The 69,357-nt window shown below is 38.9% G+C and overlaps 7 protein-coding genes and 3 pseudogenes across 10 annotated transcripts; 2 read left to right on the top strand and 8 right to left on the bottom strand.

The window, feature by feature from the left end:
• Nucleotides 1-4,998: 4,998 nt before the first annotated feature.
• On the bottom strand, nt 4,999-7,367 carry LOC126783330 (two-component response regulator ARR17-like). 4 transcript variants are annotated; one of them, XM_050508782.1, is made up of 5 exons: nt 7,058-7,367; nt 6,801-6,928; nt 6,194-6,283; nt 5,953-6,020; nt 4,999-5,779 (listed from the first exon to the last, which is right to left on the bottom strand). In XM_050508782.1, exons 1-5 carry the CDS (start codon nt 7,212-7,214, stop codon nt 5,470-5,472), a joined length of 753 nt encoding a protein of 250 aa, XP_050364739.1. In that variant the 5' UTR covers nt 7,215-7,367; the 3' UTR covers nt 4,999-5,469. The 4 variants fall into 4 exon arrangements, with proteins under 4 accessions (XP_050364739.1, XP_050364738.1, XP_050364742.1 ...); XM_050508781.1 differs by having other exon boundaries at nt 5,001-5,779; nt 6,194-6,286; XM_050508785.1 differs by having other exon boundaries at nt 5,004-5,779; nt 6,203-6,283.
• A 4,787-nt stretch (nt 7,368-12,154) lies between these two features.
• LOC126783325 (delta-aminolevulinic acid dehydratase, chloroplastic-like) lies at nt 12,155-14,938 on the top strand. The gene is made up of 12 exons (XM_050508777.1): nt 12,155-12,617; nt 12,721-12,832; nt 12,924-12,997; nt 13,111-13,179; nt 13,263-13,346; nt 13,446-13,515; nt 13,597-13,652; nt 13,757-13,878; nt 14,083-14,154; nt 14,251-14,332; nt 14,418-14,495; nt 14,615-14,938. The coding sequence occupies exons 1-12, from the start codon at nt 12,336-12,338 to the stop codon at nt 14,780-14,782; spliced, it is 1,269 nt and encodes a 422-aa protein (XP_050364734.1). The 5' UTR covers nt 12,155-12,335; the 3' UTR covers nt 14,783-14,938.
• Nucleotides 14,939-14,951: 13 nt separating this feature from the next.
• Nucleotides 14,952-18,893, bottom strand: LOC126783324 (IAA-amino acid hydrolase ILR1-like 6). The gene is made up of 5 exons (XM_050508776.1): nt 18,331-18,893; nt 17,405-17,530; nt 15,976-16,290; nt 15,741-15,869; nt 14,952-15,644 (listed from the first exon to the last, which is right to left on the bottom strand). Exons 1-5 carry the CDS (start codon nt 18,829-18,831, stop codon nt 15,273-15,275), a joined length of 1,443 nt encoding a protein of 480 aa, XP_050364733.1. The 5' UTR covers nt 18,832-18,893; the 3' UTR covers nt 14,952-15,272.
• Nucleotides 18,894-39,231: 20,338 nt separating this feature from the next.
• Nucleotides 39,232-40,892, top strand: LOC126783326 (caffeic acid 3-O-methyltransferase-like). The gene is made up of 4 exons (XM_050508778.1): nt 39,232-39,702; nt 39,792-40,102; nt 40,214-40,278; nt 40,422-40,892. The coding sequence occupies exons 1-4, from the start codon at nt 39,257-39,259 to the stop codon at nt 40,716-40,718; spliced, it is 1,119 nt and encodes a 372-aa protein (XP_050364735.1). The 5' UTR covers nt 39,232-39,256; the 3' UTR covers nt 40,719-40,892.
• A 1,247-nt stretch (nt 40,893-42,139) lies between these two features.
• LOC126784197 (F-box/FBD/LRR-repeat protein At1g13570-like) lies at nt 42,140-42,739 on the bottom strand (annotated as a pseudogene).
• A 2,170-nt stretch (nt 42,740-44,909) lies between these two features.
• LOC126783329 (F-box/FBD/LRR-repeat protein At1g13570-like) lies at nt 44,910-47,006 on the bottom strand (annotated as a pseudogene).
• Nucleotides 47,007-48,556: 1,550 nt separating this feature from the next.
• LOC126784196 (F-box/FBD/LRR-repeat protein At1g13570-like) lies at nt 48,557-49,690 on the bottom strand (annotated as a pseudogene).
• Nucleotides 49,691-51,787: 2,097 nt separating this feature from the next.
• LOC126783332 (acetyltransferase At1g77540-like) lies at nt 51,788-52,722 on the bottom strand. Its single transcript, XM_050508787.1, has 2 exons — nt 52,424-52,722; nt 51,788-52,012 (listed from the first exon to the last, which is right to left on the bottom strand). Exons 1-2 carry the CDS (start codon nt 52,688-52,690, stop codon nt 51,941-51,943), a joined length of 339 nt encoding a protein of 112 aa, XP_050364744.1. The 5' UTR covers nt 52,691-52,722; the 3' UTR covers nt 51,788-51,940.
• Nucleotides 52,723-53,982: 1,260 nt separating this feature from the next.
• On the bottom strand, nt 53,983-60,219 carry LOC126784195 (disease resistance protein RUN1-like). The gene is given in 9 exon segments (XM_050509679.1): nt 53,983-55,364; nt 55,712-56,042; nt 56,088-56,643; nt 56,732-57,706; nt 57,805-58,311; nt 58,413-58,707; nt 58,751-59,509; nt 59,626-59,986; nt 59,989-60,219. Coding segments are annotated over 7 exon segments (3,483 nt in total). The 5' UTR covers nt 60,101-60,219; the 3' UTR covers nt 53,983-55,364; nt 55,712-56,042; nt 56,088-56,169.
• Nucleotides 60,220-60,618: 399 nt separating this feature from the next.
• LOC126783331 (V-type proton ATPase subunit c4) lies at nt 60,619-62,514 on the bottom strand. The gene is made up of 3 exons (XM_050508786.1): nt 62,335-62,514; nt 61,967-62,252; nt 60,619-61,048 (listed from the first exon to the last, which is right to left on the bottom strand). Exons 1-3 carry the CDS (start codon nt 62,414-62,416, stop codon nt 60,916-60,918), a joined length of 501 nt encoding a protein of 166 aa, XP_050364743.1. The 5' UTR covers nt 62,417-62,514; the 3' UTR covers nt 60,619-60,915.
• Nucleotides 62,515-69,357: the final 6,843 nt, after the last annotated feature.

The raw sequence follows: 69,357 nt of genomic DNA, 5'->3' as shown, positions 1-69,357 counted from the left end.
TTGAGATTGTTAAAATGTTGATTTGTCTTCGGACATGATTTTTGGTACAATATGATGTGAGATTATTGTACGTGATTTTTAACATTGAGATTGTTAAAATGTTGATTTGTCTTCGGACGTGATTGGTACAATATGATGTGAGATTATTGTACGTGTTTGGCAAGTCGGAACCTAGCCTTTGGCCGGGCGAAAGTTACGATACAGTTAGAGCTCTAGTCTGTCTGCCTTAGTACTGCATGTGAGATAACGGGTGGTTATCTGCTCATGGGTACTCAGTTTATTTGGATGTTGGGTAGCGGGTGGCTATCCAATATCAGCGGTGTATTACGAGAGGGGTAACAGATGTGTACCAGCGTTCTTGGTACCCGTATTATAAATGCATTTGGGTAACCAGAAGGGTTACTTAATTTCTCATGAGCGCTTCTTTTTCTTTGGGACAACCAGATGGGCCGTCCACTGACTCATGAGTGCATTTATATTTGTTGTTTTGTGATTTTTCGTATATATTGATATGCGAGTTATATATTTTCATTTTACTCATACGAGCTGTAAAGCTTACCGGGTTTGTGTTTACAATCCCGGTGCACCAATTCGATGGTGTAGTGGATAACTCCGCAGGTGTGGATTAGCGGGAATTGACGGACCGCTCAGAGGACTTGAAGTTATTTATCTCCAGCTTGCGTGAGGATTTGGTGTGACTATCTCGTGAGGATTATACATTTCCAATTTATATAATGTTGAATTATATGTTTGGTTTGTAATAATTGGTTTCTGAGTTGTATTGAGAACTCAGTGATGATCCGCTGTGCACGTTAAATGATTTCGATTTAAATTGAGATTGTTTTAGTGTTCTAACGACTTTGAAATTTTTGAGTTTTTAGGCTTGAAATTTTAGGGTCGTTACAATTAGTTTCCGATTTGAAAAATGGTATAAAAGGGAAAATTGAGGGATTAGGGTTTCCATTTTCGGAAACCCCTCACCCCCGCCTCCTTTTCCTTCTCTCTCCCCGACCTCTCCCCCTCAGAAAAAGCTTGTCGTCGATCTCCCACCTCCGGCCATCCGTGTCCCTCACCGCCGGTCCAAGAATCTTCGCACAACCCTCCGCAACCAACCCCGAGCTCGACACGTCCCCATTCGCTGCCGGGAAGCCGCACGATCAACCGAGCCTCCTACCGCCGTGCGAACTCTGCCTCCGGTGACGTCGTGCTCGAGGCAAGCTAGCCCCCACCTCTCCTCACCTCTGGAGCCATCTACGACAAGATTGGGACCTCGATTCGCCGCTCGCCCCTCGCCTCTGCTCAATTCGACACCGCCGGCCTCTCAAGCTTCTCCGGCAACAATCTGACGTCTCCAAGGTCAAATCGAGGTGAGGGTTAGCTTAGGGTGATTATTGTGGTTGTTTTGGTGTGATTTGGGGAAGTTCGGAGGAGGATGAGAGGAGGGAGGTACCGCCGCCTAGGGCGGTGCGTGTGGGAGCGTGAGGAGGTTTGGAGGCGGTCTTGGGCCGCGTAGGGGTAGAGGAGGAAGAAAGAAAGAGTTTTGGGGCGGTGGTGGCGAGTTACATTCCCATTTGAAGTTGTTTTCATTTTATCTTGTGGTGATGATTAAGAGAATTTTTACATTCCTATTTGATATAATGCTTGAATTATAAATTTGGTTTGTAATAATCAATTTGACTGAGTTGTATTATGAACTCAGTAATGATCCACTATGACATTAAAATGATTCGATTTTTCATGGCTTCGAAATTTGAGTTTCATACTCGAAATTTCGGGGTCGTGACAAAAACCGTATCATGCATGGACACCATGATAGTCCGAACCACAGAATTCATTCACTCGGATCAGCATCAACAAATTATTCCTGTAAAACAGTATCGAAATCTGCCCTTAAGTCTGTCAAGGGTATAAAGATCATGATAACTGCCTAATACGCTTTCCTTCACCTGAGCTATTAAGACAAGGCCAAAATAAAAAGGATGTCCGGCCATAAGTTCTGATAAGTCGACTTCAGTAGAGAAGGAATGCCAGCTGCTGTTGTTTACTAGTGGACATTACAGTGCAGTCGATCGCTTATATCATCGAAGTAAAGGATGCTCTTTGTAACGACCCCAAAATTCTGAGCCTAAAAACTCAAAATTCCAAAGTCGTTAAACACTAAACAATTTCACTGAAAACGAAATCATTTAAAATGCCCAGCGGATCATTACTGAGTTCTCAATACAACTCAGAAGAACCAATTATTACAACCCAAATTATAATGCAATATTATAACAAATGAAATTGCGTAATTCTCACAACAAACTCACAAGATAGTCACACAAAATCCTCACGCAAGCTGGAGATAAATAACTTCAAGTCCTCTGAGCGGTCCGTCAATTCCCGCTAATCCACACCTGCGGAGTTATCCACTACACCATCGAATTGGTGCACCGGGATTGTAAACACAAACCCGGTAAGCTTTACAGCTCGTATGAGTAAAATGAAAATATAACTCGCATATTAATATATATACGAAAATCCACAAATCAAACAAATATAAATGCACTCATGAGTCAATGGACGGCCCATCTGGTTATCCCAAAGAAATATGAAAAGAAGCGCTCATGAGAAATTAAGTAACCCTTCTGGTTACCCAAATGCATTTATAATACGGGTACCAAGAACGCTGGTACACATCTGTTACCCCTCTCGTAATACACCGTCGATATTGGATAGCCACCCGCTACCCAACATCCAAAACAATCTGAGTACCCATGAGCAGATAACCACCCGTTACCTCACATGTAGTACTAAGGCAGACAGACTAGAGCTCTAACTGTATCGTAACTTTCGCCCGGCCAAAGGCTAGGTTCCGACTTGCCAAACACGTACAATAATCTCACATCATATTGTACCAATCACGTCCGAAGACAAATCAACATTTTAACAATCTCAATGTTAAAATCACGTACAATAATCTCACATCATATTGTACAAATCAAAATCACATGCTCGATATTTAAATCTCGTCATCGAAATGACATAAATCACGATAAAATCATAACAGTATATTATATAGCAAACTATATATATATGTACATATTTACCATTTATACAATATATATATATATATAATCCATTATATCGTATACATGTCATATTTCATAAACACGTCCGAAGACAAAAACTCGTCCGAAGACAAAACTCGTCCGAAGACAAAACATTTTAACAAACTCATGTTAAAACCACGTACAATAATCACACCTCATATTGTACAAAAATCACATCACATGCTCAACATTTAATTCTCGTCATTCGAAATGACAATTCCAACGAATTCATAACAGTATATAATATAGCAAACTATATATATATGTACTTATTACCATTTATACGATATATACGTAATCCACTATATTGTATACGTGTCGTAATTCAATATTAAAAACTCTTGCAAAAATCTTGGAATCACCGCAAGGGTAGATTCGTAAATAAGTGAGATTTTACTCACCTTCTTTCCTGCGTGCAACTTCCACGACCCTGAAAGTAATTTCCTCACTCGTTTCGTCAGTCACCTAATAGCACGATAAATGCTTAGAAAATGATACTTAAAATATCAGGTGACGAGTTCAGCACAGCTAAATGTTGTTCATAAAACATTGTTCACGGAACACTGTTCATGGTTACTAATCACTGTTTTTACTAAACCACTGTTCACAGTTACTGTTTTACCAAAACACTGTTCACAGTTACTGTTTACCATGTCACTGTTCAAATTACTGTTACAGTTTACTATTCACAATTACTGTTACAGACCACTATTCATGCGATGGTACTATTCACAGGTACTATTCACAGTCACTATTCATGCGGCTTTACTGTTCACCGACCGCCACTAATCATTACCAAATTTCATCACCACAACCTAAACAACATTTCCAACAACTTCCTAGTTGACACAAAGTTCTAAATCCGAGCCTAAACAGTCCAAACACCGAAGAACATATATTCGGCACTATTCACAAACCCTAGAAATTGAAATTTTGATTCGGGTACTTACACTTCGATTTGGCTCGATTCCTTTTGTGGGAATGTTGCTGAGACTGAGACAAGCAAAACCCCCCAAGAATCTCGAGCCATGGTGGCCGGAGGAGGCGGCGCCGCCTTGGCAGTAACTTCCGGCGGTTGCTACACCGTGTGTGGTTGTCGCCGGAGTGCAAGGCATAGCCCAAAAGATGGAGCTCGTCGAGCCCGTCAGTTTGATAGGTGGCACGACACGAGGCGATGTCGGATGGTGGAGAAATCGGCCGGAGAAGTTTTTTTGGGTCGGGTGAACAGTACCCGAGCTCGGGTGAACAGTAACCCGAGCTGATTTTTAGAAAAATCTGATTTTTAATCTCCTTTCCTTCCTTTTATACTATTTCCAAAATCGGAAACGAACTTCCGACGTTAATAACTTTTGCATCCGACGTCCGATTCGAACGCATGACGTGTCCTAAAAGCCGGAGTGCAAGGCATAGCCCAAAAGATGGAGCTCGTCGAGCCCGTCAGTTTGATAGGTGGCACGACACGAGGCGATGTCGGATGGTGGAGAAATCGGCCGGAGAAGTTTTTTTGGGTCGGGTGAACAGTACCCGAGCTGATTTTTAGAAAAATCTGATTTTTAATCTCCTTTCCTTCCTTTTATACTATTTCCAAAATCGGAAACGAACTTCCGACGTTAATAACTTTTGCATCCGACGTCCGATTCGAACGCATGACGTGTCCACGAATTCGTATCGATGAGCTCTACGACTTTCGTGAAGGAAGTTTTTACAACCGAGTGACGGAATAAAAGTCGATCTATACGTTGCGGTAACGTTACGTTTTCTAATTAAACGATCCGATAACGTTTCCGTTTTTGTTTTGAAATGTCGCAAACCTCCAATTGTCGTCTTGAATTAATTTCACAAGTTTAACACTTAAAAAAATACTCTACATTTAGTTTCTAAAAATTCGGGTTATTACACTCTTCTTCAACAATTGTAAATTCATCACATTACAAAGACGTTTTGTTTCGGCCTCGACTCGAGTAATTGATTCTACTGTGAACGAAGACTTCAACTTTAGAGTTCAGACTGAAACAAGGTAATGACCTTGGCAGAAGATCATTACACTCAGAAGCTAACCATGCATCAATCCAATATATAAATTGATATATATATATATATATATATAATATAGCTAGAGTTTATAGAGGTACTGATCGATGTATATTAAGAGAATGCAACAATATGCATACTGCAATATTAAGAGCTAGTATTCTCCACCATAAACTTGATTACGATCATATATATACCGCCAAACGTACAAATACATACATACATATACTAACATTACCACTAAACCATGCGGACACCAATAACATTACTAATTTAATAGTACATATATATACATACATACATACATATATAAATATATATATATATATATATATATATATATATTCTATGCTACAACTAAACCTTTCATCTTAGGTATTCTATCCGAGGTTTCAGTTGACACTGCCTTCCTCTTACTAATACTACTTGCAATAGTATTATTCATCATGCTACCCTTATTGATCTCCTCACTGATTTTTCTTTGGCCATCATGATCGTCATCACCAATCTCCTCGACTAAGAGACTGTTACTACTGTCTGTGCTGCTGTTACAAAAAGGTTGGTCAAGGCTTTTGAGTAAGTAAGGCCGAAGCTTCTTCAAATCTGATATCTGAAGTGGCTTTAAGAGAAACTCCTCAGCCCCTTCTTCCAAGCACCTGCATCACGTCGAAGTCAGTTAGTTATAGTTAATTGGGGTGGTATAAGGAACACATTATTTGTACTGTTAATTATGATAGTGTTATCTACCCTCTTGTAGAACACAATAAGAAACTCTTTCAGGTTTGCACTAGAACTAATTGAAAACCGAATATTAAGAACAGAAACTTACATGCTAATTCTTGAAGGAACATTTTCTGATGACATAACTACGACTGGTATATCTTTCCAAGAAGATCCCTATAACCAAAAAGAGTGTAGTATAAGCAAGAAGATTTCAATATCTTAGCTAAGCAAATCAATTAGGGTTCTCGTGACTCATAACAACAGATATTTATATATTTTCTTGCTAATTAATCAATCAGAAGAACAGTGTATTGAAGAAATAATGGCAGTTATATCGGTTGTAGTACGTGGTTGACCTTGACCCTTTTCAGCAAATCATATCCGCTCATTCCGGGCATACAGTAGTCCGTCATGATCAGATTGATGACTTTTGAGTCCTGCTGAATTTGGTTAATGTTAAGAAATGATTAGTACCTTAGCCACATAATTAACCTAAATCAATAAAAAAACATTCATCAGTTCCTTTTTTTTTTGGTAATAACATTCATCAGTTCCTGTTAAAGACTTAAAGGTATTCTTCTTCTTCTTCTGCACCCAGAGAGAGAGAGAGAGAGAGAGTGGAATCATTTTATAGAGCTTCAATGTTTGTATTTATGGTACAGGCAGGACCGCAGGATATATCAGAATCCAAGCAAAATTGGGTCCATTACCATTTGTAGGCTTTAGCTTTGTTAAAATTCAGTTCTAGGCTGTGACATTTCTCATACGATAGGTCATCCATCACCCCATCTCATTATTTAGATCCATCGTCAGAAACAAGATTCCGAGCAGTATGTTATTTTTCTCGGAATTTTCTTTTAAACAAAAGTTAATAAGCAACAGAAAATAATTCATATGTTTCTATAAATTAAAGGAGATTAAGATGATTGCTAATTAAGAGCTATAATTTCTCACCTGTAGTTCTGATGACTGCTGCTGAGATAATGAGGTAGTGGATGAAGATGAATAAGTAGATTTTAAGTCATCATGATCAAGCAAACCCAGATATTTAAGAGCTTCATCCCCAGAGTTCACACAAGTCACTATACTTGCCACAGAAAAAGAAAAAGAGATAAAACAATCAAAATCAAATACTATCAAGTTAGAACGTACTAACAGAAGCAATATGGGATCATCGACCAGCAAACAAACAATAGCGATTTTACAGTCACCTGTGTATGAAGAACCTTTAAGGAGCCTCTCCAATAGCTTCCTATCTATAATACTGTCATCTACAGCCAATACATGGAAATGCTGCTGCTGCTGCAGCTGCTGTTCTTGTTGTTGATTGGAGTCTGCAGCATCTGAGAATGACTTCAACCCCTCCATTATATAGTAGAAGCTGATCAGATCTTGAACCTGAAGCCTATAACGAGCTAAGCTAAGATGTTGGATTCAATGGCTGAGAGCACAATCTTTGGCTGCAGTCTGTATATATAACAATGCAAGCTTGGGTTTGCACAGAGAGAGAGAGAGAGAGAGAGAGAGGCGTGCCTAAAAGGAATGAGAGGTGGTCTGTAATTATTCCTAATCGGTGGGTTTATATCAAAGTTAAAAAAAACGAAGACTTACCCGTCGATACGCATAAGGCGTAAACCTTATGTTATAAAAAATTAAATATGTAAATATATAATTATATATATATAAAAAGAATAAACATACATAAGAACTTATTAATATTGTATTTAGATATAATTAAATTCATAAGTCAAACGTTTAAGATAATTTTCATCAAATTAAACACATTATATAAATAAATATAAAAAAGATACATCAAAAAATTATTTTCTATTGAGTAGTAAAATATATGAAAAACGTAACATAAGACGTCAAAAATGTAAGTTTTTTTAGACTCAGTGCCCAGACCGAAAAACATAGACATTATGTAAGTAGTCTTAAACTATTTAATTTTCAGACGAGTCTTGAGACGATATTAGTTTATATCATATATATCAATATATCATGACAAGAACCAAATGAAAAATTATTTTCTTCGTTTTCTTTTTCTTTTTTCCAATTTCGTTTTCATGTTGTTTTGTAGTCTTGAGACTAGAGAGTCATGTGTCATGCATGTGTTATCTCCACCGCGTTGGTACAACCACTCATACTGTACCACTCATATCTTGTTCTCTTGCTTTCTCTCTTTTTCTTTGTTTGATTGCCAAGGAAAATCCGGAGATCTATCTCAGATTTCTAACACCGAATTTGGTCATGTACTCATGATGATGATGAAAAGGAGTTGATTTTCGGTGGTGCGAATTGGATGTGACTAGAAAGCTAAGGTTATATGGGACTTGGACCAATAATAGGTTAAGTTTGCTAGCGGCAGATATCCTTGGCTTCAAAGCATAGGAAATTAGGAAATAAAATACTTTTCTTTCAACTAACAATTACCCGAAGGCCTAGTAGTCGACATGAACAATGGAATCAAGGAAATGCACGAGTAATAACTAATTAACTATAAATCTGTTTGCTTGTTTACGACATATTTTATAACTCATGACTCTTTACTTCTATTTAACCGAAAAGCATACCAAGATTGTGAGTTGTAGTTTAGATTAAATTGTAATAGGCTACAATGTAGTTTCTTATATACAAAATGCACTTAATTATGTACGCGTATATTGAACAGTACGGCTATATTTCGAGATTTCTATGAAGATGGTAAGATTTTAATATTTTTAATGTTGGTATATGAGTTGGAACTCAACGATCGATGGATAGGAGCAAAATATAAAAGAGATTCCATACGATGTTGATTGGATATTTGTAGGTAAACCTGGTATCATAACACATTAAATATATCATGTCGATTGAAAATTTGAAACAACCAATATGGAAAACTGTTAATTACGTACTATAATTCTTGACAAAAAAATAGGCATGCATGATAAATCTACAAGGGACCACAAAACTAGTAATTTGATGAAAATGTCAATCAACCACCTAATTTTGGTGGCTCATTAGTTTGTTCATAACTTCTGGTAATATTTTTTGGGCATTTCACATTATATACTGACACGGCATATCTGAAAGCAGTTACACTACTACAAATTTACAATCGGAGATGATTTGTTTTTTTTGTAGAATGGTAATAGGAGAAGAATTATGGGATGAACAATACCATTCCTACTATCCAAACGTGAATCATTTTAATCTTGTGGGGTGAGGGGACAAGAAATAAATAAAGGTTAATGGTCGGGGTGCAACAGAGTAAATTGAAGATCTTATGGGTTCATCTGCGTACATGCATGTATAACATACATCATAGTTTTGTAGACAAGTAACATACATCATAGTTTTGTAGACAAAATAAAAGACCACGTGAAATGCACGATGGGTGTGGAGTAAAATTTCAGCAGAAATTTGCTGTATGCATATTTTTCCTAGAAATATACTCTTTTTCATGATGTGGGGGTCCAAATTTTTAGCCACTGCTGCAAAATCTTCCACAATTCGAATATGTTCCCATCGAGGGTGTCCAAACAAGAAAGTTTGATTTCTCTTTAATGCTCTCTCTCCCTCTCTCTGTTCTGTCATCTGTTCTCGCTGAGAAGTCTGAAGGATCATATGTTCATATTCATATTGCTGTTGCTGTGGAAACCTTTTCATACTCGAGTAGTCGTAGGACCTTCCTCGAAGCTTGTCTCCCAAGTCTTGGTTTCACCATGTGTAACCCTAATTGTACGCTTCAGATTATAGGGCTGCTTCACACTGGATTATTGTGTGACCACTCCAAATTCTTGTACGCATATTCAGTTTCGATTTTCTGCTATCTTCAACGTATAACCACAGCTGTAGTGTTGTTCCTGAATGCGAACTGTTCATCTTTTAAGATTTCGAGTTTTCGACAGACCAAAATAAAATTGCTAAAATATATGTTCTTGAGCCATCCACCCAGATCCAATTAGTAATTACAGATGCCATTTTCTATTGTTTCCTTTTGAAAATCTAGACAAGGAACACACCTGCACGACAATCCCAATAAGTTTTGGATTTGAAATCTGCAGACTAATAATAAGAACCTGTCGAACTCGATCTCTTGGCAGAAAATTCAACAGCTACGCTTTCAGCCTCATCCACCTTGGAACTTAGTCAATATGAAATCTGAGAATCTTTATACAAAAGCAAGGCGTGTTTGTTGGCCATTCTGTTTTCACTTATTATTCCTCAGACTGTTTTGTATAGTATGTATATAACTATATATCCGAGCACTGTATATCACTGCTGCTTTGACTAAATGAGCGAAAGCAATATGGGACCTGTTATTCTAATGAGAATATCTGGAAGATCTTCTGTTCTTGACCAAGTAATGCCCATGGCTTTCCTTAAACAGGTCATGCATCAGCGAAATCATGTGAAATGGGATTTTACGAGATCGTGTGAGATGAGATTTCAATAGCTATTGGGTCCCCAAATTTCCTTTTACTATTATTCATAGATTGTGATATAAATTAATTTCAAATGGGAGATGAACATTAACAATGTGAAATTGTACAAATTGAGCTTTCACTTGGCTTGGCTCCACCCTTGTCTTGGTTCATACCGACTCAAGAGCAAACATCACACACTCGATTGAAGGTTCTTTTGCTTTGTTTAATGGGACGGAACAAATAAACAATGAGGTTAGTGTTGCCTAAACGATAGGTGACCTTCTTTTGCCCATGAAAATTGAAAATAATATAATTGTGCGACAAAATACTGTTGTTTCTGCATGGTACATCAACTGCGCGCCTGTAATGATTTATTACTCAAATTGGCCGTAATTTTCCTGCTCTGGGTTACCATGCAAATGTGTCTCTAATAGTCTAATGTAAGTCGCAGTTTTCAGATGCAACATTAGTCATTAGGTCCAAAATTACATGCATGCAGTCAGCTCATCTTTTTATGCATGTGATAAGAAAGTATTAAACTAAACGGGTCGCCTCAGTTAAAATCAAGAAGATTATCGGAAGAAATATATAGCAAGCCAGATTTATCTTCTAGAACATACTAATTTACTAACAAAGTCCTCAGGCTACGTATGAAATGTGGTAAAGGCAAAAGCACGCAGCTTTGCAGTTGGATTCAGAATGATAATATGCAAGACTGACTTGACTTGCTTTCTTTCAAATCAAAGTATGTATTATCATAGTTGTTGGATGAAAAATATGCTTTTAGTACTCTACGCATGATCCTGTAAGATTTCAATGTTTGACAAATAAGAAAGCAGATTTAAAAAGCAAAGCTGATCGAGAATACAAAGTCCAAAAGACTTGCATGTCGTTTCTTAATTTGGACCACAACGTACCATATCAAACCAAACTAAATCAAATCAAATGATTCCTCCTCTCCGATCATGTTTTAAAAGTGTCCAAGTATAAATCACGTTTCAAATGAATAAATGAATGGATTGAATAGGCCACACTTTGCAGTCTTTGTGTATACGTTGTAGTCTTCTTACCAGCTAGGCAGAGGGCCAGAGGCTAGCTAGATAGAACCATTGCTTCTTATCATACTTGTTGAGCAAGATAACCATAAGCATGGTTATCTTTTTGTATATACGAGTACTTTTTTTGGGTCAGGAGTATATATGAGTACTTGAAAACACCTGAAATAAAGATCGATCTGCCCATGAAATCTAGCTTCCTCGCATGTAATTCTGTCATAGCAACAGAACTATTACATTGTTTTCTCGAGGTTGGAATTTCCGACCGCAAATTTTACTGGATAGAACACTAAGCCACCCGAAAAGAAAAGAAAAACCTTTTACTCGAACATGTTTCACAGGCTGCAAATGTTAGGCCATTGTTAATGGTAGGAGGAAAATGCAAGATACTAATAAACTTCAACTCTATGTTGGGGACTTTGAAGGTAAGATACGAAACTTCAACTCTAGATTATTTTCAAGTATCCATAAAAAGCACGCACATAAGATCTATGAAAAACAAAATTAACTTGGTTCATCCATATATGGATTGGGTATAATACCTTAATGTAAAGGGACAATATTAACAATTCGGTAAGGTCTTTACAGAAAGACTTGCGCTCTAAGGTTTAGCCTCATATATTATGTGTATCTTTCCTTACAAGGTTAGGAATCATATATTATGAGAATCGGTACCAAAGCATATGATTTGCCGGGATCTGATTTTGATCCCCTCCCAAAACTGTGAATGGGCTTCAAACCTTAAACAAGTGAAGCCCGAACACACAGAACAAGAGTTGAAATTCGCAAGTAAAAAATCATTTTCTAATAAAAACAAGGCTGGTCGAGCAACAACGACCTTTGAAAGTAAAACCAGAGTGGGATAGCTAAAGCCATTTGAAGATAGGCTGACGAGATCATCTTAGACCCACCTTCATCCTCGTTTTGCTTCCAAGCTTTGATTTTTATCTCCCAATTATCATAAAGTCTTCTCCTTTATTTCCAAACACTCTGAATTTCCGACCAACCCAACTCAATCACAGATGGCTTCGACGTTCGTCAATGTGGGACCAATCAAGGGTCTCGATTACGTCGGCTTCCGACCCTCCAGACCTCTCCAGCTCAATTTGGGTCGGACCCAATTCGACCCGAGACCCCTCCGCCGCCTGACTGTTAGAGCCGCCGACGGCGACGGCTCAATTGGGAAGACCCGGATGAGCGACGCCGAGTGTGAGGCTGCTGTCGTCGCTGGAAAAGTTCCGCAAGCACCACCGGCGCCGCCCAAGCCCGCCGCGCCAGCTGGCACTCCGGTGGTGCCTTTGCTTGTGAGTGTAGCCTGAGACTCTTTCTTATCTAATCTCATTTCCAGATTGACAGAATTGGATTGTCGTTTTTGATTGTTTTTGTCGTTATTTTTGGGTGTCTTAGCCTCTTCCTCGCCGGCCTCGTCGTAACCGGAGGTCACCGGCGCTAAGGGCGTCGTTCCAGGAGACTAGCTTGTCCCCTGCGAATTTTGTGTACCCACTTTTCATTCATGAAGGTTTGTGCTTTGTATTGTACTGCTTTTGATATGTTCATATGCTTAAAAAGTTGGAAGCTTTGTGAATTTGGATGCTTTGCTATTCTTGCAGGTCAAGAAGACACACCTATTGGAGCAATGCCGGGTTGTTATAGGCTTGGGTGGAGACATGGACTTGTCGAAGAGGTAATGTACCTCTCCCTCTCGTTATGTTTAAGCTGTATCATATACATTTTGAAACTAAGATCATGGCTGTGGATTGTGAATTTTCATTAATGATGAAGTGTTGATTAATGCAGGTTGCAAAGGCTAGAGATGTTGGTGTTAACAGTATTGTGCTCTTCCCCAAAATCCCAGATGCTCTGAAGGTTTTTACTCTTGTGCATTGTCTCGACTGTTTTTTTGGAATGATGATAGAAAGATGTAAATGTAATGGATTGTTATGTCTTAGAATGCTACAGGTGATGAAGCCTATAATGATGATGGTTTAGTGCCTCGGTCAATCCGGTTGCTGAAGGACAAGTTCCCTGATCTTGTGAGTATATGTACTTCCTTTGGTCTTGGAAGTTAGTTTTTGTATGCATTACAGTGTTTCGTCAGTGGAAGCAATATTTATGTTTGGTTTCTGTGTCAGGTTATCTACACTGATGTTGCTCTAGATCCATATTCCTCAGACGGGCATGACGGTATTGTTAGAGAAGATGGTAAGCAAATATGCCATGAACAATGTTCACTTTGAAATAGATTTTCGTTATTTCACGCTCTCATTTTTGCAATAATTGCAGGAGTTATAATGAATGACGAGACTGTACATCAATTGTGTAAACAAGCTGTTTCTCAGGTAATTGTAGGGGAGTAGGATCATCCAAATTGCTTATGCCAAACTTAATATAGACTTCTATGGTTTAATGTGCTTTCCTTTGGCTTGCTTACTTTTATCAATAGGCCCGAGCTGGAGCAGATGTGGTTAGTCCAAGTGATATGATGGATGGCCGTGTAGGAGCTATTCGAACTGCTCTTGATGCTGAAGGTTTTCATCATGTTTCTATCATGTCCTATACAGCCAAGTAAGCCAATTTCTATCTTGCTGGTTGTTATCTAGTATTTGATTGTCTTTTAAGCATGCACAGCCATATGGCTGCAAGAAATTCTTGACAAATGTTGAGTTGTACTTGTAGGGTGTACATTAGATAGACATTTTCAGTTCGCTTATTGGCATGATTCAATTGTTAACAGTTTCGGCCATGTTTAATCTATCATGTTGTAAACAGGTATGCAAGCTCATTCTATGGTCCATTTCGGGAAGCGCTGGACTCAAATCCACGTTTTGGTGACAAGAAAACGTATGTAATTGTGTTTAATTAATAATTATTCACTTTTGATTAATAAAATGAATCTGATGCTGACTTGCCATATAAATCTGGCTTGTAAAACAAAAGTTATCAGATGAACCCAGCAAATTATAGAGAGGCTCTGATTGAGGCAGGAGAAGATGAGTCTGAAGGAGCTGATATCCTCCTGGTTAGTATTCCTTGCTTTATACCCATCAGTATTATGCATTGAATGCCAAAAGCTCTAGTTCTGAAACTTTGCAAATGATTAACAGGTGAAACCTGGTCTGCCATATCTGGATATCATAAGATTACTCCGGGATAGCTCTTCTTTGCCAATAGCTGCATATCAGGTTGACCTTCCCATAAGTCGTTTTCCTGTCTCGTCATTTCATTCCCAGATAGAAGTACTTTATCCCGTACATTGAGCTTCTAAATCTTAAAGCTGGTCTTTGTGTTGTCACCGATGCAGGTTTCTGGCGAGTATTCAATGATCAAAGCTGGTGGTGCTCTCAAAATGATTGATGAAGAAAAGGTTATGCTGGAATCGCTTATGTGTCTACGAAGGGCTGGTGCTGACGTTATCCTCACATACTTTGCCCTGCAAGCTGCCAAGAGTTTATGTGGTGAGAAGAGGTGAGACTTGCCAACTGGGAGACTTTATTGCGTAAAGCCATCGAAATTTTCTCGAGCTTGTTTTCTCTGGTAGTATTACTTGAGAACTGAGTTGAATTGGAAATGAGGTGTAATGGATGTCGTTTTTGCTATAAAAATTGGGTGAAGGAATGTGATATAATGAAAGGTCGCTGTCTAAATATGAGCTGTATCCTCGTTTTGAGAGTTCAAGGCTCGACTTCTCCTACGGATGAATAAAAGAAAAGTATATACAGAACTTTATTGCGCAGGTGCAATTACAGAACTACTGATTGTTGCAACATTTGAGTACCACAAGTTGCAGCAGGGACTAACTGAAAATGCTTTAGCTGCATCCTTTTACGCCAATGAAATGAAAGAGACTGTTTCCCTGTACTAGTCCCCCTAGCTCCAGCACCAAGTTACAGGGCACATTCGATATAAACATCATGCTTCTGCCCAATGGAACAACATTTTGCACTACCGGGGCCTGATGTTTACGATAAACTACGTTCGTTGAGGTATCTTTCTGCAATAGTGGCATGAGTTGCTGCCCCTATCGGCAAAACATCTTCATCGATGAAAAAATAAGGTGAATGTCCTGTGTGAAAGGAACCCAAGGTCTCGTTCCTTATGCCAATGTAGAAGAAGCCGGCAGGGATCACCTCTGAGTAGAAGGAGAAGTCCTCGGCGCCCATCATTGGTGGCACCACCCTGAAGTTCGTTGGACCCAACAGATCCGTGGCTACTTTCTTCACATGCTCGTGCATCTTCTCGTCGTTCACCGTCGGGGGATATATGGTGTTCTGGTCTTTGAAGAAATCCACCATTGCCGAGCATCTGTAAACACTTGCTTGTTCCACAATCACCTGTATGAGGCATTGATCGTTTCAGCTCAACCTTTCATATATGGATTTTGTGAAGCATGTTAAAAGATCAGTGATTCTATAGATCGAGCTACGAACCTCTTCAATTCTTTGAATAAGATGGTAGAAGCTTGTGTTAGAGAAAGCCCTGAGAGTTCCCCCAATTACAACACTATCGGGTATCATGTCGAGCTTGTCACCTCCATTAAAGGCTGTCACGGACACCACCTGTTGTGTATAATATCAACCAGAAGTTAGATTAGCTATGGCGTATATATTGACATTTTGACACAAAGCATGCGCAGAAATTAAACGAACTGCATTTTGTTACTACCTGAGAGTCGAGAGGATTCGCTTCGCGGGACACAATGCCCTGTAAGCTGATCACGGCCGCCGCAGCTGCCAAAACAGCGTCGACAGAGTTGTGAGGGCTTTCGCCATTGCCAGTCCTTCCGGTGATAACAGCCCTAAAGAAGCCACAGCCAGCTAGCAAAGGACCAGACCTCGACCCAATAATGCCGGTGGGGTGCTCGTGGGACACATGAGCTGCGAATATGGCCTCCACATTCTCCAGAGCCCCATCTCCGATCATTCTCTTTGCGCCATTACCGGCTTCCTCCGCCGGTTGAAATATCAATACTACAGTCCCCTGTAAAAGTATCACGTCCAAACAAAACACAAATGATTCAACAGTTTGATGATTTGTACGTTCGGAAACTTCATGTAATCGTTTTTCATAATAATTGATGTGAAAGAGATTACAAACATTCAGAAAGAGACTTGAGGCTGAAGGGTTGTTATCATAAATCATCCATCTAAGGTAGCACAAGCTTACTAATTGAATCAATTGTCTACCAAACCTAGCTTAGGGATGGACCATATAAGAAGTCGACGTACACTCTACAATTCGAATACTCCAAACCTCCATTTATATCTCTAACAATATTTATTCTTAATTAGAATGTTAAGTTGGAAACCTACATATATTTGACCAGTATCAACTAGATTAGCCATAGCTGGCCATCGATTTAAGCATTGGACAGTTTTAGTCTTACAGAGACCCAGGAACAGCAAGAACAGACAGAGACGTACATTATTATATTCTGTATCAACATTTATAATATAACTACTTAGTTAGACCGGCACAGTGCGAATTAACACACGTGCTTCAATTATACTACGTGACAAATGCAAAATGTTGAGCACTATTCAAGTATTCTATATTTCTATATCGCATGGGTACAAGCTACATTGGTACATAGACAAAGTGACAAACAACCATTAAGGGTTTAAATACACGAAAACTAACAATCGTCGACCTACCAAAATAAAAATAATTTATCTCTAAATTCTAAACTCCAACACCTTTTTTTTTAAATAACTATAATGTTGTCTATTAAATGCACATTTCCCATTTCCAAACCAGATGGTGGTTCAATTATTCAGAGAATTAGGTTAAGATTATGGTAGAACCGAAAGTCGTAATTATAGAAGAGTTTACCAGCAGACCAACTCTCCACGTGAAAAACTAACTAGAAGGAAATGACAGAGATAAATATATATAACGCCGTGTTTGGGCGTTGTGCAATTGAAGACCCACATTTCTTTAAAAGCAACTGATCAACCACTGTCCTTGGCTCCTAGCTTCGCAACGAGTTAACTGAAGTCTAAAGCAGACAAAGCCTTGTCCAAAAGTGATTGATAACCATAAACGGAGAAGAAGAAGATGAAGAAGAAGAAGTAAGTGAGAAAAACAAGAAGACCTTCAAAAGGTGTTCACGGCTCTTCAAGATCTTGGCAGCACCTAAGAGCATGGTCACATGTGCATCATGCCCACAAGCATGCATTTTGCCGGCTACTTTGCTCTTGTGCTCCCATTCCACAGCTTCCTACAACATTTTGAGGCCAACTTCTTCAATATTATCCTCCTCATTGTTTTATTACAAACAAATAAACTTAATATTGATATCAATCCGGTATGACAAATTTAAGATGCGATTTGAAATTCATACAATATCATATAAGTTTTATTTTCTCTCATCTACCGTTTATACTTTTTTTTCATATATTTTCTTACAGTCATGTTCACACGATTAGTAGCTGACATGAATTCATACTCAACCATAATTGAATATAAATTTAAGAGTGAGAAGAATTTTTTTAAAATTAAGTTGTTTTGTTTTCAATCATAATGAAGAAATATGAATTTCAATATCAATAGTTGTTATGTGAACGAGATTATACTTTCTCATTCACGTACTTCAGACAAATCACGTGATATTTCTGACAATTAAAGTATTTTATAATCTGTCAAAAAGACACAGTTAAGTACACCTGTGTCAGTATAAATAATGATTTCAGGTGTTTATGTGATTACTAGACGACATTCCTTAGATTTTTCAAATTTTGATCTATGTGTGTATTAAGATATATAAAAAAAATTGTGATTTAAGTTGAGAGTAAAAAAAATCATTTTTTGCAAGTTGTAAGGTCGAAGTTGGAAGTTGATTTGATACATATCCGATCTGAGCAACTTTCCTCAAGAACATTTCAGGAAGGAAATCAAGTATACAAAGAAAGAAGAAGAAAACCTAGTTATGTTTTGATCTTTCTATTTTTTATATAAAGGAAAGAAGAGTTGAATCTTCCTCTTGTATGAAATTAATTTGAAGCTTAATTAAGGCAGTACCTGAATAGGTAGAGCATCCATGTCAGCTCTGACGGCCACAAACGGCGGCCGGCCGGTTCCGATCCAGGCCCTTATACCGGTCGTCGCTAGCGGAAACCGGTAATCGATGTCCAACCGATCAAGCTCGGCCCGGACCAAGCAACTAGTCTCAACCTCCTCGAAAGCCAGCTCCGGATGCTCATGGATCCTCCGCCTAATCGTCTTCAACCACTCCACGTTCTCCGGCTGCTTCGCAAAGCTCAGCACAGACTCCGAGAACGACGTCGTCCAGACCTCGCACGACGACGGTGGAGGAGTCGCTAGGGCACGGTGGAGGCGGCTGTAGTTCTTGTTGGTGGCGGAAAATCCGGGAGTACTTGGCTTGCAGTTGAGGCAACAGTCGACTTCGAGCTCCGCGATCGTACGGCGGTTATCTCCCGGAGCAGACGGCGACGACGACGCCGGGAGGGTCTGAGAGGTGAGGAGGAGGACTGTAAATAATAATATTTTATTGGAATCCATTTTCTGAGAGAGAGAGAGAGTTAGAGAGTTAATAGGGAAGTGGGGGAAAAGATGACGGAGAAGGAGGAGACTTTTGGGGGGGAGAGTTTAAGCCACGTGGGGGTAAAAAGAGGAGGAGGAAAGGCAGGTATTTAAGCACGTGGTGGAGAATACGAATTGAGAAACTGGCTGCGTTTACCGGGGATTTGGGGATCCAGTTTTTATTGAAACTCGCTGTTTGCTCTCTGATGCTTCTTTTTTCTACTATTTTGGTTCAGTACAAGTGGCATTGCAAATCATACAATTCAATTATATTGAAACCTCGTGAAAATTAAACCTTACGGACTACATCATATAATATAAGGTGTCCATATAAGTATAGATGCACACGTCCATATCTCTTATATTTCTATATTTTTAGTAATGTATTTTCATATTAATCATTCAACAATTTAAACGATTAATAAAAATTATTTCTATAAAATATGAATTGAAATAAAAATCGTTTGTTAAGTCGATTACATCAAACAAATAAACGGTAATTATGAAAATTAGTAATCTCATAATTAGTCGTCTGTTTGTTTAATATAATCAGTTATGCAAACGATATTTGTCTAAATTGATTTTTTATAAAAGTGATCTTTATTAATTAACAAAACTTTTGAACAGTTAAAAAATTTGTATTTGATGCAGGATGAAATAATTTTGTATTATTGAATGATATGGGGGCCTATATATAGGCATTACAAAACCACAATTCCATAGGATTCGAAGTCCTAATATATTACGGAGATGCTAATATATCTCCTAACAAGAAACATATTAGGCTAAGACACACACAAGGGTAGAATATTAATTCTCCCGGAACACTCCCCCTTGTGTCGCATGCCTAGGTTGCATGGTGCACAACGTTGCCTCGGTAAAAACCTTGTCAAGCAAAACAAAAGCTTGATCGAAGGGAAAAAGAACACAACGCACCAACTACTTAAGGATCTTAACATGTGATATAGACTCCCCATGAAGTCTACCAAACTCTAGAGATCTGATAAACGACGCATGCCAATGCTCTTCACATGTTTCACAAAAGTAGATTTAGGCAAACACTTGGTGAACAAATCCGCAACATTGAATTCTGAACTCACTTGATTGATTAGAACATTTAAGAACTTCTGTTGTTGAACGTTGTAGAAGAACTTGAGCGAAATATGCTTGGTGTTGTCTCCCTTGATGAAACCTAACTTTGTATGCTCTATGCAAGCAGCATTATCTTCATAAATGCACGTAGGTTGATCAGTTGTAGAGACTAATCCACAAGAATCACGAATATGGCAAACAAGTGATCGTAGCCAAACACATTCTTTAACTGCTTCATGGAGAGTGATGATCTCCGCGTGATTCGAAGAAGTAGCAACAAGAGTTTGCTTCGTGGATCTCCAAGATATCGCCGTATTACCAATGGTAAACGCATAACCGGTTTGAGAACGAGCCTTATGAGGTTCAGAGAGGTACCCTGCGTCGGCATAACCAACTAACAAGTTGTTTGGAGTCTTTGCATCGGGGGAAGGAGCTGCACGGGACCGGTTGCTGCTCTCGGCACCGTGCATGGTCTCCACGCCATGGCGGCCGGCGGCGTTACTGCGGCGTACGGCGGCAAGGTCAGAGTCGGCGACGGCGGTGGTGTGGGGAGATATCGTGGTGGTGTTCTCTCTGCAATAGGGGTAGAACAATCTCATGTTAAGTGAACATTTCAAGTACCGAAACAAATGCTTGATTCCATTCCAATGACGTAGCGTAGGCGCAGAGCTAAATCTAGCTAATAAGTTCACTGCGAAATATATGTCTGGTATAGTGCATTGAGCAAGATACAATAGTGCCCCAATTGCACTAAGGTATGAAACTTCAGGACCAAGAACTTCTTCATCATCCTCTTTAGGACGGAATGGATCCTTCTTGATATCTAGACTTCAGACGACCATGAGAGTAGACAATGGACTGCATAGATCCATATTGAAACGTCGAAGCATCTTCTGCGTGTAATTTGACTGATGCACTAAGATGTCGTCGGCCCTATGTACAAGCTCAAGGCCGAGACAAAATTGCGTCATCCCTAGGTCTTTCATCTCAAATTCCGACTTCAAATAAGACACGGTCTCTTCAATCTCATCAAGAGTACCGATTATGTTCATGTCATCAACGTAGACCGCAGCGATGACGAATCCGGAATTTGTCTTTCGTATGAACACGCATGGGCATAGTTCAACATTCTTATATCCCCTTCTCACCAAGTATTGATGTAACCGATTGTACCACATTCTTCGGGATTGCTTTAACCCGTACAATGAACGACGTAATCTGACTGGATGAGCACTCCGTGGTCTGGAGGCACTTGATGGAGGTAAAGGTAGTCCCTCTGGAGCTTTCATGTATATCTATGTGTCAAGATCCCCATAGAGATAAGCTGTGACCACATCCATAAGCTGCATGTTTAGTCTTTCGGACACTACCAGACTAATAAGGTAGCGGAAGGTAATGATGTCCATAACAGGAGAATAAGTCTCTTTATAGTCAATGCCAGGTCGTTGTGAGAATCCTTGCGCCACGAGTCTTGCCTTATAACGTACGATCTCGTTCATCTCATTACGCTTACGAACGAATACCCATTTATGTCCAACTGGTTTGACATCTCTTGGATCAATTCAACCTTTCCGAAGACTTCTCTCTTCGCTAATGAGTCAAGTTCTGCCTGGATTGCTTCCTTCCACTTCGGCCAATCGGCTCTGCGTTCGCATTCAGCTACAAAGCGAGGTTCAACGTCGTCTTCAGATATGATCTTATGTGCGACAGAATAAGCGAAAACGTCATCAATGCATGTAGTGGCTCGGTTTTGAACCGACTGCTCACTTGTGTAGTTCACTGAGATTTCGTTGTTCTGTGGCATCAAACAAGGTTCTATAGCGTCCCACGGTAACACTTGAGTTGATTCATGGACATAACTGTAATCAGAGACAACTTGATACGATGATGATTCATCGTTGATGACGCAATGTGCCTTAGTCGTTCGCTTCTTTCTAGGTTTTGAATCCCTAAAGTTTGTCGGTCTCCCTCTTTTCCTTTGAAGAGCCGAGGCTGAAGCTGCTCCATGTCGGGCCATCTCGGCATCGTCGCCACAAGGGGCATCGGCAACACCACGACGTACGGTGGTGCCGCCGCCGGCCTCCGTCCCACTGTCAGGGGCGGTGCCAATATGCAAATCTTGCAGTAAAGAGATCTCCAGTGGTTGGTTCTAAGTAGCGGATAATTGTTGGGGAATTATAGCCAACATAGATACCTAATCGTCTCTGAGGACCCATCTTAGTACGCAGCGGAGGCGTAATAGGCACATAGACGGCGCAACCAAAGATGCGTAAGTGTGAAATATTGGATTTGTAACCAGTTACCATCTGGTACGCACTAAACGCTTGGTTAGCCGCGGGTCGGAAACGAATAAGTGTCGCTGCATGCAACATTGCATATCCCCATGCAGAGACCGGCATGTTAGTACTCATAACCATTGCCCGAACAACAAGCTGAATACGCTTGATGGTAGCCTCTGCTAGACCGTTCTGTGAATGAACATGAGGAACATGATGTTCAACTTTGATCGCAATAGACATGCAGTAATCATCAAAATTTTTGGAGGTGAATTCTCCAGCATTATCCAAACGAATGGATTTGATAGGATAGTCGGGGTGGTGAGCCCGAAGTTTGATGATCTCAGCTAATAACTTAGCAAATGCAGCATTCCTTGTGGATAGCAAAGCAATGTGTGACCAACGCGTCGATGCATCAACCAATACCATAAAATATTGAAAAGGTCCGCATTCTGGTTGAATAGGTCCACAAATGTCACCTTGGATACGTTGTAAGAATGAAATGTTCTCGGTTGAAGCCTTAGCAAAAGAAGGACTTCGACCGCATGGGCATCAGAGATTTCCATGGAGGCATTAGAAAACACGGGAGGCATCACAAGCTCCTGTAAAGGAGGGGATGCCGCCACTGACGGCATGAAAGCCGTGGAGCTGCCGAGAGAGGCATGCTCGGCTACACCGTGCGGAGTACGGGTGAGGTGATCCTCTAATCGCTTCCGGGACTTGAAAAATGGATGACCATGTGAATTCTTAAGAATTCTAATCATCATATCACGTCTAGGGTGCCCGAGACGGGCATGCCAAAGAATATAATAGTCTGAATCACAAAATTTGTGTTCCACCGCATATGATTCAAAGATCCGAATGGAAGTAAGATACAAACCATTCCGAAGACTCTTCATCTTCTATAAGATGCGGCGTTGGCCTGCTTTCTCAGAGGTAACACAAAGATATTCCTCTCCATTCTCAACATAAGTATCGAGGTGAAAACCATTGGCACATATGTCCTTAAAACTTAGCAAGGTGCGGGGAGACTTCGGCGCATAAAGAGCATCTACGACAGTGAGAGTCGTACCATTAGGCAACATGAAAGAAGCAGTGCATCTTTCTTGAATGATAGATTTCGAGCCAATCATTGTAGTCATCGAAGAAGTCGAAAACACTAGATCCGTGAACAACTGTCTGTGCCGTAGGACAGTGTGGGTGGTTTCGCAATCAGATAGACATTTGATTTCGCCACGGGACATCTAAAAAATGACAATTAAGAGAGACAGCGACACAGGAACAATTCCATACAATACGCCGTAGGATATTGTAAGAAAGGGAATCAGAACAAAGCGCGATCTCATCGAATGTATCACATGGAAATAGTACTACATTCTTCAACTAAAGAGTTGGAAATCATGGTATTAAAGCAGTGAAATACCAAACAGTAAACTAGGGTGGTAGAAACCATCCAAAAATGGTGTGGAAACACACACACAAAGAGTGCCGGTGAGTGCATATAACGAACTTGAAGAAAACCGAAAAAATGAACTGGAAAACCATGTCAAAAGGACTCAAAACTGGATGAAATTTGGACGAGGAAAACGAGGCAGCATGGACTGCTGAAATATGCCGGAAAAATGATGAGAAACGACGAAAAAATCATCCGAAAAACTCACCGGAAAACCGGTGGCACAGATTGCCGGAAAACCGGCCAGCGGTTGCCGGAACTGGCCGGTATGGAGGCCGGGACTTCAGGTCCGACATGGGACGCCGGCAGGAACCGGGTGGCGGTGCCGGAAACGCTGGGAATTGGCCGGAAGGTGGCGAATACGCAGGTAAAACGTGCCAGAAATGCTGGAACAGTAACCGGGTCTGGCCAAGGGCAAAACGACGTCATTTTTTACGTTCCGAGTTTCGTTTTCCAAATTTTAAGTTCCAAATTCACAATGTAGTGCTATTAGGGTCACATGTAACCAAAAAACGTCCAATTTAAAAACCAGTGAGTTGCACACGTTGATCATCATGCTAAGTGTAAGGTGAATAAAACTCTCAAAGAGATCGTCTTGTAAGCAAGAAAATGAGAAAATTTTATTGAATGCCATTATTTAATACATCACACATGAACTTCTAATTCCAAGATCAAAAGACTACTACAAATTCAATAAAAATAACAATGGCGGTTGGCCATAACAATACTTGAATCATAAAGCTAAAGAAGCTAAAACGACGAATCAAAGTCGAGAGTATCCATGGTAGCGACCGGAGGCCTAGCCTTAGAAGCAAGGGGCTCGGGCTTCATGGAGATATGGTGAGTCTCGATCTCATGGTCATCATCCACATGATTCGATTCGGGTTGTAGAAACTTCTTGTAGGCGGAGTAAGCCTTGATCATCTATTTGCTAGCGTGACAATCGTGATTAAAGTGCTTGAATGAGCCACATTTGAAGCATGGAGACTTGCCATTACTGGAAGTGGAGGCATTAGGAGGCACACGGCCTCCTTGGAGTTTGGGACGGGGACGGCCTCCCCCGGAGGGTGCGGCGCCGCCACCATCACGGGTCCAAGTTTTGGACCGAGGCCGAGACCGGCCTTGTTGCCTCCCACCACGAGAGTTGTTGTTTTGGCGCTCGTATGGAGCGTTCCTTGATTGATTCTTTTGCTTAGGGCTTTCCCATAGTTAGACTGTGGCGTAGAAATTCTTTTAGGAACAGGTCTATTTCTGTTGTTGAGTAAGATCTCAGAATGTATCTCCTTCTTAGCCAAGAGCGTCATTAAGTCGACGAAAGACCGGATCTTCCCTTCCTCTACATGAGTGTGGTACATATGAGCTTGAACCTCATAGTTGATTGGAAATGTGTCCAATGTCTTATTGAGAAGATCTAAGTTGGTCTTGATGACACCAACGGTGCCAAGATCGGATTGAAAGCATAACATATCCTGATTGAAATCATCCACTCTCTTATAGTCCAATAGACGAATGTTATCCCATCTAACGGTCAATTCAGGAAGAAGCTTATCATGAACGTTGTTGTACCACAAGCGTAGTTTGTCCCATAATTCTTTAGGATCTTTTACGTTCAAGTATTGCCTCTAGAGAGTTGCATGGATGTGACGTCTCATGAAGATGAGAGTCTCAGTCTTAGCCATGGGTGGAAAATCAGCAGGAGGGTCGACAAACATGCCTTCGATACCTCGGCTCTCGAAAGCGAGCTCCATGTCGGAAACCCAGCGGTGGTATTCCTTTCCTTCTAGATCAAGAAGGCCAAATTCCGGTCGAGATGGCGATGACATCTACAAAACGAATACGAAATCGATTAGATTCAAGTATAATAGGAATTAGAAGGGGTGACGTATATGGTCACAAGAAAAATCGATGCAAACGGCGATACTCATGATCGCATCCAAAATAGCGGTGCACTCAGGCGACCACACGAAAATCGATTAACTTCCCTTTCAAAACAATCGTGACTCCCCAAGGACCGTCACACAGAAAACATCGACCAAGAAGGGAAACTCATCCCTCTATATTCTCATCGGTGTTATAAGAAAGGCCGGAATTAAGACAAGAAGAAGGCTAATAGCGCTCGATATAATATATCTATACGTTCAAAAGCGGGAACGTTTATGAAAAATTTATCCTTGAAGGTTTGTAGTATACAGAGTAGCTTCTCTTGAGTGAAGTCCTTGCTTGTGAATTTCGCGTTTCTTGCGTGAATATGCGGGAGGAGCAATTTTGAATGCTTTGATGCGGGGATTTGAGGGGCAAAAAGATGTTTTTACGGAGCGAATGCGGAGGAGACCCTGCGGGGCTGCGGGCAGGGGCTACAGGGACTCGCTGCAGGGGCTGCGGGGAGGCCTGCATGCGGGGCTGCAGGGGGGGCTGCAGCGGCGGCGAGCAGGAGGTGCGCCAGCGAGGAGATGCCGGAGGCCGGAATCAACGACGGCCGGCGGAGGAGAAGAAAAAAAATTTAGGGCTTTAAAAGTTCAGGGTTTTAGGGCAAAGTACGTGATAACGTGATGCAAGATGAAATAATTGTGTATTATTGAATGATATGGGGGCCTATATATAGGCATTACAAAACCACAATCCCGTAGGATTCGGAGTCCTAATCTATTACGGAGATGTTAATCTATCTCCTAACAGGAAACCTATTAGGCTAAGACACACACAAGGGTAAAATAGTAATTCTTCCGGAACAGTATTCACACTACCGAATAAATAAAAATAACACATATACATATTGGTATAAATACAAGTATTTCCTATAGTATAACATATTTACTTGTAAACAAATTTTCATAGTGGTCGTAATGAGTCTTAATAGACAATAAGACAAATCGAAGTTTATTGTGTTATGCTTATGCGAACGAATCTAAAAACTTGTCTAATTTAAGAGAAAATGATGAAAAATAAAATAGAGGTAGGGTTAATATGATAGCACTGAACATTTGATCGAGTATTGAGAGATCATTGATCATCATATCCAGTATCTATGTTAAATGCATAGGGAGAATACTAATTTGGAGGTAATTACTTTAGTTTAAACAGAGAGAAAATTATTAATGAGTGATCCCAAACGAAGTATCTCTTGTCCCTCTTGATGCTTCATGTATTGGCCTAAGTGCCTAGCCTAACAAGTGCGGGAATATTATGTCACCCCCAAAGTCGCAAGTCCAGGATAACCAATCAAATATAATGAAAAGTAGAAATCAATACACAGAGAAATGTTGGATGTGATACTAATAATGCGTACGCTTCTAATGAAGTATAGGAAATTAATTTGGATCATATGTTCACGATAAATTACAAGGACAACTAAATGCCCCATCAAATAAAAAGTAAAGGAACTTAAGAGCGAGTTACGAAGTTAAGCGATTTAGGTTGTGTTTGGCCCTGAGTTTGGCCTAAATTATGGGTTAAAATTCTCAAATAATCTGACCAATGTGTTTGGTGAATCAGCTTATTTATTAAGTTCACGAACTCCAATGCAACTTTTAGCCAAATTATGAAAAGTGCAAAATTGAGCTTTTAAAAGTTGATGCTGATTAAATCTACAAACGCAGATTTTTCCAATTGCACCTCGGGGCCAAACTGGGTCTAAAATGGTATGGACTGCAGGTAGAGCTGTAAGTAGGCTCGAGCCGCTCGTGTTTGACTCGTGTTCCGTTAGCCCATTCGGCTTGAGCTCATAAATTTAAATGAGCCGAGTTTGAGATCAATATTAAGCCCGACTTTAAAAATGAGCCGAATTTGAATAATAGTATTCGGTTCGTTCGACTCGTGAGCTAGCTCGAGCTTATTAAAAGCTCAGCTCGTTTATTAATTAAGTTTGACTTATTAACTTTTATAGTATACATAAAGTATAATTTTTATATAAGAAATAATATTAAAAATATAATATTAGTTTAAAAGCGTTGAAAGACTTTTTTCTAGAGTAATTAGTTAAATAACGAGATTGATTTGTTATTTTTAGTTTGTTACAAAGAAAAATGGATTTTGTATGATGCTATGACATTATACTTTAAAATTTCCTTTTAATTTCTAAATTTTAAAATTTTAATTTCATATAATTTAAAGCTGCTCAATTCGAGTTTAACCTCATTTAATAAAATGAGCTGACCCGAGCCCAGCTCGAGCTTTTTCAAGCCGAGCCCAGCTTGAACATGAAGCACAAAAATCAAAATTTGACCCGGTTCGAGCTCGATCGAATGAAAATGAACCAAACATGAACAACCTAGTATTTGGTTCGGTTCGGCTCATTTACACCCTTAACTACAGGGGTGCACGCTAATAGTGACTAGGATATCGATGAGCTCAGAGGTATTTTACCTCCCAAATTAACATCAGCTTGAAAAAAAAAAGGTTTTAGAAAGTTGAATTGTTAATTATTCGATGGTAATACTGATATATCATGTATAGATGGTCGGATAAAACTGACACTCCAAATCTCATTATTCACATGTCCTACGTGAAAGAACTTATTTGAATATGTTGCCAAATTTTTCGGTGTCATCCCAAATTAATCCACTGATGAGACGTCACCGACCAGTTGATTTCATCTTAGTTTCGTTTTCATATGATAGAGGTCGGTATTCCCATTCGAGTGATTCGACAATGATCCTTGTAGACTAGATATACAGAACATAAATAACATGTTTTCACGTTGCAGCATTGTATTAATCTATCTATCAAGCGACAAAAATGTGACGTTACGCTATAAATATTCGGGAATGAGGGAATTCACTTGGCAGCTAGCATGGTAGAGCCTGTGGTTGTTGTCTAACTCTAAATACTAGAAACAGTTAAGATTCAGAGCCACCGTCTAAGGATGAAATCAAAGAAGAGCAGCCATCATCGACCGAGACCCCCATAACATGATTACAAACAAATCCTATCAACAGTGAGACCCTTCAATCTTTTTTGTTGTGCTTGCAGCAGCTAGCTTTGGGTTTTCGTTTTTGGTCCTTTCAGTATCATCTATTAGCCTTTCTCATCTAGGAATGTGTCGCACGCTCGCACGATATATAATTATTGGAGATGCAAAATATATATATATACATCAGGTCTAGCTCAACTTGATTTATACGGACTTCTAGGTTGGACCTGAAGAGCAATCTTCGTTTTTCCACTCACAGTCACACATTTTATCACTGATGAGACAGCACGTTTGATATGTATATATGATCAAGCTGGGGCGGAGCCACTTAGGAGCCTAGTGGCTCATGTGCACCAGTAAAGTCATAGGCAACATGTAGTAATTGCAATCTTAAATAATTAATATTTGCTATTTACCATAGTGGAATAGTCATTAGACCGTTTAATTGCAAAATATTGGTCTCTTGTTCGAATTTTTTAGGTGGCACTTGCATTTTTTTTAATTTTTTGTGGGTTTTATATAAAATTTATTCTCCTTGTACTTGTTTACTTACACCTATTTATTTTTTATTTAAAATCGAGATAAACCTCTTTTTTTTTACTAGTGAAGATATTTTACTCATATTTACTAAACATGTATAATTGCAATTTGCTCAAATGACTTATGTTTAAAGCATTTTTGAAATAATACTATATTAAAATATTAATTCTGTAGTACCACGATTTTTTTGTGCACTAGTAGATTTCAATTTCTGACTCCACCACAGTGATCAAGTCAACCGCTATCAATCAGGTCCCCTCATAAAGAATAGGATGGGAAAGTTGTATTTAAAGGTTTTGATCATGTTACAACTTAATTTGGTCTTAATTTGCTTGTGTTACTCATGAAGTCATGCATAATCATGGAACTGCCCGTAAACCTTGTTTCCGCAAAATTATGGTGATCGATATTTAAGAATATTAGTATCATTATGTGCTAGTTCCACGCTCGCTCTGACTTGAACTGACTTTGGTCTTTTGTATCATACATCTTTATCTGGTCAATTATTTAGATAATAATATTTGCGGACTTCCACAGCCAGATCGATATTCCTGGGTCCAGTAATAATTCATCTTGATCAATCATGAACTAGAACATGATCTGTCGGAAAGAGTTTCAGCCGCCCACTACTGATCGATGAGTAGCTGAAGTATTACACAAAAAAGTGAGCCAAGTATCCAATAAAAAGTCAGTCACTTGAGTGTACTCTTCTAGAGATAGGGGGAAAGGAAAATGAGGTGAGGTGTCTTATATAGTTATATGACTTATATCTCACTTGATGAAGTCATGCCAGATTTTGGAAAATGAGATAACAAATAAGATATGGTTGAATATTATCATTTTGATTTTTTTAAGGAAATAGATATTCCATCGGATAATTCGCTCATGCGGTTGAAACTACTAGTAGTTATGTAGGAGACTAGCTCTAATACAAAACCATGTGCTAGGTCTAGTGGGAGAGTAAACTCATATTCAAGCCTAAACTAGACTACTACACCAATCCAAAGAGACCACACAAACGTGCTACTTAAGGATAAGCGATATAAGGTTAGGACCACTACACACCCTCGAAATTGGTATTATTGAAAATAAAAAATATATAAAATAAAATAAAACATAAAAAGACCTAGGAAAATCCTAACATGCAGCAACCCAAGCCCACTGAAAAACAAGCCAACAAGAGTTCAGCGTCGTCCCCTCGTCGGCACCACCACCTGGCAACCTCTAACCCTGCTGTGGCCCCCCCAAACTTGTTGCCTGGAGACCAAGAACCAACTCCAAGATCCAAGCCGTCGACGAGAACCTGAAAAACAAGACCAAAGAACGGCGAAACCAAGAGCTCTGACCGCACACCCAAAGCACTATTGCCTAGGTGAACCACCGCCCCGCCATCCATGATCAGATCTCAGAGAACTCAACCCAGCCCAAGACGTCGCATCACCTCCCTGTCATCCATCCTCCCATACGAGATGACCCACCAAACCTCAACAACCTTGTTCCCTGCAAGCTTCGACACCTACAGACACGAAGTACACATCGATCATGTCCTATGACGCCGTCCAAGGGCGTGCCGTCGGAAATGCAGTTCATATCTCCTCCTAACGCTCTCTCTAGGGTTTTTTGGAGGAGAGGAGGCTCTCAAAGACGTTGCTTTAACTACCTTGACAAGACCACTTTAATCTCACTGTGTACTGTTGGTGCACACCATTATCAGTTTGAGTGATTAGTCGCAAAAGAGATTAATTAAAGACCACTCCTTGAATCAACCTATAAGACGAAGATTAGGTGCTATCTAGAACATATAATTGATCAATTCGGATATTAGAGTTTGCAACTTCGATCTCTGCTGAATTTTTTTTTTCTAAAAAAGAACGTGGGTCTGCTTAAACTTGAAATTGACTGAAGCTCTTATTTTCCTGGTGTCTTTGGGTTTGGTGGGTTAGGAAAGAGTAGTGAAATATGCACTCCCAATTTGGTTGGATGAGAAAGCACAAAGACGATCGAGGGGGATGTATTAAAGCCTTTAATATTCTTATGATGTTAGCACTCTAATTTGGATTTAGGGTCATCTACAATACCCTGAGATATTATAACACACTCTCAATTACAACTTTTTGAACCAAAATTACAATCTTATTTAACTAAATTTACAATATTGAGAACAAAGTTACAACATGTGTTTTTTTATATATTTACAAAATAACTAAACAAAGTTACCACACTGACAACTATTTGTTTATAATATTGTAAAATGTTATAGATGAAGTAATTACACCTAATATAACTATATTCACCTAAAACATCACATTGTTTACCACATTGACAAGTGATATAAGTAAATGAGGGTATCACATACCTCGAGGTACCTAAAATGCTTTTCACTCTCATTGTATTATTTTCTTCTTTAGTGCACACAAAAGGTTTAATATAAAGATAGAGGAATCACAATTTTCTTTAGGGAGCTGGAACATCACTTTTATAATTAGCAGATTGCAAAGTCCATATTTGGAAATGCCTTTGTTGATGGAATTAATGGCTGGCCAAAGTAAGAATAGCTAGAGTAGCAAAAACCTTGCCACCAACAAATTGATTAGTTGATAGGGTTGTAGTCATTGCTCAAGAACCCTAGCTAATCCCATCAATTTGCTAGATGAATAGAATCACCGTACGAGAGAGAGAGAGAGAGAGAGAACTTAGCAAAATTCTTCGAATCAAAACTGTAATTTAAGTTCCCCGAGACCTAATTTAAAAATTAGCGAATGGTAGTTTTGCTTCCATAATTCAATCTTAGAACAAGTAATTTGAGTAACGTCTTTTATTTTATTTTTTTGGTTTGGAGAATGATGAGTAAGGTGCTTGCGCAATTAGCCAATGATGATGAGTTCAAATGTTCAATATATTTCAGATATTATTAGATCAGCTGCTCATGTATAAGAATGAGCTGGCTAGCTAGGCCTACCTCTCGAGGAGTACAAGATTTTGTAGGTCATGAAAGGGATTCCTTTGTTGAGAGAGAGAGAGAGAGAGAGAGAGAGAGAGAGAGAGAGAGAGAGAGAGAGAGAGAGAGAGAGAGAGAGAGAGAGAGAGAGAGATATTAAGTTTTAAAAGGGAAGCATTTGATAAGTATTTTTCTTTTAATCGGTCAGCTAATTATATTAATTAAGCATAATCAAGATAACACAACTCTAGGATCCGATCCAAACAACTATCTCTTGACCCTAAAATCTAAACAAAACCAGCCAATATGACTACAACTCACCTATTTTTTCAGCATTGTTTATAGCACTTTAAATGACAAGCCTAAACTAATGTAAAAGAAAGACTAAAATGTACCAACCACACCAACTTAGACTTGTCCTCAAATTCAAAAATCTATTTTGTTTGTGTAGAACGAGAATCTGAAAACAAATGAAAATGCTGACACGTGTACAAATAAAATGTAATTTATTGATAATTAAGCGTGAGGTTACAATCTTTGTGAAAACCTCTTATTCTATATCCGTATGTAACTTGGCTCAAGAGTAACATGCACTTGATCTTGAGATTTTAGTTTGGATTTGATGAAGAACGAGCGATTTGATAGCTTAATGATTCTTCGTGGACTTGAGTTTAAATTTGGATTTGATGAAGAACGAACAATTTGGTAGCTTGATGATTCTTCGTGGACTTGAGTTTGGATTTGGATTTGATGAAGAACGAGCGATTTGATAGCTTGATGATTCTTCGTGGACTTGGGAGATTTCGGGATTTCTCGAGAGTGATCTTGCTCAAGTGATTTTCCTTCTTCTTCTCAAGTCTCATTCTCTTCATGTTGGAAATGGTATTTATAGTGTCAATACTTATATTTTATAGAATATTTTAATGACACTAAAATAATAATATTTATGTAATTGTATAATTAAATCAATATGTATTTTTTAATTAATTTAAAATTAGTTATTCTCATAACTAAATTAAATAAAAAATAATTGATTTAATTATAACCATTGAGGAATTTATTGATTTAATTACCATTTCGAATCGTCAATGACATTCAATTTCCGATTCAAGTCGGAATCACGTAGCTTCGATTACGATCATCCATTTATGTGCTGACACGAGTTTTATTCGGATCCGTACTAACTTTGTTGACTTTTGGTCCACGTGTGCAATTTTTTCGGGTTCTTAGTCGATTTAATCATTTAATAAAGATGATTTACTTTATTAAATTTCTTGTGTCTACAGCTTGAGTAGAGATAGACTTCCCTATCTTTTCCATTTTTTCCGCAGACTTAAACACCACTTGCTACAATGCTACCATCTTCCCATTAGGTTATGGATTTTCACCTCCATAAATGAAATCCCAATACATGTGAAGCCCAGCAGATCCACTAGGCCCGCACAAGGAAACCCAAGATGGGGGACTTAGCTCGTCCAACACCTAGTCTCCGCCTCCATCTCGACCACCGTCACCAGATCTCTCCCGAAAATTACCAGATCGTCGTCAAAAGCAACACCACTGGAAAATCAAAACACTGCCTCCCAAATCAGGCCAAGCCTCCACTAAATTGAGCCCTTTGTACCCAACTCTAATATAGCGACGACGTCGCTCCTAAACCCAGCAAGAAGCCAAACCAGACCATCTGTGCCGCCCTGAGAATCCAGATTCATAAGTGGCCTTCTCCACTAGCGACCCCACACCTCCCCATCATTCAGGTAAAAGCCCAGCGGCTCGGTCACCAATCCTTTGATATCACCCCGGAGCACAAATCCCAAACAAGGAGCCACGCCGACAACGTCAAAGTTTATGCCAATACCAACCAAAAGCTTGCCGATGGAACATAGAAAAGAAAAGTGGTGTTGACACCCTTTCCATCCAAAGATTTGTTGCCCAGAGGCAATCGTTTTGCCGAGCCGCTGCCATGAAGCTACGTTCGCAGGGGCGGATCTAGGGCATTGGTGGGGGGGACTCAAGTCCCTCCAAGAATTTGAGAAATACTTACCTAAGTACATGCTATATATTCATATGGTGTAGTTTTGCATGCTTGGTTTTGAAGTTTTGTTAATATCAAGCCCATCCAAGATCAAATCTCAACAAATGCATATTTGTGTCTCTATTTTTCCATTCACTTCAAATCTTCTTTGATTTCTTAAATATGTAATTAATCTATTTTATTTTCATTGTGCATTAATTTTGATTAAGGTCTTTGATCAATTCCAAAAATTTCATTTTGCAATTGACTAAACTTATGATAATTTTGAATAGATTGATATTTTCACATCAACAAGGTATACATTTAATATATTATAGTTGAATATTTTAGCACTACAAATTTTTATCACTTCGGCCGTTGAGGAAAAAATTCAAGTCCCCCGAGTAGTGAATTATGGATCCGCCACTGTTCATTCGTAGGGTTTCTCGAGGAAGAGAGCGAGTGAGCATTTGATAAGTACCCACCGTGGAGGCTGCTGTGGATATATAAACGAAATACTTGAGTTTGATGTTATTACTTAAGTAGAGAGATTTATTTCGATAGCAAGGGTACGTTCAATCTCAAAGTTAAAGAAAACAAGAACTATATGATTTTATTAGTTATGTATATATCAGCACAGTGGCGGAGGGATAAAAAAATGTGACTGGGGCACACTTTTTTATTCACACAAAAATTCCTTAACAAATTAATAGCCATATAGATTTATAACATTGAAAATGCTCCAACTCAATTCAATAATCAATACAATACATCTCATTGAGTTCTTATTAATCCATATACCACACAAAAATTATTTCCAACGCAAAAAATAACTAAAAATAGAAAAAAAAAATTGGTCAAATAATTCGTAGTTGTCATCGACGAGGGGATATATTTTGAAATCGTTGAATTATTGTCAACATTGAATATATCATTTTTGAGCTACTTTCAACTACTAATCAATCTTCCATTCGATTAAGCATTCGATTTTTATGACACTCATGACAGAAAGTCCTTTCAAATGTGGTTGTTGCAAGGTGCCAAAACAATGAGCAGATATACATATTGATAAGTCTTATGCTTTCTTGCCCCAACTGGAAGGACTTGTTGTCTTGTTGATCCAGAAATATTGATGTTTGAGACTTTGAGGGTTTGAGTTGAGAAACAGACGCACAAAAGAAGTTTTTGGAATACTGAAGGAGGACGACGTGAAACAATTGCCTTTGAAGGAAAGTGGGCCTTTTAATTATTTATTAGTTAGAATCCACGAGAAGCTTCACAATAGATATTAGGCTGTTCAATTTTTTCACTTTGGGTCTTCCCGACGAGTTTCTCTGACTCCCGCCCATTTTTCGGGGGAGACTGGAGGTGGAACTTGATCCTACCACCTGCTACCTCCAAGAATTGGTGGTCGGCAATCCTTAGGTTTGCCACCAGCACCGGCCACAACACCACAAAGTAGACTTCCCACTGTCTTTAAATCACTGTACACATCAATAATCTCCCACATCTATGTGGAAAACATGCACACTTCTCAAAGTCTATAAAAGGGGTCATAACTTTCTAAAATAGGTAATTGACTCCTTCTAAGTCCTTACCTTCCTACTTAAGAGTTTAATATTTACTAATTTAAACATCAGAGTCATAAGCTGAGTTTAATATTTACTAATTTAAGCATCAGAGTCATAAGCTGACACCTCACCCGGTTTTGTCTAGTACATTCCGGGTGAAGCAAGGATTCAAGGAGGAGAATACTGTTTGACCAAGCATCCGGATCGACCAACATTCGGATCCGGCTCCTAACAATATATGGGTAAACAATTGTAATCACTGGGGGTACAATTGCATCCAAACGCGCCAAAATCATAAACCCAATGAGGGCCTTTGCCGTCACTCGTCATACACTCCCTCCGTTAATCAGCACCAAATTCGTCACAGCTAAATCATCTCGTTTCTGAAAGTCACCATCCTCATATCAATCACCATCACCAGTTTACTGGTGTGGTTCCGCCAATCGTCACGGATCCCTTTCACGGTCACTTTCACTAGTGCTAAAATGGTTTGGTCAGTGCCATTTTCATGAGTCTCATCCAAGTTCACAGCAAACCCAGTACAACGTTTTTCATGGACAGTAACCAAATTGATGCCATCGGAAATATCTTCTGGCAATAGATCAAGGTACCCTATGTTAGGTAGGTCTTGATAACAGGGCATTTTAAAAAACGTTTTGGAAATGCACTCGTACAGAGAGAGAAGTAAGCTAGCCTGACAATTGGATGCTAAAAAACTCATCCATACGGCTTTCTGTGGCTGAAATATATCGAGCTCGGCCCCGCCCCCCCCCCCCCCCCCCCCCCCAAGAGAAGATTATCCAACCTCTTCTTTCTTCTGCTAGCTTTCTGAGATTATGTGATTATCTATGGGATGTAAATTTGCTCTCCACCCGTACTTCTCCACTTTCATCACTATATACCTAATTAGTTGACACATGTTTTTTAAACTTAATTACTCTAACTATAGTTACTCTAAATATTTTATATAATCTTTTTCTTTCTTTCTTTTATTTTTTATTTTAAAACCAAAATTTCAAATCCTAATAACAAAATATAAAATCCTAATAACAAAATATCAAATTCTAATATCATTGAAGTTATTTGACTTATTTTTCCAACGTTCGATGCTACTCAATAATGCTTAAAAAAGCATTTCTAATCCTAGTTTATATTATACTAATCTTTTCTTATTTCATAATAAGTACTAATCATTAATCTCATGCATATATTTAATCGTTTTAATTTTTAGTGTTCATTTTTAGATATTTTTTATGACAATTTCAGTAGCTATAACATGATGACAATATATTAAATTTGATTCTAATGGAAGGAGATATGTTCTTCTTTTGAATGTTTTTCTATATTATTTTCCTTAGCGATATTATGTTCACAAGATTGACTTGTAGATATATAATCAAACTTGTTCTCTTGTGATTTTTTTTTCCGGAAGCTTGTTACTCACTTTTTGAAAAAAAAAATTATATATTACTCGTTGATTAATATATATTAGGATTTAATTTTTTTAACTTCAAAAATATATAATAAATTTTATTAATTATATAGTATTAGGATTTGATACTTTGTTTAAAGAAAAAGATTAGATAAAATAAAAAAATAAATAAAAATAATGTGTAAAGTAACCATAGTTAGAGTAGTTGAGGTTAGAAGACAAGTGTCAACTAACTAGGTGGGTGGTGATGAAAGTGGGGAAATATGGGTGGGGAGCAAATTTGCATCCGTTATCTATGTAGCACCGACACCGATACCGCGACACCGACATGGCGCGACAACGCGACACGGTAAATTTAAAAAATTTTGATTCTGACGCGGGGTCGACACGGTTATTTATATATAATTTAATATACTTATTAATACATAAAATAAATATATAACACATGAAATAATGCATAAAAGATTCAAGTTCATTCCATTGCATAACAATTCAAAAGAAATAAATCTAAAGAAAGAATAAAGGGAAAACAATGAGGCTGAAATAAAACTTGGTTAATTCTGTCTTGTTTTTATGTTTTTTTAAATCTAAAATGATGATGTGGCATGTCGGTCAAAGTATCGGAGAAGTGTCAAAAATGTTAATATTACTGACACGTCACGTGACGTGTCGGGGAAGTGTCGGACACTCCGACACTCCGATCTTAAAAGTGTCGGGGAGTGTCCGACACTCCGACCTTAGAAGTGTCGGTGCTACATAGTTGGTTATCTTCTGCATGCATACTGAGGGAATCAGTAACCCAAAGAAATACTTCACTTGTGGACATGCTCACATGGACGAATCCAACTCTTAAAGATTTGATCATGAAAATAAAGATTCGGAATTGAAGACCTTTTAAAGACATTCAATACACAACTACACATTATAGATTTCTAAGGGTATATATGAACATTCGGGTATTTTCATGAAGAAATATGTAAGCATTTAACTTGAAACTAATGAGGTATAGGCAAGCCTAACACTATTCTTTACTCTCTGGCAGACTCACATTCGATTGGATCAAGAAAAAGAAAGTGATGATCGAGACACACCACTTCAATTTTTTTACCATCTTTGACTAGTACTCGTATTACGCAATGACATATATATGTGACTCATTGATTTACATTATATTGTCCTCATTTAACCACATTTAACTATTTAAGGTGTTGGTTTTTATTATAAAATGCATCAAAGCCTCAATACAAATTATATCGTATTTGTCAACTTTATGATGTGAGACCTCTTATGAGCAACAAGTCTAAACTCGGCTAGTATTCAAACCCAATACATTAGTTAATGCCAAATGTGGCTACACAGGTAAAATATCTTAGTGGATGAGTTAGACCGCACGGTTATTAATGACGAAAACCGAAATGCTACTAGTACATGTACAATGCAAGTTGTAGGAAATTAGTTCCCGATACTTTCTACTGTTGTTACTTGTTAGGTAATAATAGGTATCCGGCTGGAGTGTATAATTTCACTATGGTTAAAACTTAAAAAACCATGCTACTTAACAGTTATTAACAGCAAGTACAATAACTTGCTCGAGTTTCATGTATCGTTATGTTATTCGTTGAGAAACCTTAATCATCAATGGTCAAAACTTCATGCACCATTCATGAAATTTTCCAAAAAAGTAGTTCCACCAGAAATACGTGTTGGCTGTAATCAGATTAGAATCCCCTCTCTATTCATTTACTGTACTATTCCCCTCATATCATGCATTCTTGACATTTAACACTATGCGATGTTGAGAGTTTGAAACTTAGCTTAAAACCAAACAAACTATGGTGGGGCTGCGGTTTTGGACAGAGTTCTAGCTCTCTGAAAACAAATTATCATTAAGCCTCAGTTACAGTCTTTTCTTCTTAAGATTACGATCTGTTAGTGTGATGAGTTCGAACAGTTATCATCAATGATGACTTGAAGTATAGCGTGCTTTGTGCGACAATACTATACAGAAAGACTCAATTTCCCCATTAATTAGTAGGTAAACTCCATTTTTTGGATACGGTTATATAAACTCCATTGGTTTTATTAAGCAAAGAAAAGAAGAGCAGATCTATAGCCAAACCTATATGACGCACACACTCTTCCATATCTTAGTTCTGGTCAACACTCAAGTCCCAGCAAAATGAATAGCTCAAATCCTCAGACAATTGATTCAATCACAATGTCTCATCCACAACAACAACAACAAGAAGAGGAGCTGGGCAAGCAGGCCATACGTTTAGCCAATGCCGTGATCCTTCCGATGGTTCTAAAGTCAGCTCTTGAACTCAACGTCATAGACATCATCTGGGGTGCAGCCGACGGCGCGTCACTCTCACCTTCCGAAATCGCGGCTCAGCTCCCCACCAAAAACGCCAACGCCCCGGTTGTGCTGGACCGGATGCTTCGGCTATTGGCCAGCCATTCTATACTGAAATGCTCGGCCCGGACCGGACCAGATGGGAAGGTAGAGAGGTTATATAGTGCAGGATCGATATGCAAGTTTCTTGTCAAGGATCCAAATGGAGGAACAGGGTCCGTTGGTCCTCTGTTTCTGTTGCACCATGAAAAGGTTTTCATGGAAAGCTGGTAAGTTTCAAGATCACTCTTTTGGGTCAGTTGAAAGTAGTTTGAACATGTTTGTTAAAATGCCAATGTGGCTTTCTTGTTGCACTCAGGTTCCATTTGAATGATGCTATATTAGAAGGGGGGATTCCTTTTAATAGGGCCTATGGGATGACAGCATTTGAGTACCCAGAGACAGATGAGAGGTTCAATCGGGTGTTCAACCAGGCCATGTCAAACCACACTACGTTGATCTTGAAGAAGATACTTGACGTGTATGAAGGATTCGAGGGGATCAATGTGCTGGTTGATGTGGGAGGTGGAATTGGTGTTACTCTTAATCTCATTACCACCAAGTACCCCAACATCAAGGGTATTAATTTCGACTTGCCTCACGTCTTAGCTAATGCTCCTTCTTATCCAGGTATTGAAATGAGCATTGTTGATGCTTGAGCTTGACTGCAGCTTCTGTTTCTTATAGACTTTGGTCAGACCAAAATAGAAGTAGTGAAGGGCATGGTTTGATATTGTGTAGGTGTGAAGCATGTTGGGGGAGACATGTTTAAAAGTGTTCCACAAGGAGATGCTATATTCATGAAGGTAGCCTTTTGTTTAATTGTACTCTTTACTCCTAAAATCACTGCATTCTCTTACATTCCGTAAACGCATTTAAAGGAGATCATGCAGCCGGCCTTTATATTATTCTTGATTTTCAGTAATGATGTTGTTTGTGGATACTGCAGTGGATCCTTCATGATTGGAGCGATGAGCATTGTTTGACACTACTCAAGAACTGCCGTGAATCTCTACCTAGCACTGGAAAAGTGATTTTTGTGGAATCAATTCTTCCTGAAGTACCTGATACTAGCGTTACGTCTAACATTGTGTGCGAGCAGGATCTACTGATGTTTACTCAGAACCCTGGAGGGAAAGAGAGGACCAAAAAAGAGTACGAGGCCTTGGCACTCAAATCTGGATTTTCTGGATTGGAAGTTGTTTGCTCTGCTTACAACAGCTGGGTTATGGAGTTCCACAAATGAGCAAATACTTGCATGCGGTGCCGTCCGAGAACTTGTTTGTAATGGAATAATTGTTGGCTATAGCCCCTTTTCTGTCACTGAATTTCGTGTTTTGTGTGTAAGGAACTTTAAATGTAGGCCTAGTTCATTCAGGTTTGGTAGCGAGGTTTATGCCTCTCTTTCTCCTGTATGATTTCAATGAAGTCTCTTTCTTGTCTGAAAAAACATGAATCTCAAATGTTTGGCACGGCTTAGGCTGCAGCTTTCTGGCAAGAGCCGATACTGGACACATACTTCATCAGTTTATCGAGTCCCCCCACCCCTCAATATGGAACCACTGAATGCTTTGAATAGCTTTGGTGAACTGATCCTTGCTACATTACGGAGACCGAGAAGCCGTTAAATCAAATAGATGCCATACAGATTTTAGAACGACCATGAAGGAATGCATCATGCATCATAAGCCTTTGTAAAACCAACACTCATGTGGTATGTACCAGAAATGACTGCATATGATCATCTGATTTAACAGAGCCACCACGCCTAAACTGGAGCAATTTTACATTTGTTTCCAGCCTTCGGCCGAAAAGTAGTCATGTCATATGAACGGGCAAACTTAAAAGCATAAATCTAGTGAAAATTATATTGGATCTAATAGGAAAGAGAGAAACATAAACATGACAAAATCTTGTACAAAAAACAAACAACTATACATACACACTTCTACAGACATATTGAGAAAAGCAAGTACATCAGAGTTTTACAGAAGTCACGCTTCTGAAAGCAAATACCATCAGCAGCGATAATACATTGCATTCACATCCAAAGTTTTTATCTTCACATCCGGCCTGAACCGACGCAACTCCGAAACTTTATCCATAGAAAGTGGGAAAATAACTTCATCCGAATAAGGGTCATCATTCCAAGGCAAAACAGTAACTTTCTTAAGTACTGGTAAACTTATAAGCAGAAATTTGATAAAATTTACTTCAACTTCAGCTCCGCATATGTTTGTTATGTTCACATTTCGCAGTTGCGTAAATGAACAACTCTGGTAGTTTTCTGGTAGTTATTCAGCCAAGAGTTCACTGCTCTAACTTCTGCTCTAAAATCAAGTTCATAATTAAACATCTTAAAGTCTAACTTCAGTGGTTCTAGAGCAGGGGAGACAAATTGCAGTTGAAACAATCACCACCTCCTCAAAGGAAATGCTCATCTCAAGAACTTTCAGACATAGACATGGTTTAGGCAGCTCTTCGAGCAGAGGTCTAGGCTGTCCAGCAGCAAGATAATTCAAAAACCACCCTTAAACATGGAGAGTCTCAACCTTAGGCAGGTTAATGAAAAACTTGAGCAAATTGCTGCTAGAACTTTGAGGAACCAGTTGGCTAGATTTACATATGCTCACAAAATCAAGATTCTGTGTATTCACAGGACTGAGTTCATCCCAAAAAACCACAATAACGTAGGAATTGAAGATTTGGTGCATCAATCTTGAGCTGCGTAAAACCGTCAGTCATGCAAAACCAATTTCTCAAGTAGAGGACAACTAACAATCATATGTTCCACTGCATCCTGTGCCAGTGTAACATGCTCCAGATGAAGGCTTTTCAAGCTCCTGAACCCCTTGAATGTTGAAGGCGGATTCAACACACAGCCACTCAAATGCAAATGAATCATTTCTTGACATGAAAACATGCACTGATGCATATTGTACGGCTGTGCTAAAGAAAGCTCAAGTATGAACTCCTTGATGGGGTGTCTTGAAATCGGAAGAATCCACCTATCCATATCTCAGATGTCTCTAGATCGACGACTAAGTTGAAACTTGCTTATCGGGCCAATGTGACTTGAGATTACAGATCAACAATGTTGTCGGGCAACCGATCATCAAACACGAGATGTGGATGCATAACCCATTTATATCTCCACTTGCTTGACAGAACACTTGTCCTCACTCCCTGCTTGAATGGCAAACTTGACAGTATTTTGGCGATAATATCATTCGGTAAGTCACTGATCCTATCAAAGCCCGCCTCCATATTCGAACATGACTAGGCTCTTTTTGCTTTCTTCTGAGATATTCAAGTACCAGCAAAACATGCATCAATGATTAGTCTAATATGATACCAAAACCCAGGACCCAGGGTTGACAAAGATCACTAGGCAAGTATTTCAATTTCAAGTATCACATTTATCAGATTGGATAAATTCAAGAAAGTGAGAGCTCTTTATTCATCTATCTAAAAGCTAACACTCGTATTAGTGGAAATCTACATAAAAAAAACCCCAAAATCCAAAACCCGACACGCCGACACGCCACGTGGCATGTCAGAAAATGTTGACTTTTTTGACACGGCCCGACACGTTGACCGACACGCCACCTATTGTTTCTGACACGCGATATCAGCATTTTGAATTAAAAAAAAAAACCTAAGCCCTAAGCCTTAACACTCAGTTCCCATTTCGTAACTTTCCTTATGTTTTGCTTCAAAGCAGAAGACGGCGCAAAAAAAGCCGTATATGTGATTTTGGGGTAGGAATTGAAGTGAGTCTCTCTGGAATTCAAGAACCCAAGAAAGATTTAGCTGCTGAGAATCTGAAAAATAAGAATATTAATATATATATATTAATATATTAAAAATATATATATATTTATATATATCTAAATAGTAGCTGAAGAACATTAATATATATTAAATTATATATAAATTGCTGTATCAGGATCTAGGTTTTTAAGATTTGTCGTGTCGCGCCGTCGGTGCTACATAGATGTATACACATGGAAGAAAATAATCTATTAAGAGTACACCCAATTAAGAGAACCAACTTACCATCATTGAAGTGATCAGTCTTCCAGAACTTGAAAGATTCAGTCTTCAGATTTTTTGCTTGGAAATCTACATCAGAGGCTGCAGCAAGCCAGCAACTGTTTTGTACCGAAGAAAAGCGAAGGTGGCGTCTCACCATAACAGGTGGCAAGCAGGCGAGGAGGGTACATGCGGGATTCACATGAGCCAGGCTAGGGACAGAAGCGTCCGCAAGTTGTACACGTGGACAGTAAGGTGTTGGGCATAGCGTTACTTGGTAAAAGTAAATTTTGGCCTCCAAGCAGATGAAGGCAGCCTTTGTATTCTTTGCTCATCACTGCATTCTCTCAAAGATAGATCATGCAGCCTTGTATAGTAATACCAAAAAATTGTCTTGTAACTCTTGTTTATGAACACTGAGGAGATCCTTCATGATTGGAGTGATCGATGAGCATTGTGTGACACTACTCAAGTTGCTGTGAATCACTACCTAGAACTGGAAATTGAAGTGATCTTCGTGGAATCAATTCTTCCTGAAGTACCTGATAATGGGGTTAAGTCCAGCATTGGAAGCTGGTGTAAGAGATTCAATGGAATTGCTAGGATACATTATCCCATTTCTCCTTCTGTTTGGCTTCACTAGAGGTCCAGCGGTTGTATACAGGTTCTATGTTGCTGCTATAGATAGTTGCAGAAATTAGAACTATATAAAAGAGAAACGCATTGGGAGTATGAGAAAATTTTAGCCTATAAAAATACATAATATTAGAGACTGGAGACAAAACTCACACTTCTGATAGCAAATACCATTGGCTACCATAATACATTGGTGTATCATTGATCTAAATACATTATCTCTAGATCCGGCGAGGTATGCCTAGGCGGAGCTGAGCAACTCTTATATTAGCCAATATGGCGCCTGAACAGTAATATTAGTCTCCAAAGTTTATATTGTCATCAATGGTAGTACGTTATGTTGATGAAAAATTGCAGAGGAAAATTGAATGACTAAGGAAGTATGAGCATTATTTTCACACTCGATGTAAACAGACTTTAATTGTCTTGACATACTTGGATTTGGACCAAAAGAAAGATTTTGGTGGTTGTTTTTCTATAAGACGTGCAGTTGATGCTTCACATCTGGAGTGATGATCGGGCATTGTTTGACACTCCATAACAACTTCTGTATATCTCTCCCAAGCTCTGGTAGTGAACTTTAATTCTTTACTGCAATACCTGGTATTAGTTATGATATATGACTCTTGCTTCAACAGAGCACGCTTAAACTGGAGCCACTTTTCTTGTAGTTCTGAAAAGCATCCTCAACATTGCCAAGAGGCTTAGAGTGCTTGGAAGGCTGAACAGTGTTCGTGTCGGCACTGGCAAATTTTAAAGAAGAAATTTGATGAAATTTAGTTTGGATCTGATAGAAAGATGACAGAATCATGTACATACACAATAACAACTATACACATCCTGTGATCCAGAATGACATTGTTGAGAAGAAACAGAAATACATCAAAGAGACTTCTACAAGAGTCACATTTCTGATAGCAAACACCATCAGCTGCTATCACACTACCTCGGTGGATCATGGTAAATTATCTCTAAATTCGGTGAGGCACGCCTGAATCTGAGCAACTTTTTCACTACATCCATAGATTCTCGGAGAGCAACCAGATTCCTGTCAGCAATATCAAGATCTGGATTTTCAGAATCATCTCGGTATCAGGATCCAGAGGTAGAAACATAAGTCATTGTCTCAAGTACTGGTGAACTTGCAAGCAGAAATTTGATAAAGTCTAGTTCAGCTTCAACACCAGAAATGCTTAGTATCTCCACACGTAGCAGTTGGGTGAATGAACAACTCCGGTTCTTATCCAACCAAGAGTCCACTGCTCCAACATCAGCTTGATCTTGGCTTTCCTGATATATATTTAGATCTGGATTTCCATCATTGGTATCCTGATCTGAATTTCCATCATCATCATCAGTATCAGGCTCCAGATGCTCAAACACAACAGTCATTGTATCAGCTACTGGTGAACTTACAAGCAGAAATCTGATCAAATCTGTTTCAGCTTGAAGACCAGATATGCGATGTATATTCACATGTCGCAGTTGGGTGAATGAACAACCTCGGTTCTCATCCAGCCAGGACTTCAGTGCTCCAACACCAGCTTGACCTCGGCGCTGTGATATGGATTAAGTGTTTCAAGAGCAGGGGAGCTTCTCAGAAGGCACATAGCCGTTGAAACATGCTCCACCTTGTTAAAGGACATGCTTATGTCAAAAAGTTTCAGATGTAGAAATGGTTTAGGCAGCTTTTCCAGCAAAGCATCACAAGCCAGATAATTCAAAGAGTGCCCACATATAATGAGACTCTGAACCTTAGGCAGGTCACCAACAGCAAGATTCAATATATTTTGAGTTTCACACGGATAATCATAAATGCGAAGTTCTAGAAGATTGGGTGCATCAATCTTGAGTTGTCTGAAACCTGTACACCTGATCAGAGTCAATCTCTCAAGCACAGGACAAGAAAAATCATATGTTCCAACACATCTTGGGCCACTGTAAGATACTTAAGATGAATGCTTTTCAAACTCCTGAACCCTTTAAATGTTGAAGGGGGTTTTAACAAACAACCTGACAATGCAAATGAATCAGGTCCTGACATGAAAAGAAACACGAAGGCATCTTGTAGTGCTGCACTCCATTGCTATCAAGCACCAACTCACTGATGAAATTGGAAGACTCCACCTATCCAGAACTTCACTCTCCATGTTCTAGGTCCTGAGTTCAAATTTGGTTATAGGGCCTATAGGACTTAAGAGTACACGATCAACAATGTCGGCGGGGCACAGATGATCAAACACCAGCTGAGGGATCATAGCCCATTTATACCTCCACTTGCTTGACACAACACTTGTCCTCGGTCCATCCTTCATTCGCAAATTCGACAGTATTTTGCTTGTAACATCATCTGGTAAGTTGCTGATTCTATCCAAGTCCATCTCCATATTCGAATCGGACTTGGATCTTTTTCCTTCATTCTAAGATATTCAACAATCAATAATAATGCATTAGTCTAATCCAATACCCCAAACGATTACCCAGGTCTCAGGGTTGTCAAACATTTCCAACTTCAACATTAATTAAACCTATCAGATTATCCTAATTCAAGAAAGTGAGAGAAGAGATTTCTTCTCTCTAAATCACATCAGCGAAATCTACATCATAAACACGAAAACTTCAAACTCCACCGGTACTTGAAAATCAATCAGAAACGTATGCTGCACAGTTGACATATAGAAATGAAGGAAGACACGGGCCAAAATAGCACGAAATAAAGAGAACCAACTTACCATCATGCCAAGCACTTGAATTTGTCCAGGAAATTTGGGAGAGGAAGATTCAGCCTTCAGTTATGATTATGTTACAGCTCTTCTGTCTTTAGGGTTTTGCTGGGGGAAGTAGAAGGAGACGCGGCGGCGCCTTCACACTTTCAGTTTCAGAGTGTGGGTTTGTTTTCTTTAACGTATTCGGTCGGTTTTTTTTTTAATTATCAATAAAAAAATTAAGCAACTCATAAAACTACTGTAGCGTGACAAAAACACAATCAAAAGTTCAAAATTGCACACAGTTAGTCCGAGCGTCTCATATGACTGATATGAGTGTGTTTATAATTTTTTTTTCCTAACTTGGGACATCAGAGCCCTCTGTGTCACTAAATTCCGATTTCTGTGTGTTTAGAACGTTGGATGTTGGTCTAATTCATTACCAGGTTTAGCTCTGTGGCTGTGTTACCGCCAGGTCTGAATAAACATGAACGTCAAATGTAGGCACCATTTAGACAGCTTTCCGGGTAAGAACCAACACCCAAGACAATACCTTATCGAGTCTCGGATAATATGGAACCAGTTAATGCTTAAATATGAGGTGAGTGACCAAAATCATGGTCAAATTGCAAGGACTACAAGGAGGTGCAGAGATCTGGAAGCTGTTGTAAGAAATGGTTGCTGTCTTCAGAATCCTTTAGCCCTTTTTGTTTGGCTTTGCTGTAAGTCCCCTGGTTGTCCTATAAACTCTAGAGGTTTTCCAAATCTGTTTTGGCTTCGATCAGAGACTTAAAAATAAAAGAGAATTGTAATGCTTCATAGAGACTTGTACTATTGTACAATAGTCACACTTCTGAAAGCAAAAATCATCAGCTACCATAATACATACAGCCATATAGGTGAATCATTGGGAAATGGACTATCAAGCTTCCAAGACTGAAGCACAACAGTCAGTTTCTCAAGCACTGCTGAACTTACGAGCAGAAATCTGATAAAATCTAGTTCAGCTTCAACACCACATATGTACAGTTTCACATGTTGCAGTTGGGTGAATGAACAACTCTGGTTTTTCTTCATTGCCCCATCTCGTGTTTCATCATCCGTATCTTCATCATCAGTAGTAGTAACAGGCTCCGGTTGCTCAAGCTCAACAGTCATTGTCTCAAGGTACTGGCGAAGTGGCGAGCTTACAAGCAGATGTCTGATACGATCTAGTTCAGCTTTAGCACCAGATATAGCCTTCTAACTTCACAGATCTTATCTGGCAAATATGACTCGAGAGTATACTATCAACATAGCCGGTAAGACACCAATAACCAAACACGAGATGTGGAAGCATAGCGCATTTATGCCTCCACTTCCTCGACAAAACACGTATTCTCGTTCCCTCCACCACAGTCAACTTTGATAGTATTTTCTCTATAACCTCTTATGGTAACTTGCTAATTCTATCCAAATTCACCTCCACATTCGAACAGGACGTGGATAGTTTTCCTTTTCCTTTCTACTGAGATATAACATTCAAGTACCAATAAAAATGCATTAGTCTAATCTAATACCAAAACCCAGGCACCCAGGGTTGTCAAAGATCATCAACCAAACATTTCCACCTCTGGAACTTCCTTCTAATAATGTACAGGGGCAATGATACCATGATAATTCTTCAGATTTTTTTTTTCAAAAATACATCATAAGGGTGGGACTACAGTTAAAATTCTGAATGAGAAGCAGATAAATCGTCTATGTAGATCATCTTCACATTCCCTGAAGCCCGCCTCATAGGAAGCAACTTCTTCACTAGCGCCAAAGATTCATTTGCATCAAGAGCAATAGCCTCAATATTAACTGTGAACGTCTAAAGCACAGGCGAACATAAAAGAAGAAACTGAATAAAATCCAGTTGAGCTTCACATGTTTCATAGATGGTGTATATTTTCACATGTCGCAGTTGGGTGAATGAGTAACTTCGGTCGACATCCAAACAAGAGTTCACAAAACCTACATTAGCTTTGGCAGCTAAGAACTCACTTGCATGGAGTTCTAGTGTTTCTAGAGCGGGGGAGCTATTCAAAAGGCAAAGAGCAGTTGAAATATCCTCCCGATCATTGAAGCAAATGACTATGCTAAGAAATTTCAGATACAGAAATGGTTTCGGTAGCTTTTCAAGCAACGCACCACCAACCAAGTATGACAAAAAGTTGCAGTTAATTGGAGCTCTTGAACACAAGGAAGGCTATCAAAAAAGTTGATCAATCTGCTGTACCTCCTCCACGGGACCTTTGCTGTGTTAAAACCGATAGCAACAACAGCAAGAGTTAACATATTCACAAGACTAAAATCCTGATTTCCACCGCGTATGTCAAGGGATTGGAGATTCGGTGCATGAATATGTTCAATCCTGATTTGGATGAAACCATCACAGTTATTCAAAGTCAATCTCTCAAGCAGAGGACAAAGAAGAATCATATTATCCAACACATCTTGCGCCAGCATAACTTTCTCAATTTCAAGACTCTTCAAACTCCTGAACCCTTTGAATGTTGAAGGGGGTTTTAGCAAACAGTTGTCCAACTTCAAATCGATAATATGATGATATGAAAATATGCAAGGCGGCATTTTGTAGCGCGGCGGAGGCGGAAAGTTCCACGTAGAGGGATCAAGATCTTTGATGTCTTTGAGTCCTTGAATGACATCAAACGTGCTCACCGGACCAATGTGAGTTAAGAGAACATGATCAACAACTCTGGAGCGGCAGACAGAGGAAAAGTGTTTTACACAGTGAATTACGGGCCTTGATTCACGCCAACACTCCCTCTCAAGTTAGTGCATACATATCAATCATGCCCAACTTGCTAAGTGAATCATAAAAGGTCTTTTTAAACACTCATTTTGTGAGCATATCTGCAAATTGCTCTTCTGTAGGAACAAAAGGAAAACTGATGATTGTTGCGTCTAGTTTCTCCTTTATAAAGTGACGATCAACTTCCACGTGTTTTGTACGATCATGTTGCACAGGATTCTGGGAAATATCAATAGCTGTCGTGTTGTCACAGTACAGCTGCATAATACACTTAGGCTTAATACCCAAATCTTGTAGCAAATTTCTAAGCCATAATAATTTACACTCCCTGAGCCATACCTATGTATTCCGCTTCAGCACTAGATCGAGCTACCACTTTTTGTTTCTTACTCTTCCATGTAACAAGCTTACCCCCAACAAATGTAAAGTATCCTGATGTGGACCTTCGATCTGTAATATTTCCAGCCCAGTCTGCATCTGTGAAGCCACAAACCTCAAAGATATTGTTGTGATTTGAAAACATTACTCCTCTCCCTGGAGCTGACTTCAAGTACCTCAAAATCCTCACAACAGCATCCATGTGATCCATACTTGGATTATGCATGAACTGACTTACTACACTCACTGCATAGGCAACATCTGGTCTGATATGTGACAAATAAATCAAGCGTCCAACTAGTCTCTGGTAACGAGTTTTGTCGGTGGGCACTTGATCTGGGTACTCTGCCAACCGATGGTTCTGCTCAATAGGAGTATCAATGGGAGTGCAATCTAGCATACCGGTCTCTGTTAGTAGGTCAATGATGTACTTCCTCTGACACAGATAGATACCATCACTTCCCCGGGCTACCTCAATACCCTATAAGTACTTGAGTGTACCTAGGTCTTTCATCTCAAACTCTGTGGCTAGCTGTTTTTGTAATCTATCCACCTCAACAGTATCGTTCCCAGTAACTACCATATCATCAACATATATAATTAGAGCTGTTACTTTTCCTTGTTGATGTCTGAGAAATAATGTGTGGTCTGAATTACTTTGTTTGTAGCCAATTCTCCTCATGAATTGTGAGAATCTTCCAAACCAAGCACGAGGTGACTGTTTAAGACCATACAAAGATTTTCTCAATCTGCATACAAAGTTACTTAGAGAAGCGGCCGCATACCCGGCGGAAGATCCATGTACACTTCTTCTATAAGTTCTCCATGAAGGAATACATTTTTAACATCAAACTGTCTAAGTGGCCAGTTTAAATTAGCAGCAAGAGAGAGCAATACCCGAATAATGTTTATTTTTGCAACATGCGCAAATGTCTTATCATAGTCTATGCCATATGTCTAGGTGAACCATTTTGCTACTAGACGTGTTTTATACCGGCTCACTGACCCATCTGGATTATGCTTCACTATAAACACTCAATGACATCCCACAGTCTTCTTGCCATGTGGTGGAGATACAAGCTCCCAAGTATTGTTCTTTTGTAATGCTTCAATCTCTTCCTCCATTGCTTTCATTCATTTTGTGTCTCTCAATGCATCCTGCACTTTGTTAGGTACTGATACAGTAGATATTTGATTCACAAATGATTCATATGACTTAGACAATCTTTTGGTAGACATAAAATTTGCCACATGGTACTTAGTTTTAGCTTGAAGGGTAGGTTCATATTTCTTTGTTGGCTGACCCCGAGTAGACCTATTTGGCAGGACATATTGTCTCCTATTAGCCTCACTAGTATTAGTCCCAATAGAATGACTAACCTCAAAGGAGTGATCTTCCGTACCAGGAGTTAATTGGTCAGGTGTAGAAACAGTAGTGCGAGAGACACAATAATTCTTCAATATCTTTTGTTTATTTATTTCTACATTTTATCAATGTGCTCTCCGGTTATTTCTCTTCTGGTATTCACAATTCACTGTTGTTTGCTTCAATTGTATATACCGAGAAAGAACTATGAAGTGTGCTGTAATCTGTTGGTACAATACTGTATTCAATAAATAAGTTATGGTACAGAACTATGAAATATGTGTAATTTTTATTTGAAGTTTATACGATACTCTGACATGCTGTTACTATGGTACATAATCAGTTTCTGCCTTCCATCTCTAGTGATTCATATTCAAATGGTCCTCAACACCAAGTTCGAAAACCATGATCTAATAAGTTTTATTTCGGTTGCCTTGAACAAGCATACATTTAAGAAGGAAGAGCAGGATAACGTTTTCCCTGGCCGAGCTTACAAGCATTTCGAACTAAAAGTACGGTCGTTTATTACACCCAAGTTGTTTAGAACTCTATATACTAGACTTGGTCTCAGGGGAGTACAGCTGAGACTTCCAAGAGGGGTTCTTTGGGAGAAAGGTTTCCTGCCAACATGAAGTAAAGTTAAATATGTCGCAAGTCGCAACCCAACACAAGTACGAAAGTATGAATCCAAAAACACAGGCGATAAATGTCCATACCATCCAACTGTATTTGAAAGTTGAAAATTTTAAATTAAGTTGATTCACACAATCACACAGAAACTTCATCCAAGTTCCTCATCCATCCTACTTCCATTGATTTTAGAAATCTACCTATTAATTGCCTTAGTATCAACAAAACTTATACATGTATGATTACCATTATGTATTGCTGTAGGCAAGAACGATGAGAGCAGACAATAATCTCAACACCCGAATAAGCGAATGAACACAATCATTTCTAGAGGTACCAATCATCATCAACAACCCAGAATCATGAGAAACCCAGAAAAGGGTAAGTGAATTAGTACTTACAGAGACGTAAGAGCAGGTGGGGATGACAGACATGGAGTTGGCTTTGGCGTGGTTGAAGGCAGCAACGCAGAGATGGGAGGCCAAGCCCAAGCCTCTCTTGGAGGATGGGACATAAGTGTGAACCAAGTCCATCACTTTGCCCTTCTCTCTGAGAACGTAGTCTATGTAGGCTTTCTGGTCGTCTGACTCGAATCTATACTTGGCTTCGTTCCACACTATCTTCGGCGCCGATGAACCGCCCCCTGCCGCGCCACTTGCAGTAGCCATCTTCGCTCTTTTTTTACTCCTCTCGCGTCCGTGCCTCTGAGCCTGTCTCTCATCCTCTGCTCTCTTTAATCTTTATCAAAGACGACTATAGTCATCACGCAGTACGCACGTGAGGAAATAGCTTCCAATTCCACTAGCTATAATAACGCGGGTTTGAAACAATATTTCAGTGTGTTTTTACCGTGGTGAATAACATTGTGCCTCAGATACGTAATAAACACCTACATAAAAAATGTAGGAGCAGTCAGGTGGCGATTGACCATTGGTTTTTGGCGCTTAGTGGTAAAATGAAATTGGGTGAAGGACATTAGGATAACCAATCGTGTGACACATCAAGTGGTCTTTCCAAGATGTCACATTTGTTTCAAAACAAATAGTCACCAGTACAGCAGTGTTCTTTGCTAGCAGGCTTCAGCCTCCAAAAAAGAAACCAATGCACATAATCCAACACTGCAACACAACAACCACCGCCAAAGAGTGAAACACAACCACTAATCTCAATCTTTTACTTGATCTACAGACCATCCTCCTGCACCGGGAACAGATGCCTGCATTCAACCACATGCGAAACCCTGATTTCCAATCCCATTCACGGCCACAACAATACCCTCCACCAGTGAGAGCGATTTCAGAAAAAAAGAGGAACGAGCTTTTAACAACGCAACCCCACGACATCAAATGACTTCTGCACTATCTTCATCAACACAACCAGTGACAAAACTAATAACTTGGTTTATGTACATACTAGTCTCATGCTTTTATAACTTGAGATAAACTCACGCGTTTTTATTCACAACCGTAGATTAGAAATTTCCATGTTTCTATGTCACCACCTTTAGTCATTTTATTTAATTGTGTTTTAAAGCAAATGATAAATATAGCAAACCACAATTTAATGGTACTTTAGGATGCATGGCTTTATCAGTGGTAATAAGTAAAGGAGAACTCAAACAAATCAAATATTCTTATATTAATGCGTTTTATCTTGCTAACGTATTAACATAAAACTGGACTACCCCAAAATTTTATTTTTTTTATTTAAAAAAAAATATCTAAGGGTTTCATACCTCCCTGCTTGGCATGAATCGAACCTATGACCTTATAACCTAATGGTGCTCTTGCTGACAAATATAGTTTATTATGACGAACCAATATGGAACAAAATCAAGGCATCTTGAACCATATTCTTATAATTTCATTCTATCCAAACATTCACTTTATTTTTCATGGATCATTTCTCACGACGACCGATTACCATCTGACCCTCAGGCACTCGATAATTACTAAGCCGACCCTGCAAACACATGAAAAACAAGATGTCAGCAAGCCACGCTGAAACTTCAATGTGAAGGCAACCAAAGACATAATAATATATCTGTAATACAGTATATATGACAAGTTTTAAGTTTTACTATTGGGAGTTGAATAAGAAAATACTCTTCTATTATATTAAATTTGTTGTCGAACGAATGTCACAAGCAGAGCCAGAAATAAATCTCCACTAAGGCACTCGAAGTTTAAAAGGTCGAGAACATGTGTTCAAATCTCAGTGAGAATGAAAGACCCAGTAAGGGTGTGAGAGTTATTTAATAAATTTAAAAAAGAGCATATCAAATTCTAAAAAAAAAATGAAAATCCATCTAAAATTACAAATTTCTTCAAAATTAAACATATTAATCAACATTCAAACTTAAATACTATATGAAGGAATAGTTTTTTTTTCCGTTTAGCTAGGTGAAAGAAGTAGCATCAATGTTGAGAATGAATAGTACTGAACTACTGATGTTGAGAATTAAAAAGATAATAACATTGTTGCTGAATTGCAGATGGCAACAATCAAACCTGAAACTAGTATTACATATTTATACACCTTTGGCGCAAACAGCAGAATAACTTTTAGAGATATAAGTACACAAGAAATGTATTATTAGTACATACTCTTGAAAGCTTACTGAGGCACGTGCCCCAAAATATCTCCACCTTTGATGAACGTATATAACCAAATTTCTCATTGTCACTACAATATCCACATACCTAAAGAGAAATTCCAAGATACCTTACGAGTTCTCTTGAAGATAATTCCAAGAAACCAAAGCTTAACAAACCTGGTCCTTTTGCTACACAGACGCAAAAATCAAAACTGAATGTTTTGGGAAGATGAGACATTTAATGCTATGTTTACATTACCAATTGATGATATGATATTTGCCATATAGCATCAGAGGAATTTCCATTGCAGATTTAGACCCTTGTTTTCAAATAACCTAACAAATTAACTTATATGATATTTCGACATGTCGAAGAAATTTATATTCAAACTGAATCAAATTTGCGGGAGGAAACATTAGGAAAAAAAACAAGTAAATAAATGAAGCCGGTCACTCACAGAGTTGCAAAGACAGGTGGCGGCCAATTTATTGTCCTTGGCGTATTTGTAGGCGGCATCTTTGAGAGTATCAATCAAACCTGGAGGGGAAACTACATCAATCATCTCTATTACCCTCGAACTGCTGTTCTGGTATTGCAGATAGTAGTTTCCATCCTCCGTCTGGAACCTCTTCAGGGTTTCCTCATGAACTATTGTTGGACGTGACCCCATCCTGAACAATTGCTCTGACTCGTCTCACCTTCTTAGTGGAGGAAAGGGTAAGAGATTTGACTCTGACAGAAATACCTACCATTTTAATAGGTACATATAACAATTGTGGACACGCACTAGACAATAAAATTTTGTAGCAAAGGACTTGTAAACTCATTATAATTCTTCAACTACTTTTTCACCAATACATCAGATCTCATGCATTAACAAAGGTTTGATTCAGAATTTAACATAAGCATAATCAGATAATGGTTTTGGTCTTTTCACCATTACGATAAATTAGATAAATATATAAAGGGGCTTAAACTGCAGCACTAAGAAGGTTTCAAGTTATTTGGATTAAGGTATGCATTTACATAATACATGTACTGCTTCAAGTTCCCAAGTTATCAGTAAACAGATGATGGACCAAACAATCTAACCTCTTTCGTTGTGACCTTGGTTCAAAGCAGATAAAGAATTCCAGTACTCTCATTCACAATTTCACACCATTGCTTGCACCCTAGAAACAACATTAATCAGAGAAGCACGATCAGTAGCTTTATTCTATAATAGAGAATAAAGAGTACATTCAGTATCAAAAAAAGCCACAAGAACTCGAGACCGATTTTGAAGTCAGAAGGAAAACAAGAGTAAGAGACTGTTCCCAACTCTGGAACTTGTTTTGCTAATAATAGAAGTTGCAGAGCCATAGCCTCATAGAGAAAGCAACAACCCAGAGCTTTAACGGTGAATTAATCAGAGCTCGATGGACTAATTGAAATGACGGAAATGGAGAACTTCTCGGGAAGAGAAAGCCTACATTTTCGGAAGCCGAGAAGAAGACGAGCGACGGCTGCGGGTTTTCGCCCTAGATATATATCCTGGGTGGGCTTTTCTTTCAATTGTCCGTTGGGATTCGGATCCCACACTTGTTGACCTTGAGTTTGTTCAAGTTTTCGTAAGGATTTGCCTCCTGGTAGAAGTGAAAAGACGCCTCCGTGACCTTGTCCAAAGGAATGGGGCTACTTCCCCGCCAAAATGTGTCCTTGCTGTAGAGTGCCAACACCTGACCGGAATGGACACTTTCCGGTATTGTACATCGTATCCACGGCAGTCGGTAACTGTATTCATAGCCACCATTATCGCAGGTTTTGAAACTACACTTACATGTCAAGGAAAAGCCACCATCGTCTCGATCCAAGTTGTCAAGTCCAAAAACAATAGATACAGCGAAACCCATGAAGTTGGCTGTGTCGAACCAATCTGGAGGAAACTTGACGCGTATATGACATCCCTCAGTTTGATAGCTGAACCAGCGTGGGATTTTCTTTCCCGGTGATATCACGATGAATTCTTTTATGTTGCTATCCCCCTGTATGAGAATTATGCCACATCAAAAATCAGCAACTGTTCAAAGACAAAAGGCAGATTTAACGAGAGAGAGAGAGAGAGAGACGTACACCACTGTACAACGATGATGACAACCGCATAATTCTGAGCACTGCATCACTCATTATGTTGCTCCTTGAACTCTCGTTCAATACGAAGCAATTAGTGAACATACATTTCTCCTGGGGACAGTAATTAAGAGCTTCAACGTCTTTCTGATCGCACCGTTGTGGCTGATGAACTGCAGTACTAGAACTCCCTGCCACGCTCTTCAAGGACGTGCAGTTATCTGCTTCCAAAACTCTTACGAGCGGTGGGAGCTCTGGTAAATTTTGAAGCTTCTCGCAATTGTTCAGATATAGCTTGCGCAGGCGACGAGCATTTTTAATGCTTGCAGGTACGCTCTCAATCATGGTTCCCCCAAGACGTATCTCATGTAACGTGGATAGACCAATGAGACCATCAGGAACTCCTAATAGATTGCTGCAGCCACTGAGGTCGATGCTGGTCAAAGAGCAGGAATCAACTGAAAAGGGAGGCAAGTTTTTTAGTTTCTCACAGCCTGTGAGATTGAGCGTTTCAAGACGGTTTAAACTGTAGATACTATCTGGGAGGGTATCAAGGTTTTTGCAGCCAAACAAGTGTAATTTCTGAGGTCCAATTGGATTTCGATCACCACTATACAAGTTCGATTTCAGCTTCCAAGCAGTCCTTGTGAGACTCTTAAGGTGTCGACAGTAACTAAGACCTAATGTTTCAAGTTTTTGGTGAGACCAAATCGATGATGGTATATCTTGTATTGCAGTCCCAGATAAACGTAGAAAAGTCACGTTGCATGGTATCTCAGGAAGAATTTTAAGTTGCGAGCAGCTGCCTAAATCTAGATCAGCAAGCTTGTCAAGATCTTTGAAATAAGAAGGAAGTTGATTCAAACCTTCACAGAAACTAAGGTCTATTTTCTCAATATTCAGACACCGGGAGAGATCTGGAACTTCAATCAAGTGTTTGCAGTAGCTGAGATTCATCGTTTTTAAGTTTTCTAGATTCTGCAAAGAATTGAGACCAACGAGAATAAGACTGTTGTACTTAGGCACTTAGCTAGTTATAGCTTTAACTTTCCAAACTACAATTTATATAAACGTACCTGGCCCTTATTCCAAAGTCGCTCAACTGGACTACCGGGCATATGAAGCTCAACAAGGTTGATCGGAGAAAATTTTGAAGGCAAAGATTTCAAAGGGTATTCTTCCCAGTGAAGATATTTAAGTTCTTCCGGAAGATAGTCGAGACCTTCAGGAAAATCCACTCTGCTACGTAAGTTGTTGAGAGATTCACCATCCAAATTGTCCAGACTTTTCATTCCAATGTAACCGCGGAGAGAACTGTGCAACTTTTTCAACCTCAGGGAACTGCAAATATTTGATTTGGCAAAGAAAGACAGCAGTCTTTTGGCCTCGTAAAGCAGAGGAAATGAGATTAGTTGCTGCTCCTCTGTATTCATATTTCTCCATGACAATTCCACAGGCACCTTTTCTGGTGCATAAATTTTGAGCAACTTCAGGTTATTCATATTGCTGAAGGCTGCAGGACTCAATGGTAGCTCTGGGATGCTAGACATTTCCAGGAACATGGCTTGAACTTTTGCAGTTCCCTGAGAATCAAAATTAATATATAAATGAGCACTACAAAGGATAAAATGAACAAAAATAGAGTACATATATGAACTAAGGGTCAGTAAAGTATGGCTCTTACAGTATTATTTTTGAGTACTCGATAAGCATCTGCATTAGACAACCTAGTCCGTTTTCCAGGCTCTTCATTACATTCTTCACGAACAATTAACCAGCCCATTTCTTGCACCAAATCATGCATCTTTAAGCGGTTATGTTTTGAAATTGATATGAGAGACATGTCTATCAGAATTGAAATTCCATGTGATGATGAACAAAACCCATGTATCTCTAAAATTCTTTTGGCATCACTAATATTCTCGCCTTTGAGATAACATGCAACATCCAGAAATATTCCCTTTAATTGTGTGTCTAGTCTATCATAACTTAGTCTCAACTCTCAACACATCGTGAATTTCTTTGTTGGGAAATCTTTTCAACTTTTTCAATTCATCTTCCCACTCTTCTGTGCTGTTGCAATGAAGGAATGCAGAACCCAAAACTTTAAGAGCCAAGGGGTTGCCTTTAGCATAATCTACCACCTTTCTTGACAAGTCATAATAATCTGCTCTGGAAGAATTATCTTTGAAAGCTCTCAACTGAAAAAGCTCAAGAGCATCATCGAAATTTAATTTCATCACCCTGTACACGTGATGATCTTTCAATATGCACCTATTTCTAGTTGTTACGATGACTCTACTTCCAGGACCAAACTCAACTTGATCTCCCGGTAAAAATTCTAAATGTCTTAAGTCACTCACATCATCAAGAACAATAAGGACCTTGGTACGAGAAAGTCTCTCTTTAACAAAAATTGACCCTATGGATGGAGTGCCTATACTTAGATGTTCTTCGTTCAATAACTCACGAAGAAGTTCATTTCGTAAATGATCTAATCCATTTCTGTCTGATTTTTCCCTAACATTCGCAAGAAATGAACAAGCATCGAATTGAGCTGAGAATTTTTGAAATACAGCATCGGCAATGGTGGTCTTCCCAATACCACCCATACCCCAAATACCTATCTTTCGAACATCTTGAGTGTGCATGCATAACAATGATGCAATCTGTTGAATGTGAGGTTCAAGTCCAACCTGTCCGTTTAAGTCAATTGACAAGTGACGATTCAACTTCATCGAAATAACATTGACAATTGTCTCAACTAATTTAGACTCAGGCCTATATGATGAAAGAAAATTATAGTTAGTAATTAACTTATGTTTCAACTAATCATCTTAATCTGATTCCAGTAGTTAAAGTAGAAACTAGTACAAATTTGAATATACTAAAATTACCTGATATCTTGTGAAGCAAACCCGGATAGATTGGCTGTGATGGTCAAAGCTTCCCTCCACATGCTCACTTTGTTGTCTTCAAAACGTCCACAAAGATAAGCAAATGCATCTGCATAACTTCCCAGTTGCTTTCGTACATGTGATGGATCTACGTCGTGAAAAACCGGTATAACAAACTGCCCCATTTTCCCCTTGCAATCTAGTATATGGCAAAGTTCATCCAAGCACCACCGCGAAAAAGCATAGTGTTTTGAGAAAATGATTACAGAAAGCTTCGATTGCTTTATTGCTTTCAATAGGGAATCTTCAACTTCATCTCCTCTCTCCAGTCTATTATCAATGAAGGTGTGGATTTTTTTCTTTGTAAAGCAGCATAGAGATGGCTAGTAAATGTATAACGGGTGTCCTCGCCTCTGAAACTAAGAAAGACATCATACTTCTGTTGTGGGAGAAGATCAGCAGACATCATATTCATGACCTGCAGAAAACGTATGTATGAATATAACGGTCAATTATCGTATGATTGAGAGACTTGAGAGTCCATAGAGGACTTGATGAATTCATGATGGCTATATTACTGATAATTTTCCTGAGTTGAGTGCGATTACCTCCAAGAAACAAGCTGTAGAATACTGCAAAAGGGTCAAGTCTTCTTAGGATTCTCCAATGCCAAGAAGTTGCAAGGTTGATCCATTGTCGTTTTAGATCTTTGATGGCGTCAGTGTTGAAGACTAGAAAATGCGTATTTTCCACAAAGGCTTTGGCAATAATACCTTTCGGTTTGCAACTTGGTCTAAAAGATACCAAGATATGATGCGGTCTTTTGTTTATTATTAATTTTTCTTAAGGTCTGACTAATGACATCTTGTAGTGATCAAATTGCAAAACGAAGTTCTCAGCAGTGTCTCATCCAGACCTCCATTACCACTGAACTTCAGTACTTTTACCGACATCTTGCTACAATAGACAAGCTCTAAGCAAATAACTAGTATGTAGAAACAAACAGCTTCTTCCCCCATTCAATTTACTTACAGCAATTGTATGACAAAAACACCAAAACCCATCAGTGGGTGAAGTTCTCAATGTCTAATCTGTCGTTATTTTTGGGGCAAGAGGGAAAAATGACATTCAGAACAAATATTTCTTCATAACCACAGGCATAGTTCAGCTCAAACATCAATATAATAATTCTAACTAAACTAACAGAACTTTATAGAGATAACAGAATTGCCGAGCCAGTGAAAGCAGATGCTCATCAAAGAATCCAGAGCATTAACCAAGCTGACTTCCTTAGTCTGCACGAGATTGCCCTGCTCGGGACGAGAGGATAATCCCCACAATGAGACCGTACAAAGCAAGAGCTTCAGCAAAGATGAGGATAAGGATCATACCAACAAAGAGCTTTGGCTGCTGTGCATTGGCCCTGAAAATAATCCACAAAAGATATGAGAAACTGTAATCGCACTTATGGAACAGTCATCTTAGTAGTATCCACAGGACTGGTGTCCCATTCCCGTTGTCTAAAGAAAAAAAAATCAATCATAATCCAACTACAACTACAATAGAACCAAGAATTAAATAGTCCATATAAATGTATAATGACCAGAATTTATTGAAAATCAGAATGCTTTCGAAACAACAGAAAAAGGCTGAAAATTCTCATCAATTAGTGTCATTCCTGCTGGAGCTTCTGTACTTATTCAACATTCAGCACAAAGATTATATCACACAATTTGCAATTTGATAGCCAGAATATTACATGATCCTAGATGCCCCCCTCTATCTTGACAGAATCACATTTTGGACACAAACGTATAATCAAAATGCAAATATCTAATACTTCATATATCCTTGGAACTGAAAAATGATTCTTTAAATCATGTCAAAGCATAAACCCCATACCAGATGGCAAACACATCCCTACATAAGCTAAAACATCTCAGCATTCCATGTTAACCACATAAATAGAATCACACTAAATTTGTACATCCATAGATATATAGAATATCCATCCCCCTCTCAAGTAAATCATCTCTTCCAAGAATTGACCGTTCGCAAATTCTTATAATCAGACATTTACAGTACTGCGAATATCGACATGAGCATTCTCACACGTTCAATTATTTATACAACCAAATGCTAATCAAATTGCTTTAATTTACCGTTTACTCACTGATACACAACTAAATCATAAAGTAATTTAAGTCTTTGTCTTCTTTCTCTTGTATTTACAGATAGATTCCAACAACCGGACACCGGCGTCAAATTTACAAAGCCCAAGTGAATAAATTAACTCAAATCTAATTACGAAAGCATACAAATCAGAGTGTTCAGGGATTACCGGACACCGGCGTCACCGACGATCCCGATGGCCATTCCGGCGGAAAGCCCGGCGAGGCCACAAGCAAGGCCAGAGGACAAGTGAGCATATCCATCAAACAGATAATAAGACTTGGCCTTTGGATTAATCCCGGTGCTGATAATCACAGCAATAATGAGACCGTAGATCCCAAGCACTCCCGCCATAACCACCGGAACGATCGACTTCATGACCAGCTCCGGCCGCATCACTCCCATCGAGGCCACGCCGACGCCGCTCTTGGCGGTCCCGTACGCCGCGCCCATGCCTGTAGCAAAGTAAGAGATTAAAGCGAAGTCTCAGGGAGAAAAGAGTAAGAAATTTGAGGGGATCGGAGATCCCGGACTTACAGGAGAAGACGAGAGCTGCGGCGGCGCCGAGGAAGCCGAAGAAGGGAGCGGTTTCATCGCCGCTGAAAGCAGTGGAGGCCATCTCTGAATCTGGGGCTCGCCTTTTCTCTCTGGTTTTTATGGTGAGAGAAATCAGAGGAAGTTGGATCGGAGGAGGAGAAAGATTTGGCTATTTGGATTGATATTTGATTAGAGTCACTCCACGGCTCCCGGTAAATTTCATTTTTTATATATTTTCTATTGGGCTTCTACCTTTTTATCCATTTGGGCTTTGTGTCATATAGACCGTATGAAATCAACAAGCCCAAAACCTGCGGATAAGGGCGTTGTTGCTTTCGATGGTTAACTTGGTTGAATCATAGTTGCCAATTTTCTAAAAACACTTGCGAGGTATATCACGTAGATATGTTGTCACTAAAGTGATGCCAAGTTTTATCAATTGATGACCAATGCTCCGTATCTATCTTCACAATTTTTGATGAAATTCAATTACGCGAGTGACAAATTCCAGTGTTACGCGTCGAGGAAAAACTAGTTCATTAGCATGGGATGACTTGGGTGAGTGTGAGCAAGGCTGATGATGGGATTGTGACGTCCAAATCCCACATCAATCATGCATTTGGAAATGTTTTAGATGCTTACAAGTTACAAACTTGTCAGGAGGTTTTCTTTCCAAACCAACATTATGCATATGGCTCCCTTTCCTGTTGTGCTAAGTTATCAGGGCAACAGTTTTTGCTAGGGGTGGGCACGGGACGGGATGGGACGGGACGTGGCTCATCCCACGTCTCGTCCCACTCTTTTGAATCGGGACGAGACGAGGGTTTTTATGAATGCATCCCACTCGGGATTAATCCCGGTTGGGACGGGACGAGATCGGGATGGGACGGGACAAATCCCACCTTCCTATGAAGTTAAATAAAAACCTATATTTTTACTTTTTCATTAACAAGTAACATTTAATAATAAATTTTTAACAAAAAAAATGCATATTATGTTCAAAATATTATAATTTACCATTATTATTTGAGTTGATAGAATTTTAGAGTTATTAAGAACATAAATTAGTTTCATTTTTATACAAATATATAAGAATTTTTAAGTTTTCATTAAAGGTGGGACGGGACGGGATGAAGCGGGATATAAATTATTCGTCCCACGTCCCATCCCACCATTATGAAACGGGACGGGACGAACATTTTTAGACCTTCGTCCCGTCCCGTCCCGTCCCGTTAAATTTCGGGATGGGACCGGGATTTCCGTTTTTTATGCCCACCCCTAGTTTTTGCTATAACCTTTCTAAGAGGGAATGGAGTGATTCAAAGGTTACACTATATAGCAAAGGGTGATGAATGACTAAATAGTATTCTGTATTCAAACGTGGATCTTTTGTCTTGGTCGAATAGGGTTTGTTCGTGAAAGACTCTTTGCTCTATCTTTTGTTCTATAATTCTACTAGTCTTTTTCTCCTGTCAAGTCACAGGCAACTTTACTTCCGAAGCAATTGTAGCATTTGGTGCGTGTGCCCAATATGACCACATGTTAGCTTCAATGCTTCATACTTCAAAATCAAAGACTTTGTAGTTCAAGTCTTTGTTCGACCAAAAAAAAAGTTCAAGTCTTTGTGAATATGTTATTAAGACTAAAACTTTGTATGTCTTTCCCGAAGCACTATAATCATGGGTTAACTTTACGATCCTTGCAATAAGATTGTGCACATATAAGGATGGAAAACCTTAGAGAAAATTAAGGGTAACAATGCAGATGAAATTAACTTTCTCTCAAACTTGCAAGATAGTTGAAGTGGTGCGCAACACTCAGATTGTGTATTGAACATGAAAATAATACTCCTAATACAACATGGAATCTGATAACAGATTCAAAAGGTTCATATGGAAAACAACATAACGAATACCTTCAACTCCTTAAAAGTAGCAAGTTAGGAAGCACGGAAGCGCCGAGAACCTCACGTTTCCCACTTCCGCTTCAGAAACACACTTTTGAAAAAATGTGAGTTTAGAAGCGTTGTGAAAGCGTAACAATTGACATCTAAAGCGCCTAGGTTTTTTAAAATGAAAGAGAAGAAATGTTGGAGATGGAATTTGAAGACAATATGATTGTACCAACTGCACTTTCTCAAAGGGTTGTGTAGCAAGTTAAAATTTTCTCAAAGAGTTTGGCGTCTTGGGCTCTGCTAGGTTTTCGCGGCTTCGCTCAGTGGATTGCTTGGTAGCCGCCATGGCCAAACGTCGTACGAAAGGCCTCTGCCCGCTACGATCTACTCAACTACTCTAGGGGTTTCTCCCAATTTGAGTTCTCCATGGAGGATCGATCTTATGATGAAGTTTGGATGCTCTCACCTACAATGTTGGTTCGATCTCACACCAAGGCTTCGGATGTTGGCCCCTCTCGCGTCTCGTTGGAAAACCCATTAAATCCAAACCGAGTACTAAGTCATGGTCGGTACGTCCTTGTTCCTCTTAGAATCGATCTAAGTCGAAGCCAGGTATGTGTCTCTATCACTTCTACCCAGGTACGTCTTTGTCTTTCTCTTTTCACTCTTGTTAATTGGACCTCACTCACTCTTATATTTGGAGTTTACGTGCTATACCCATTTGTGATTTGGGTGTGACAAAAAACTAGTTCTATCGGGATTGATTATATTTTTCCACAATCTGGAAATAATACTATGTTTTTTAATGGTAATCTTATGCCTCTAAGTTCTTGTACTATTGAATCAAGTACTGAAGCTTGTCTGGATGATTGTCTTTATCCAATTGATTTGGGTGTCTTTCATTTGGTCTGTCGTTCTACTGATATGTTAAATGTCTACATTGATAAATTAAATTGCTTAATTAAGCCTACTCTGGAGACAACAATAAAGATGATAACATGGCTGAAGCTGCTGAGGAGGAAGGCAGTGTTTCTTCTTCAAAATTAGCTAAGATATGAAGTTAATGACTTGGAATAACAGAGGAAGTGCCTGGGATGGTTTTGTGGCACAAGCTCACTTTTATATTTCCTGTTATCATGTAGATGCTTTGTGTATCTTGGATACTAGATCATCTACTAATATGCTAAATAAATTTAGGAAGTTTGGTTTTGATGATGAATGCTTAATTCCTTCTGTTGGACAATGTGGAGGTTTAAGTTTGCTTTGGAATTCAAATAAAATTTCTATTCAAGTAATTATGCCTCATGATAGATTTATACATACTACTATCACTAATGTTTCAAACGGGAAAACTATTTTTGCTACTTTCATTTATGCTTATCGAAAAAAAGATAAACAAGCTGATCTTTGGAATGTGATAGCTAGACTTAACCCTGGAAATCATGAATGCTGGGTTATTATGGGGGATTTAAATATAATCACCAATATTGAAGAAAAGTTGGGTGGTTTGCAAGGTACCACTCAGTATATGAAGAATTTATGTGACTTCTTATGCAATGAAAGCTTATTTTCTTTATCAGCTAGCGGCATTCCGTTCACCTGGACTAACAAGCAAGAAGGTGATGCTCAAATTTTTGAAAGACTTGATAGAGCTTGTGTTAATGGTCATATGATTATTAAATATCCTGACATTAAATTAGAAAATTTACCTATTATTGGCTCAGATCATGGTCCCATCTTTCTCTCCTTAGAGAATAATGTCCAAAAGAGGCCTAAGACCTTTAAATTCGAATATATTTGGCTATCCCATAATGGTTTCAAACCTATGGTGAAAGACTATTGGGGTAAAGTCTATAACAATAACCCTTTACACAATTTTCTAACTATTACTGGACAGTTTGCTTCTCAGGCTAAGAGTTGGAGCAAGAGCACCTTTGGAAATCTGTTTAGGAAGCTTGAGGAGCTGAATGAAGAAAGCAGCTTAATCCAACAACAATTGATGAACCAACCTCATTCCTCCTTCTTGATTGGAAAGGATTCTACCATTAGGACGGAACTGTGTAAACTGTACAAAGATGAAGAGATTTTTTGGGCTCAAAGAGCAAAAGCTAACTGGCTCAATTTGGGTGACAGGAATACAAAATTCTTTCAGGCTCAGGCAAATATCAGGAAAAAAGTGAATTTTATTTCAAGGCTCCAGGATAGCTGTGGTAATTGGATTACCTTAGATGCAGGAATTTCGGATATCCTTGTTCAGGATTTTCAAAAAAGATTTCCTAAAGACCGTGTTCCTTGTGTTCATACCACAAAGGAATTTCTTTCTATTATAGAACCTTGTATTTCTGATGCAGATAATGATCTTTTTTTGAAACCTATCTCAGATATAGAAATCCTTGATGCAGTCAAGAGTATTGGAGCATTGAAAGCCCCAGGTCTAGACGGATTGCATGCGGCCTTCTATCAGAACTGCTGGGATGAGATGAGTTGTTCAGTCATTCCAATGATTAAGAGTATTTTTGGTGACAGTAAGGATATTTCGTTAATAAATCATACTAATATCGCTCTTATCCCAAAGGTAGAAAAACCTTCAAAAGTGAATGATTTATGACCAATTAGCTTATGTAATGTTGCTTATAAAATTTTGACCAAAATCTTAATCAAGAGACTGAGACCCTTGTTACCTAAATGCATCTCCAAGAACCAGGGAGCCTTTGCTCCTGGTAGGGCTATTCAGGATAACATTCTAATAGCTCATGAACTTTTTTCTGATTTCCACAAGTCAAAAGCAAAAACTGGAGCTATGGCTTTGAAACTTGATTTGGAAAAAGCTTATGATCTTTTGAATTGGGATTATGTTGTACACTGCTTAGAAAGCTTTGGTTTTCACCAAAGATGGATCTCTCTTATTTTAAATTGCATCTCCACAGTTTCTTTCTCCATATTGGTTAATGGTTCCCCTAGAGGTTTCTTTAAGCCAAGCAGAGGCGTTAGACAGGGTGATCCTCTCTCACCTTATATTTTTATTTTGGCAATGGAGCCTCTCATTAGGCATTTCAATTCTCTTGTTGATAAACCTAAAACACATGTGGGAATTCTTTCTTCCCCTAGAGGTTTTCGGATTTCAAACTTAATGTTTGCAGATGACTGTTTGATTTTTGCAAAAGCTAGCAAATATGGAGCAAGGAATATTGCTAAAGTGCTTGAGCTCTTTTCAAGTGCATCAGGTCAGAAGATCAATAATCATAAATCTTCAATTTATTTCTCCCCTAAGGTCAGTGCTTCCATCAAATCTAATATTGTAAACATTCTTAATATTCAACATAAGGCAACAATTGGCAAATATCTTGGCATTCACAATATTATCTTCTGGAAGGACAAAATTAATGCAAAGGAACTACTTTTAAAAATCTCTAACAAGCTTGCAGGCTGGAAGAAAGGTACCTTGTCTAGAGCTGGGAGATTAACTTTAATTAAGGTTAATCTCTCCTCAATGCCAAACCACATCATGACATGTTTCAAATGCCAAAAAAAAGTGACAAATGAAATAGACAAAGTGTTTAAAAACTTCTTCTGGGGATCTGATCATAAATGCTCTCCGGTGGCATGGGATCAAGTTTGTATGTCTAAAGCTACTGGAGGGCTTGGTATTAGAAAGGCTGTTTTCTTTAATAATGCAGTTTTAGGCAAATTAGCTTGGAAAGTTATTACTGACAATGATGATTGGTGGTCTATGATTGTTAAGAGAAAATATCTCTCAAAAGTTTCCTTTTTTCAGGCAAAGAAAAAGCAAAGATGCTCGGCAGCTTGGAACGGCATTCTTGACACTAGACAACTAATCATGAAAGGTATGCGTTGGATTGTTGGCAATTGGGCTTTTGATACTCCTCTTATCAATTTTATTCCCCTTCATATGAGAACAAGCATTAACTTGGATGATAAAGTGGCTGACTATATTGAGGATGGTAAGTGGTGCAAGGATAAACTAAGCTTGGTCCTTGACAGTGAGATTATGAAAAGTATTGACAGCATTCCTTTACCCTTGTGTGAGCAAGAGGATGAAGTCATTTGGGGACCTGCTGCTAATGGCAAGTACTCCATTAAATCTGCTACTTGGATCCAACATGATAACCTTAACAAGCATCAGAATATAAAGCTTTTGAATAAATTGTGGAAGCTTGATGTCCAACCAAAAATTAAGTTGTTTAGTTGGCTTTTGATCAGGGGTCGTCTTAAGACTAGAGATAGACTCTCAAGATTTGGTTTACTTAATGATAATTCATGTCCCATGTGTATTGAAGATAATGAATATGCTAACCACCTTTTTGGTGAGTGTAGGTTTGCTCAACAGGTTTGGAACTTGGCTGGTATTAACCAGGGTATTAACTGGTCTGATGGTTTGATTAAGGTTCTGGAGAACCTGTTCCTTGTCCAAAATTATGATCAAGACCTATTTGCAAAGGTTCTAACAGTTGTTTGGTTCATCTGGAAAGCAAAAAATGATTTGGTTTTTAGGGGAACCAGGCCTAATGCTAATGTTGTTAGTTTGAGTGCTGATAGAGCGTTCGGTTAAAACGTATATAAAATACCCTGTAAAACATCATCATTAGTATAGAATAAGCAGGGATTGTTCAGTCCGGGGAATCAAAAGGGCCTCAACACTTATCATGTTATTGGGGGATTTGATTTGGATTTTAAAACTACTACTTAAAATAAATCCTAAATTACTTATATACAATTGATCAACCATTCATCACATAACCAAAACACGAATTCTACTCAAGAAACATGTATGACACGCATAGAACAACATATAGGCAGCGACTTATTTCGATTATATCTAAGTCAATTTCAATTTCAATTCTAATTAGAGTCCGAAGCGGTTCATCTAATCGTTAAGACTTCTTAATTATTTAGAATCAACGAAGCGTTTAATCCTAAACATATGCTAAAAAGAGTTCAACATAACGAAGCGTTCTAGTTAAATAACAAAGTAGCACATAAGCACATTAAGTCGAATTAGAGACATGTAAGCAGGCATGGCGTCACTCATCTTGATTAAGCATGCAAATTCCTAGAACTATCACAACCCTAAACAAGTATCAATAATTGAAACACGAAGCGCATATTCA

This window comes from Argentina anserina, chromosome 2 (assembly GCF_933775445.1).
Source record: "Argentina anserina chromosome 2, drPotAnse1.1, whole genome shotgun sequence".
NCBI lineage: Eukaryota > Viridiplantae > Streptophyta > Magnoliopsida > Rosales > Rosaceae > Argentina > Argentina anserina.
The sequence above is the reverse complement of the archived record's forward strand: the minus strand, read 5'-3'. Positions and strand labels throughout refer to the sequence as shown.

Bases quoted from the DNA above. Each gene is read 5' to 3' on its own strand.
- LOC126783326 (XM_050508778.1), top strand. From the start codon at position 39,257: ATGAATAGCTCAAATCCTCAGACAATTGATTCAATCACAATGTCTCAT. The intron at 40,103-40,213 runs GTATTGAAATGA...GATATTGTGTAG, and splicing joins TAATGCTCCTTCTTATCCAG to GTGTGAAGCATGTTGGGGGA. The intron at 40,279-40,421 runs GTAGCCTTTTGT...TGGATACTGCAG, and splicing joins GAGATGCTATATTCATGAAG to TGGATCCTTCATGATTGGAG.
- LOC126783332 (XM_050508787.1), bottom strand. From the start codon at position 52,690: ATGGCTACTGCAAGTGGCGCGGCAGGGGGCGGTTCATCGGCGCCGAAG. The intron at 52,013-52,423 runs GTAAGTACTAAT...TCATGTTGGCAG, and splicing joins CCACCTGCTCTTACGTCTCT to GAAACCTTTCTCCCAAAGAA.
- LOC126783331 (XM_050508786.1), bottom strand. From the start codon at position 62,416: ATGGCCTCCACTGCTTTCAGCGGCGATGAAACCGCTCCCTTCTTCGGC. The intron at 62,253-62,334 runs GTAAGTCCGGGA...ACTTTGCTACAG, and splicing joins CGCAGCTCTCGTCTTCTCCT to GCATGGGCGCGGCGTACGGG. The intron at 61,049-61,966 runs GTAATCCCTGAA...GATTATTTTCAG, and splicing joins GTCGGTGACGCCGGTGTCCG to GGCCAATGCACAGCAGCCAA.
- LOC126783324 (XM_050508776.1), bottom strand. From the start codon at position 18,831: ATGGATTCCAATAAAATATTATTATTTACAGTCCTCCTCCTCACCTCT. The intron at 16,291-17,404 runs GTCTTCTTGTTT...ATACTTTTACAG, and splicing joins GCCGTGAACACCTTTTGAAG to GGGACTGTAGTATTGATATT. The intron at 15,870-15,975 runs GTAGTAACAAAA...TATACACAACAG, and splicing joins CGAATCCTCTCGACTCTCAG to GTGGTGTCCGTGACAGCCTT.
- LOC126783330 (XM_050508781.1), bottom strand. From the start codon at position 7,214: ATGGAGGGGTTGAAGTCATTCTCAGATGCTGCAGACTCCAATCAACAA. The intron at 6,021-6,193 runs GTACTACAACCG...TTTTGGTTATAG, and splicing joins AAAGGGTCAAGGTCAACCAC to GGATCTTCTTGGAAAGATAT. The intron at 5,780-5,952 runs GTAAGTTTCTGT...GACGTGATGCAG, and splicing joins GTTCCTTCAAGAATTAGCAT to GTGCTTGGAAGAAGGGGCTG.
- LOC126783325 (XM_050508777.1), top strand. From the start codon at position 12,336: ATGGCTTCGACGTTCGTCAATGTGGGACCAATCAAGGGTCTCGATTAC. The intron at 12,618-12,720 runs GTGAGTGTAGCC...TGGGTGTCTTAG, and splicing joins CTCCGGTGGTGCCTTTGCTT to CCTCTTCCTCGCCGGCCTCG. The intron at 13,879-14,082 runs GTAAGCCAATTT...TGTTGTAAACAG, and splicing joins ATCATGTCCTATACAGCCAA to GTATGCAAGCTCATTCTATG.